The sequence below is a fragment of the Cyprinus carpio genome, chromosome A9 (assembly GCF_018340385.1).
Source record: "Cyprinus carpio isolate SPL01 chromosome A9, ASM1834038v1, whole genome shotgun sequence".
In the NCBI taxonomy this organism is placed as follows: domain Eukaryota; kingdom Metazoa; phylum Chordata; class Actinopteri; order Cypriniformes; family Cyprinidae; genus Cyprinus; species Cyprinus carpio.
The window spans coordinates 29629916-29699915 of NC_056580.1; the positions used below are offsets into that span (position 1 = coordinate 29629916).

Here is a 70000-nt window from a genome sequence, read left to right on the forward strand (position 1 = left end):
CTCATATAGTATTATTTATTTAATCTTTATAATTTAAAATATTATTATTATAATTACAGTCAAAGTGATATGTTTTATAATAATGTTTACTTAAGTGTTGCGTTTATTAGAGTGTTTGTGTAAATTTAAAATAATAAATACTATTTAAATCCTACTATTAGATGTATCTATGTTTTATATGTAGTAAATTACTACTTACACATTAATCATAAATAATCATATAATAAATAAATAATTACTACATATTACAATAAATACAGATAACAATAGCGTATATGATAATTATAATAATAAGAATTTAATATTGTTTTACAGCCCGCTTGCAGACTGTATAGTCGTAAAGGCGCTGGCGCAAAATTCGTAAGCAAGCACTGATTGTGAATGCCATCTGCAAGGGCTCTTTACTTGGAGTCCACCAAGACCCCGCGTGTCACTGGACCACAAGGAGGCGTTTTCATGTAGTTCCGTTTCATAACTGGGCATTACAATAAGTGGGCCGAGACCACTGCGTTGAAGAATAGGCTTGGGAGGAGGAGCGTCCGTGTGTCCGCAAGCATCGCAAACCACACAGCTTCGTAAAGAGCTGCGTACGAGCGGGCTCTCCAACCCGTCACAACAAACACATTCTGCTGCTTCAAAACGCTGAGTGGGTCGTCATCACATGCATCAGAACATCTCACACATCATCGTTCACACGACTGAACCACATGCACTGGAAACCGGCTTCAAATCAAATGCACGCTCATATCAAATCAAAAGCAGATCCATGCATATTCCAGCTCGATATTCATCTGTTGCACGTTTATTCCCCGGATTCATTTCACATATCACTTTATTCAGCTGCATTTTAGTCATTACAGGGCTAATTTCGAAGATCAAAGACCACAAGGCATGAGACGATGCGCCATGCCCGGATCAGCACTGTGAAAGATTAGTCAATCTCACCTCAAATTTTTAATGAAGATGAATGTGCCTTTCATTTTTTTTTGTGGTCCAGGCTACAATGAGAACACAAGTTGGATGTTTTAAGGGATCATCATTATTGACACTAAACTGCACAGTTTTTCCGTGGTCAATTATACTATCCGTAGGGCCGCTTCGATAAAGTACGCAAAGGCTGCAGTCAATGCAGCGTCCCTCTTGGACAATAACACAGCTACTCGTCTGGGCGTGGCGATGCGTGTTATCATTAGATGTCTGTGCCATATCCTGACTAATAACACGACATACAGCGCCAGTAACCGCTATCTCACACGTTGTTATTATTTTAACATTTTGGGAGGAGTTATATTTTACATACGTGGTTTCCACACAACCAGATGGCATTTACACTTTCTTCCAGTTTCATCGGGAATGTGTCCCAGATCACCGTCCTTTACAGTCGGTTTGAGGCGATCCGGATTTAATCTGTCTCGAAAGCCTTTCAGAGGGCATGAAAGTGACCCAGGTGTAAACATTCAGTTTACAACAAACACTCATGATGATAAAACCGCGTCCGTGCTCCAATGCTATAAATCACAGAGAGATGAATGAGTGCTCGGTGTCATCAGAACAATCACTAAAACACACAGTAAAACAAACACAACTACAAGAGCACAAACGGCACCCAAACAAGCAGCAACCATGGCACACAACAAACAAACAATAAACAGCAACCATGGCAACAAGCAACAGCGGCAACAGCAACCATGACAACAACATCAAACAAACAATAAACAACAACAACTACACAAACAACAACCATGACTAAAACACCATCAAACAAACAATAACAAACACCATGACAACAACAACAAGCAACAACGGCAAACGCAACCATGACAGACAGACATCAAACAAATAACAACACAATGCAACAATGACAACACAAAGACCATTATCAACAACAAACAACAGAAACAATTAACCAAAAAACAAAAACCAACAACAGGCTCAAAAAGAAACAAAGAAAATTTTAGTACTTCAACTTAAACTTATTTCATGAGTTCTTAAAGGGCAATATTATTACTTTTTTTCATTTAATATTTTTTTATTTAATAAGTTTAATAACTATTTTAATGAACAAAAATATTTATTATAATGAATACATTCATATACTATTATATTATCAAAAAATATAAATAAATATATGTACTGTATCTATAGACATATAAAAAAAACTATATATATATATATATGTATATAACAAATGAAATACACTGATGTCCCACATATTCATCTAACATGTGTGATTTGTTTTGCATTTTAAATATAAAGAAAACAATCACCCGGGACGAAGTACGCTTCATTTGTGTACATGTTTGAGTGTTCTGGAGTCACAGTAGTACATATAGTTAAAGCTCGTTAGTTTCTGTGATTTGTAGCTGCCGTTTAAGAGCCGCTCTCTGTGTTTCCTACATGACGCTAATGAGTGTTGTGTTACGTGTCTGTGAGCGTCCAGCACAGAATTAGAGCAAACCATCTCAGCTGTTTCCTTCAGGACCGGCTTTTATTTACTCTTGAGACCACGACGGAGTGTCGCGAGGGACGGGGGAGACGTTCACGTCCTGAGATCCTTCATAGAAAATGTGTTTTGTGCAGTTACACAGAGACAGAAAGGAATGCTGGAGGAGACGAAAGAACTGAGCTGAGATCAGCGTTTAGAGCCGCGCGTCTCTCCTTTGACTCAGAGAGTCCATGTCATCTGACGGCCGTCTTCACACCGCACTTTACCAGCGATGAGAGCCACTATCAAACTTTAATAGGGGTTTTAGAGCTGAAGAGCGCAGACAAAAGCTGTTTGATGCAGATTTTTCCCTGAGACAAATGTCTTGATCTCACTCCTAATGACACATCAACATAGAGGTTGCCATCCTCCGCCTCATGCTTTAAAAATATATTAATAATAAGGAGAAAAAATAATGGGTCAACATCTTGATTGTTTATTATTAATAACACATTTCATTTCTTTAATTATTATTTTATGTTTTGATTGTTTAAATATTTTTTTTTTTTGCAGGAAATTTTGTGTTTGTGTAGAGACAGAAGGAGATAACTATATAACATTTCCAGCAAAGATATCAAATTATTATTATTTATTTTTAAATTACACTAATTAAATGTAATCTTTAGTTCGATACACTTGATGTAAGGCCCTATACTGCTTTTTTTAATAGAAAGCAAAAGTTAATGTTCATATTCAGCAGTCAGTTGTGTCTCAGTTGTGCTTATACTCATCAGTGCAGTCACAAAATGATAACTAGTGATAAATAATTCAGTCTGACATTTCACGCACCATCACTCTGAAGCAGCAAAACTCAATGTAATATATAGACTTCAGATGTTTAAATGATCACCTCAACTCATACATATAATGTAAACATATGAATTGCAATTCAGTAGATTTATTAATTGATGACTGTGATAGAGTAGACGTCCGTACGTGCGTGTGAGCAAACGACCAAATCCGGAGAGAAACCTGCTATCTATAGAGAGATCCAGAAACTTGTGATGCAGACGGCAGATAAAACACTGCAGCAGAACACTTTCACTCGCATCAGAACTCCAGAAAACAGAGGGAAGGTGTTCCTTCAAGGGCAGACGAGGACGATTCGTTCTTCACACAGCGAGCACTGAAGACTCCAGACCATTTATTACACCAGTCTTGTCTTCCAGCGTTAAACCAGTCAAACATCTCTGACCAGACTGTGATGAAAGAAGCAGATTGCATTGGATTTCGATTCACAAGCTTGTGATTCAGTTTCAGTCTTGATTCAATTAAATTCAAAATGGATTAACTTGGATACGTGGACAATCAGGTACAGTACATGTCAAAATCTCTCTCAACTAATGCTGTAAGCTATACACTAAACGGTCAGTCTATCACCATTATTAGAATGTATATCAAATATTGATAAAAAACAATAATACTACTAAAAAAAAACATTAAAAAAACATAAAGATTAAGAAAACATAATATAAAAAACTTGAATGAATATATAATATAGTGCATATATTCATCAAAATGTTATTTTTTCTAGCTGACTATTGAGTGTATGGTCATTGAATGTCTTAAATGTAACGTTACGTGACATTATTGAACACTTTCAGATCTATGATGTTGATTCCAGTTCATATGCTGCTTCAACTATAATTAAAGCTGAGGAAAATATTATCAAAGATCACTAACCAAACGCTAAACAGCAACAAAAAGCACAAATAGCATCAAAAACACATTTAGTTTTAAAAACACATTTTATTGTCAGAATTTGAAAGCTGAGACTTTGTTTCATATCAAAAGTAACAAAGCACAAAAATTATTGCAATTATTGGATGGCAAGAGCTAATAATGTTTCATTCTGACACATCAACTGAAAGCAGCACAGATCGATTCTCGGGATTTAAGAACTGATTTCAGTTCATGAGAATTAGAATCAATATTTTTTAACTCCACCGCGTCATTCGGAACTTAAAGTGTCGAGTGTAAATGGTGGTAATGACGCTGTGAGCAGCTGCAGGAATCAGACTCTCAAAACAGAGCAGAAATCCAGAGAGATTCGTTCCACTGTGAGCAGCAGAGCTCCGATAAATACCACAACATCGGCTGTAATAACAGGCTGAATGTTCCACAGTACATGCCATTACATCACATTACATCCACATCACATTCTGAACACTCAGTAGACATGTACGCTGTCTAGGGGTTGACTGATATGTGTTTTTCAGGGCCAGTGCCGATACCGATTATTACAGATCAAGTAGACCGATAACAGATATTTTGAACCGATATATGTGTCTGGTGTAGAAATGAAAATTAATGTCAAAATTCAGAATAACAAGGGCTCTGACAAAAACTTTCTTTAAATGCTTTTGAATTATTTTATCTGCTAATCGGTTTGGACAAATGACCGATATGATAAAATGCTTAATATCGGCTCCGATAATCGGTCGACCCCTAATGCTGTCCTTTTCATGCAAACATCTAAATGAATTAAATAAACAATACTAAGTCATGACAGACTGAAAGTCTGTGTTCAGTTCAATAAACGACGACTGAAAGCTCTAGGCAGTATAATGTGGGATTTGATCAAGTCAGAACATGATGAAGGTTTTTACTGTTGCATTTTAAAATAACGGTCTCTTGTTGTGGTTTTAGAAAACCCTAATGCATGTTTTACACACACAGTTTTGACATCATTTCAGGGATCTGCTGCTTGTGCAAAATAACTGTCTCGACTGATATTGTGTTTCTAAACTCTAATGAAATTCTGTGTAGCATATTAATTAAGGGCTTTATTTTACTGGGAAAAAAAACGATTATTTGAAGTTCATAATAAAATTTGAAAACTAAAGACAATAACTAACTTTTCAGTCTAATAAAATGCATCAGTGTGCTACAACATAAGGTAAAGCTTCCTATAATTACAAAAAACAATTTCTGAAACCTTTAAGACAAATTAAAGGTTTAAAAAAAAACTTTTATTTTAAATATCAGAAAATAACCAAATTAAAAAATGCGTGAGTAAAAATATATATTAGAAATAAATTTAATTTTTTAAATGATAAATAAATGAAGGGATAAAACTACCATAATGAGACCTGAAATAAAAATGTATTAAAGCTAAATAGAAATATAAAAAAATAACAAAACCACTTAATAAAATACAAAAACCCAGCTATATTTAGGAAAAAAAATCCTTCTTTTCAAGATTCAGATTGTTTCTTGATTGTATTATACACTAATTTTTTTCAGTCTATATAATGCGATTATAAAAAAAGTATTTAAATGCATTAATTATGCCTTGTAATGCATTGTATGATCTCATGAATAATAGAAAGCACAGACATAATACATTATTTAACTATTTATCTACAGCCGCATGTTACACCTTTCAATGCATAAAAAAAAAACAAGCCAAGCAAAAGATTTCAGATGCAACAAGGAATCTGTAAATATTGTAATCTGGTTACAATTATTTATGAAAAGATGCATTACAATGTTTGATCATATTGAATACCTTTATAATGCACTACATGTGAAGATTTCAAGTAAAGTGTTACTGAAAATCTCTGCATTTTTAAGAGCAGGTCTAACGCAGGAAATGTGACCCTGTCAGAACAAAAGCTCAAGCCGCTGTCACTGACGCATTAATCACAGGGAGAACGAGACACCTCTGCTGTCAAATGAAGACAGACACACGCCTGAACGACCCAGATAGAGCTTCAAACCCAGAAAAAAACAGACTCAAACTGAGCAAAAACCATGCAATTTGCCTGCAGATGCTGACTATTAATTCTATTCTGATGCCGTTAATGTAAATCAATGAGATGTCCTTATAACAGTACAGCCGATCCTGACATAAAATTCCTATAAATATCAGTCCTGTGCTCTATTACTCTGCAGTAATGTGTCGGCGCAGGGAGATGAGATGTAAATGAGATCCAAACATATAATGCAGTGATTGGTGAGATGAAGAAATAAAGGCTCCTCAGAAGATGTGAGATGTTCTGGAGCTTGTGAGATCATCCTCTCTTCCGCTGGAGGAACAGTGAAATTGTAAAGCTTCTGGAAACAAACGCTCCTCAAAAGATCCTGAGGATCAGATTTGAGGCTCCCTTACTCTAAAACATGATTGATGCAGAATCAAGTAAGCTGAGCTGCTTCAGTCCCAGTGACAAAGTGCAGTTATTCTCACCTTTACTTGATCAAAATCACTCAAGAGCTTTTACTGGATACAAAATCTCTAAACTATCAATGAGACGACAGAAAGGTGTGGAGGAGATCGAGCAGTGTCTGGGAGGATGATGGAGTGAAAACAGGTTTTTGATCAATGTTGATCATTGTTAAGAAATATGTGCATATCAAATATGATTCAGTAGCTTTACAGGGTTCATTTTTTTCATGCAAATATCATGAGAGAAATTCTTACATTTTTGCATCTAATAGTGGCATTGTGCTGCACCCTTATTTCCAAGCATGACTTCTGAAAGGCTTCATATCCTATCAGACTTCAGCGTCTGTATCCACAGCTTGTATTCTCTCACTGCAAACTCGTGAACGATCAATACAGGTTTATAATGGCCAGTGCAGATCCCAATGACCATTTCCTGCAACAGAAAATATGTGGCCACAGATACACTTTGCACACCTCGTTATATGACACATTACACTTGTGGAATCTGAATCTGCCAATCATAACAATCTATACATCCATCGCTCCATGCATAGTTGTTAATTGCATATTTGAGATTATTAAGCAATGCTTTCAGCTACCAATAATTGCTTGTGCTCTCAGCTCAGTGGAACATATGTTTAAATGAATTCAGCAAATTTTCCCCTCGAGCATCAGATTGCATCTGTGCCAAATGCACGCTGTTCTGTAAGTATGAATGCGAAGCGTGGGCTCTGCGTTATCAGACGAGCCACAGCACATACAACACAAGCCAAGTATCAGTTCTGTCTAATGCAGCGTCAGCGCTCTGTGACTGTCCTGACCTGTGATCGCACATCACTTCACACTTCAGTGAGTCCATGCTCCTGTGGGACTGAGGGGCGTCTGCGTGTTTGACCGCTCCAAACACAACAATAGAGCAGCACAACAATAGCAGAGCGACTCAAAGAGACATCTAGCCATCGCTCCATGCCACAGGAAAACATCCTGCTACTATAGCAACAGCCAATCGCAGTTGTTAGATAACAACATCGTTGCAATTCCATACAATACATACCAAGGGGAGAGTCTGAAACATTAAACATATTAAATCACGACATATTGCATTTTACTTGAGCATGATATGGATTGATTTTAACACTACTGAAGGAGAAACCATATGCACACTTGATTATGTGGTTCCTTCACTATTCACTACAATTAATCCATTAAAGGAACAGTACACTCAAAAATGACAAGTTGCTGAATGAGAGTCCAAACAGCTGATAAAAACATCACAATAATCCACAGCACTCCAGTCCATCAGTTAACATCTGGAGAAGACAGAAGCTGAAACAAATCCAGCATTAAGATGTTTTTAACTAAAATACATAGAGTTCATAATCCATAATAACACTTCCTCCAGTGAAAAAGTGTTCTGGTGTGAATCAGGAGAGAAATCTGCACAGATCAAGCAGCGTTTAAACAGCTCTAAACAAATATGTGTCTGGATTCTGATGTGAGAGACAACAGGAGATGCACTTTTTCACTGGAGGGAGTGTTTTTATGGATTTATGACTCTATGTATTTGAGTTTAAAAACATCTTAATGCGGATTTGTTTCATCTTTTGTCTTCTCCAGATGTTAACTGATGGACTGGAGTGCTGTGGATTACTTGTGGATTATTGTGATGTTTTTATCAGCTGTTTGGACTCTCATTCTGACGGCACCCATTCACTGCAGAGCATCTATTGCTTAAAATTACATTTAGTTTCATATGCAAACTCGTAGCGTTGAAACAAAGCCTTTAGATTTCAGATCTCCTTTACACTATTACTGCATGTCCTCGCACCAAAATCACCTGAAAACCTTGAAGATGCATGAAGAGAAAACAACAGCAAGCATCAGCTGCACCTAAGCAATCAGTGAAGACTCCATCACGCTCATGTTTACAGTAAAGCATCGTTCTTTCCCAGCTCGAGCATTCTCTGATCTCAGATGTGAGAAACAAACTGCAGTGACGTCACCAAACCCTGACAGCAACAGAGAGTGCAGCTCAGAAAACTCCAGACTTTCCCTCACAAATCTGTGCGCTGAAACAAGCTCAAGAAGCTTTAACATGCAAACTCACATGCAACGCTGTCACTCAGTCTGTCCAAGACCTGAAGCGATGACAGACGCGATCTGAGACCATGTTCGAGCAAAAGCACAAGAAGCGCACAAACCTTGACCGGGGAGCTCCGCGTGGCGACGGGCAGATCCCGCACCGCTGTCCCCGGGGGCGAAGCCGACACACCGGCCGCGCACCCCGCCAGCGCCGGTCTCCCTCCACCGTTCCGCGGGCGCTGTTTAATTCCGTCCAGGAGACGCACCAGCAGGATGTTCGCAGGCAGATCGTCCACCGCGCAGTCCACCAGGATGCGGCACTCCGGGCAGCGCAGCTCGTGTCTGGAGCTCACGATGTTCTCCAGGCAGCGGCGGCAGAAGGTCCTGTGCTGACAGGGCAGCACTTTGGCGCTCGTGTCCAGCCGCTCCAGACACACAGAACACTCCAGCAGATCCAGCAGCGACGACTCGTCCATATTTTCTTCTGGTACGCAACGCTGTCGTCGACGCGCAGGCGACGCGAGTCAACTTGGCCCGCATGTGGTCATACTAGTGAACGGAGAGCGGCTCGAGACATACCGACGGAGCGCTGCGAGGAGCGATGCGAGCGCGTCTGCTGCTGCTGCTCTTCTCTCTCTCTCTCTCTCTCTCTCTCTCTCTCTCTCTCTCTCTCTCTCTCTGTCTCTCTCTCTGCGCTCTCACACACACACACACAGCTGTGAGGAACAGTGTGGTCACGCGCACGCCATCAAGCGCGAGCTTCTTGTAGCGCGTTACTAGGGCAGGTTGTTACTGTCGACTGATTGATTTGATCAGATCTCGATGATGTGCTCCAGAGACAATGATTCCTCAAATCACGCTGTTACTTACTAACTGATCAGACACACATTAAGAGATCTGGGCCCTTAGCAACGCCCTAAAACCACTTACAGTGACTCTGCAACCGCATAGCAACACCCTAACAACGCCGTTTAATTGCAATTGCATTTATACAAAAAAAAAAAAATCTATATAGTATTATATTTCCCAGCCAAATGTTTTACTGTGTTAATGATTTCATGATTAAGGAGTAATTTAATGAGTAAATGATTATTTTGTATATTTATGTCATGGAAACGCCTTAACAACTGCATAGCAAACAATACAAGGGTTTTTGTTGTTGTTGTTTTTGTTTTTTTGTTTTTTGCCATTTTCATGTTACTTAGGAAATCTAAAACATCTTCATCAACATCTTTGTTTGTTTGTTTGTTTGTTTTAGGCTACAGAGGATTCAATTCAGTTTTTTCAATGTTATATGTACAGTCAGTCTTATATCATTTAAATTGAAATTACATGGTCAGCCAATTTTTTTATGATTTTTAATTTCATAAAGTCTTCCTCTTTTTTGATGAATGATGGCTTTTACAACTATTTTTATTTATAGAACAAGTAGAGCGTACTGTTTGTTTCCTTTGCGTTACTGAGGCGCCATCTGGTGGTTAGAGTTCATATCACATGCATTCGTATAAATGAGGTTTAATTAGTGGTTTGATCTGCTTGTAATCCTGTTTCACATGCTCTGAGTAATTACATATTACCAGTTTATCGTGTAAAGAATAAACAGTTAGTTCAGACATATGATCATGTGGTTTATGTGATTTTTAAACCGGCAACTAGCAACATCTGTGGAGTTTTTACAGAAGTGACACAAACTCTTAGTATGCACGAGTGCACGAAAAAACACTGTTTTGAATCCCATGCAGTGCAGTGTCCATTCATGTCGTGTTAAAATCCATAGTGCTAAGTGCTAGTTATCATCTTAGGGAGCTGCTTGAGAAATGTTCTCTTTGTGTGTGAACAGAGCTGAACGCAAACAGACGGTCTGAGATGGAGCTGGACGTGTCCCTTCCTGCCCGATTCACACAGAACCCACAGCACTTTTGCCTCTGCTGCCAGCCAATCACACACGAGGAGAGGAAGCTCTTCTCTCATTCTGACCACCCAAGAAGAGCTGAGCTACTGCTGTAGGCCTGTGCATCAAAGCGGCGCTCACACACAGATTTCGATCCACACCCTCCACCTGAGCCTCAGCAAACATCTGCTGTCTTCAGTTTAGCAGGACATCTGTCAGGTTTCAATGCAGCTGAGCAACACGCCTGTTTGTCTACTTCTTGCTTCTTATACAGAGTTGATTGTGATTGTTTCTCTCACAATTTAGACTTTTTTCAGTTCTGAGAAAAATTGCCAGACATAACTCTGAGAGGGGGGAAAAGTCAGAATTTTGAGATATAAAGTCATAATTCTGTCTTTTTCCCCTTATAATTCTGAGTTTACATCTTGCAATCCTATTTTTTTCTTGCAATTTAAATATCTCACAATTCTAGCTTTTTCCTCTGAATTTTGTTTGCATCTGCCAATTCTATTGTCTTTAACACCACTGAATACAAAGGGGTAATTGCGACTTTTTTTATCTCACAATTACAATTCTAAGTTTGCATCTTGGAATTATGACTTTTACCCTCATAACCTCAGAATTTAATAATAATTCTAACACTAAATATCGCAATTCTATTTTTTTTCACCAGAGGATAAAATTGCATTATTTTTTTTGCAAATTCTGTGTTTATATCTGAAGGCTCTGACTTAATATCTCACAATTACGACTTTTCTTCTCAATATTGTGAGTTTATATCTTGCAATTACAAGTGATGTCTTGCGATTATTTAGCAATTCTGACTTTTTTTCCAAGAGTTGCAGGAAAAAAAGACAGATTGTGAGATAAAAAGTCGATATTTATTTATCCTGTGGCAGAAACAAGCTTCCATCAATTAAAGGCTCTGCTTTAATAGCAAATTATCAAATCATTTGACCATCATTTCAGACTCGGAGAACATGCTTCAGAGTCCTTCAGCCTGCAGAAGTAGGTTAGCTGATGCTGCCATTTCCATGGCAACCATTCTTTGCACACCCTGATGTGTGAAGTTGTTACCAAGTGACAGCAGCCAAAACATGACTGTTTCAAATATATCATGTTCATCTTTTGCACTACAAAGTGATGCATGAATGTGCAAATACAGTCATTTATGAAAACCAATACAGAATGACCCTGCAAGCACCTTCACTTGGTTCTGAATGAATCCTTCAGTTTTCTGCACCGCCTGAGCTTCATGGAGCAAAATTTTATTAATTCTTCATTGTGTTTTATTGCGGGCGGAAAAGGAAAAGTCCCATTTCAAAGTGCACATAAAAGAAGGGGAAAAATGCACCAAAAAAGAAAGCGTTCCTCGGGGAAAAGTACAAGTGTCACATCTGTTTTCACTAATGCATCCTCTCCTATCAATAGATAAACAAGTCAATAAATTTATCCTGCCATCTATGAGTCCGTAAACACTTGTAGAACATCATAACATCTCTTGCACATCAATATATATTATCAAAAATAATTACACAGTTCCGATCAGAAACAGAAACAAGCCGGTTTGATCTTGCTTTGATGCTGCTACTTGATCTTCTCTTCTTCGTGCAGTTGTGTGTCTGTGCCGCTGGCGGGCAGCAGTGAGTCTGTAGAGGCGCTTGCATACCTGTCTCAGGTTCATTCTGGGCGGGAGAGCATCTCTGGGTCTCGTTCGAGGTGGAGCCCGACGCAGAAAAGAAGAAAAACGAGCCTGAAGCGCTTTAAGAGGCGACGGACGCTGCCGTGCGCGCTAATGATCCGATTCACTGCGATGATCTGAACTCAGTCCAGATTTCTGCTCGGACCCCGACGCGCGAGAGTCTCGGGGCGGATCGTGCTGAAGAATCTCCCGGGTTTGAGTCGAGCTGAAAGCGCAGAAGAGCGCAGACGCGTCTCGTCTCCTCGCAGGTAAAGGCGCCTCAGGAATGCGCTGCGGCTTTTTTACCGTCAGGGAAATTCCTGCTTCATTGAGATGCAAACGGACCGTTACTGCTCTTATTCTCCTACAAATGTGAGTTTTCAACACTTGTAGGTGTTTAGCTGGTTAGTAAGGCTTGTTATATCAGTTCGTGCGCTCTTGAACTTTGCGCACTAGGCATTGGTGTTGATTCTAAGGATGTTGCGCTACGTAAGTTATTCTAAACTAGTGAAGGACTAGTTCTGGGAATGCTTTGGCTGTCCCATGCGGAGATGAGATGTGGGGGAAAGTCCTGCGTGGAGAGATGAGGCATGCGCTCGCATGCACGCGCTCCTGGTGGTCTCTGTGACTTCGAGCTGCGGCTGAAGGAGGAAATAAGCGCGAGCGATCCGAGAAAAAAACATTAGGCTACTGGAGAAAAGACGCAATGCTGAGCGCGCGCTGCTGGAATCATTATTAATAGATAGAAGCAAGTGGAAATTAATTGAATTTCCAAAAGCAACTTTATGGTCGCGGGTTCCGTCGTTACTAATAGAGTAATAACTTGCACTCATAGTTGGCAAACGATGCTTTTGGGATTATTTATTGATCTACACTGTTTTATATTGTATTCTATACGGCTGCATTAGTTATCTCAGTCTTGGTTTCTAATGCAACTGTGTAATTTCTATTCGTGACTAATCTTGATTGACCCACATACTGAATCTGTTCGAAAACGGTTGTTTTACAGTCTACACCTCTGCAGGAAAAAAAGCACAATGTTCATCTTATTCTGTGGTGGAAATGACATTAATAATTTTCTACTAAAAGTACGACATCTTGTTGAAGCTCATCATAGTTGGCATTTTATGCATCCTAAATGCAGGTAATTAAATAATATTAAAAACATTTTCATAATGAATTTTCATTAAGATTGTAACACGTAACGCATTAGTAAAAGACATTTTAAAAATAGTCAAATTAAATGATGAAGGTGTGGCAAAAAGCTATGTGACCTTAAAATGTTGAAATCTGTTAGTTTTGATTAGAATCCACCCCTCAAAGTGGCTGAAGTTGAAGAAATACCTCTACAGTATATTCCCTTACTTAGGCTGTAAATGCAGAAGGTCAAAGGTCAGATCACAGCAGTATGTGATGATCTGAATCATCATGGTGGAGGTTTGGGATTCTCTCAGTGATATTTATGTGAATTGATATGCTGTATCTGTAACAGTCGCACTCATGATGTGTACTGAAAGCACTTCTGCTGGTGAATGGCTGTAAATAGTTATAGTTGTAGTTGCAGCATCTGCCAGCAGGGGTTAAACTGCTGAAGTTAATGACGGCTGTTACTCCGCCTCTTTTTCTTCTCGAGCTTGAATTGTCGATTTTATAGTTTAAATGAACGGCGTTCATGTTGGTTTGGTGTCATTTTGATTTTGGTTAATGTTATCAAATTGGACTAAAAACACATTATAGAACAACTTCAGAAAATGTCTTTAATAATTATTGTACTTTTTTATTATATGTTGTTGCACTTGTGGTGTTCAAAAAACAGCCAAATTTGCGTATAAATTTCTCGTAATACTGTATTATAATCTTGGATTAAAATCTTTTTATCAATTTGTTTTCTTTCAATTAGCACCAGTGTTGTTTTAGTATAAATGATACTACTATAGTTTTAATATTTTAAATATTAAATATATTTTACATTTTCATTTTAGTTTAAGTTTTAGTAGTTTTATTGTGTTTTTTTGTTGTTGTTATTTTTAAATTTATATATAGTCTCTAAACAAAAAAAGTCACATTTATTTAAAAATTTAAAAATATATATTTTATTTAAGATAGTGTTTTTTATTTATAGTAAAAACATTTTAATTTTTTTAAACTTTTTTTAAACTTTTTAACTTTTTGGCTTTAATTTAATTTTAGTTTTAGTTAACTATAATAATCTTGATTAGTACAGGTTTTTTATTTTTTTGGAACTGATTGATCAGATTTAATTCCCCAATTTTTAAAAAAAATATTTTAGCTCAATAACTGAGGTGCATGAGCTCAAATCAGTGCGGCCTGTGATCAGTCAGATCCAAAAAGAAACACAAGACCGTGTACTAATTGAAAGGAAAACAAGCTGATAAAAAGATTAAATCCAAGATTTGGTGATAATACAGCATAATGAAATCGAGATTACAAGCAATTTTAAAAGGCTGGTCATTTTTGACTGGAAACACCAAATTAGGTGAAGTATTTCCAGCAGCACAAGGGTTAATGCTAAGAGAGATTTAAGCTGGTCAGACAGAAGCATGAGTCTCATTGTGAACACACACACACTGGCACTCAATGCCTGAAGGAGGATATACGGTAGGTTTGGCCATAAGTAAACTCAGAGCAGCCAGAAGCATCAGGGCAGAGAAAGGAGTGATTGATGAGACTCTGTCACGTCGTCTGAAGGATGAGAGGAATCAAAGGCTCCGGTCACATGAAAAGACAGCAGAGCTTCACTCTCCTTCAGCTGCTGCCGAGCGGCTTTTCTCTGGCTTTGCTTTGCTTTCATTGAAAAGCTGTAATTAAAATCATCAAAAGGTGAGGAGTGTTTGTGTTTCCCAGTAAAGTCAGGATGTAGACAGCACCTCCCTGTAAGATACCACAGCCCAAAAACACCGGCCTTTGTGCTCGTGTGTCAGTCGAGCAGAACCACCACGGCTTTTCATCGCCATCAACATTTATGGGTTCGCTTTCAAATGAAAGATAATTGTTTTCAGTCCGAGGAAAGTCATTTCAACCAAACAGTTGTGTGTAGTTGGGTGTGTGTTTTTTTTTTTTTTTTTTTAGTTTTTCCTTCTATATTGTTTTGTCATTATATTATTATAACTTATTTTTTCATTATTATTTCTTATGGCGTCTTATCTACTAGTGATATATTTAATGTATAAAGTAGCTGACCATGTTTCACTGCAAGTTGTCTTCTGTATGTAACTGTAAAGTATAACTAATGTAAGAAGTAAAAATACAGTAAGTCTAGTTAAACATAATCAAAGCATGTTTTTACACTATATGTATTAGAAGTTTATTTCCACAACAGAATTAAAAATATCAAAAGTAATTAAAATGAGTTTATATCTCACAATTTGAACTTTTATTCTTAGAATTCAGACTTTTTTTTATCACAATTATGAGTTTATATCTCACCATTTGGACTTTTCCAACAAAAACATCAAGCAATTTTTCTTAAAAATATTGCGAGATATATTCACAATTGTGAGATGTAGTCAGAATTGCGAGATAAAAACTCAAAATTGCGAGATATAGAACTACAAGATATAAAGTCAAAATTTAGAATTATGAGATAAAAACAGAATTGCGAGAAAAAAAAACTCAGAATTGGGTGATAAAACAGAATTGCATGATATAAAGTCGGAATTGCAAGATATAAACAGAATTCCGAGATAAAACAGAATTGCGAGATATAAACCGAATTGTGAGATATAAAGACAGAACTGCAAGATATAACAGAACTGCGAGATCTAAAGTCAGAATTGCAAGATATAAACAGAATTCCGAGATAAAACAGAATTTCGAGATATAAAGTCAGAATTCAGAGATAAAAACAGAATTGCGAGATAAACAGAATTGCGAGCTAAAAACTCAGAATTGTGAGATAAAAACAGAAGCATGAGATAAAACAGAGTAGTGTGGTATAAAGTCAGAATAGTGAGTTATAAACAGAATTGCGAGATTAAAAATTTGCAATTCTAAGAAAAAAATCTAAAATGTGAGATAAAAACTTGTAAATGCAATATTAACTCAGAACTGTGAGATATTAAGTTAAATTGTGAGATAAAAAATGTGCAATTTTAAGAAAAAAAAACGTCAGAATTGCGAATAAAGCTGATTCTGATTCTGATATAAACTCAGAATTGTGATATAACATCTGATTAGTGAGATTAAAAACTTGAAATTCTAAGAAAAAAAAGTCAGAATTGCGAATAAAGCTAATTCTGATTCTGATTCTGATATAAACTCAGAATTGTGATATAACATCTGATTAGTGAGATTAAAAACTTGAAATTCTAAGAAAAATGTCAGAATTGTGAGATATAAAATAAGAAATGCAGTCTTTAATGGTATCACTTTGAAAGCCTTTATTGTTTTGAGTGTAGGATGACAGGTGACGATCCGGTCTACAGTAGTCCTTTGCTTGATTTGTTTGGATTGGTCTCCTGTAGCATAACTGTGCTTGACGTTTGAAATGAGAAGATTATAGTTTTTCGCAGCTTTCATGTCTTTTCCTTGGTGAGTGTTTAGGAGGAAACCTGAGGAGCCGCACATCCTCCGTCTGCGTGTACGATCACATACTCTCTCCGTACCTCCAGGTTCCATACGGCTCCATAGTAGCGCCTGACTTTGAAATAAACTTTTCACCCTGAACGTCAATGACTGCGAGGCAGAGATCTGAAGGAGGAACGCTGGCAAAACGAGCAGGATTCAACAGCGACCTTCTTAACAGCTTCTTAAGCTTCCCTGCTAGCGCAATCCTTCTCCGATATCAGGACGCTGAGATTGTAGACTTAACAAAAGCCTTGATTTGTCTGAAGCTTCTGTAGGTTTGATACTAGCTCGGGTTGTTCTGCATGCTTTCTAGGGTGTTGTTAGACGTTTGAGTTGGATGGCAGGTTGATGCAGGTTAAAGGTGTGTGTGAACATTTGGTGTTCATTTTGTAATTTACAAAAGTAATTACTAGCTTTTATTACTTCTTATGAGTTAGATTCCCATGGAAGTGATAGTGCTGTAAGTTGCACTGTAAGCATCTGGCAGATGCTTAAATGTACAATATAATAAAAAAAACTAATAACGGGTGTAGAGAGCAGAATCTACTACAATATGCACAGTTGTCCTCAAAGTTATATGGAACACAAGCCCATCACTACTGAACTAAAACACACTGATGCCAGGGAGACTAGAATCTATGATCATTTAATTCACATTGGAAATGAACTGGGAAGCAGACCAAGTGAAGCCCGGCTCTCATTTCCTCACTGATTAGTGCCGTTTGAAGAGTCATTTCCTAATCTGACAACAAATATCAGCGCAGACGAATTACAGGCCATTTAATGTTCAGTGTCTCAGAGCCGGATGTGTGTGTTGAGTTGATTTGTGTTCATCTGAAGATACTGGTAAAGAGGTGGAACGAGGAAACGACAACAAGGTCTCGCTCACAGCTTAAAGCACAACTGAGATTATTCTTTTCTCTGCTTCCGTTTTGGTATAAACAACAGGAATGATAAGCCTGTGTGCTTTGCTTCTGAGAGACGGGGGTTTCCCGTGCAAACTCCCATGAGACTCGCTGTTGACATTAAAGCTCTTTGTGTGTCTGTTCAGCTTATGATCGGCCCACACAGACCTCACAGAAACCAATCTGTCATTCATATTCACTAATTAAACACACAGTTGCTCTAAGCGCAGGACCGGTCACTTCAGTTTAACACAGTTAACCCAGTTCTTTTAATGCAAGATACTACTGGTATAAACCAGTTTTTTCATTCTCTGGGTCATTTTGGGGCTATTCATAACATGTTGTTTTCAAACTAGCAGAAAGAAAGCAACCAAAATACACATTTAAGTATTTATTTTATTGAACTTTATCTTTTTGCATCAGTAGATGTCGATTCCAATCCATATCTTTAAAGAGATTTTTCTCCACTTCAGCAGCACTGACATGCACCACACTTTACAGGTTTTATTCCTATCTATATTCTGAAGGGTTTTACTGAGGGGTTTGTTCATATATCATTCACCTGGTTTTATTATTCGATTTCAGTTACAGCCTTTTTAAGAATTAATTTTTACGGTATCTTTAAAGACGGTTTCCTCAAAATTAGTTTTTTCTCCACTTCAGCAGCACTTAAATACACCAAACTTTACAGTTTTATTCCCATCTATATTCTGAAGGGGTTTTACTGAGGGGTTTGTTCATATATCATTCACCTGGTTTTTATTATTGCACTTTATCTATTTGCATCTATGCAATAATTTTTTACTGTTTCTTTAAAGATGGTTTACTCAAAATGAGTTTGTTTCTCCACTTCAGCAGCACTTACATACACCAAAACTTACAGCTTTATTCTTATCCATATTTCTGAAGGTTTTTTATATAGGGTTTTGTTTATATGTCATGCACACTGATTTATATAACATTTTACCTCTGAAAAAGCATGGTGAAAATTAGTGCAGTTTTAATCAGATAATGCCCTATTTGCATCTTAAACAGAAAACTTGTAATACAAAACATTTTTTGCAATTCTTAATGTAATCAGTCAAAACTAAGGCAAGTATTAGGATATCTTTTAATTACATTTTTACCCTATTCACCCGGGTGTCTTGCCTTTAAAAAGAAAGCCAAAGTGAAAAATTTCAAGTCAGTTTAACAAGAAATCACATTTCAAAGAGAAACCTGATAACGTGGCATTAAATCAAAGTAAACTGTTTAAATGAAATCATTTTTTTAAGTGTTTTTAATGGTAAAAAGTCTTTCTGTGGCAGAATCGGACGGGTCGTTTGGAGTAATAATATCTTCACCTTCTCTTTTCGCTAGGAACTGATATTTCAGGACTATTAACGATAAGGATAATGATACTCTGTGTATTTATCTTAGATTATGTGGTCGTTATAAGATTAATAACCCGGGGCGGCGAGTCTGCGGTCGACTTTCAAACAGAGGCAAGCCCAGGCAGCATTCGTCAGAGCACTTGTGTTGGGAGTGCAGTGCATTCCAGCCCGGCTAGTGTGGAGAGGAAAGCACTGGATCTGGATTCTGATGAAAGCGTCTTGGGCGTGTGTGTGTTCGTTTTGTCAGATAATGAGCCGGGGGGCTCAGGGGCACAGGCGTGTGGCGCTCGCTTCGTTTCCTGCCAAAAATAACTTCTTTGCTCTCCCCTTCATCCTTCTCTAAGTCCTCTGATGAAACGCAGAGCCGAGGGGTTCGTCGCAGACAGTCGTTTCGTCTCTCCGTCAGACTGGCGGTGGCTGTTCTGTGCTTGTTGGAGGAAGGTGCCTCGTGAAGTGCCTGATGGGAATGTGTGGTTTGAGCAAATATTCCCCAGTCAGGTTCATTTTTAAGCAAGTCAAGCCACCCTGTGACTCTTGAGCTTTGTTTGTTTGAGCATCACTACCATCCTGATAAAAACATTTTCTGTCTTGTATTTTGCTAGAAAATAGTCATTATTTTTTGTTAGAATTACAGAGTAGTGTTGTTTTAGTATTACATTACAGTATTTATTCATGTTTTAATCATTTTATGTGCTTTTTTTACTTAGTTTTTTTATATTTCTGTTTAGGTTTATTTTTATTTTACTTCTGATTTTAGTTTTACTTCAAATAAAGTTTCAGCTTTGTTATTTCTAATTTTAAAATGTAACTTTTTGTAATTTGTTATGTGTGTTTTTGGTTTTATTTTTTATTTTTCATTTATTTTGTCAGTTCTAGTTTTAGTAATTTTTAGTATTTCAACACTAAAGCATATTCTTTTTTATTATTAAAATTAAAGTTTATTTATAATAAACCTGAGTTTTAGTACTCTTGTTTTTTGTTTGTTTGTTGTTTTACTTTATTTTTATGTCAGTTCTAGTTTAATAATTTGTAGTACTTTAAATCTTATTTCAGATAGCAAATTCATTTGTAATTATAGTTTAAAATTTAATTAAATAAAAAGGCTATTTTTAATCATTTTTGTAATTTTGTTGTGTGCTTTTGTCCTTTTTATTATTTATTTTATATTTTTATTTAGCTTAATGTATTTATATTTCAGTTCTAGTTTTAGGATTTTTAGTACTTCATCTAAATCATATTTCTGTTAGTGTCAAGGCAACATTTTTAATTTCAGTTTAAAAAAAAAAAATTCTAATAAAATTAAATTTTAGTTTAAGCATTTCATCTAATATTTATAATATACTAAACTATATTAAATTCAGTTTTTTTTTCTTTTACCCAAAAACCTTTTTTAATAGTTTTAGATTAATTTTAGTTAACAGTAACAAGACTTAGAATTGAAACACAAACCACATGTCGTTACAGCAGAAATGTGTCTTTTCTTCACTAAAACCCGTATGATATCTGATCAGTTTTCTGCTGATACTGATAGCGATGTGGTTTGTGTTGTTGTTGTTATCGGTGATCCTTCCTCTCTTTGTGTTCACATGTATTTTCTCAGCTCTCTCCTCATGCAGCGAGGCATCATGGGGGCTGCAGCAGTGTTTGAGCTCAGTGCTGATGTTGATGCGGGTGGGTTCAGATGACAGCACTACCGCTATAAAAAACACTCTCAAACTTCTCAGCTTCAGCAAACCATAAGACATTAGTGCAGTGAACCGGGGACGGTTGTACATTAAAGCAGCAGGTCGCACCCCTTTACAACATCACAAACGAGAAAAAAAGAGCTTTTCATTTCTGAGCAAAAAAAAGGAAGCATTTCGAGTAGAAGTAGTTTGTATTGCCCAAACACATTTTTAAAAACAAATTACATGAGAAGATGAATTTATTTTACTATCATAGCTATGCATGATTATACACTCACTGGCCACTTTATTGGGTACACCTTGCTAGTACCTGGTTGGATCCCCTTTTGCCTTCAGAACTGCCTAATTCTTCGTGGCATAGATTCAACAATGGTTTGGAAACATTCCTCAGAGATTTGTGGTCCATATTGACATGATAGCATCACGCAGTTGCTGCAGATTTGTCGGTACCTGCTCATCCATGATGCGAATCTCCTGTTCCACCACATCCAAAGCCTGCTCTGTTGGATTGAGGATCTGGTGACTGTGGAGGCACCATTTGAGTAAAGTGAACTCATTGTCATGTTCAAGAAATCAGTCTGAGTTGATTCGAGCTTTGTGACATGGTGCATTATCCTGCTGGAAGTAGCCATCAGAAGATAGGCACACTGTAGTCATAAAGAGATGGACATGGTCAGCAACAATACTCAGGGAGGCTGTGGCATTTAAACGATGCTCAACTGGCCCAAAGTGTGCCAAGAAAATATCCCCCACACCACTTCACCAGCAGCCTGAAACACTAAGGACAAGGCAGGATGGATCCATGCTTTCATGTTCTTTAGGCCAGATTCTGACCCTAACATCTGAATGTCGCAGCAGAAGAAATTGAGATGCTCAGGACCAGGCAACGTTTTTTTTCCAATCTTCTATTGTCCAGTTCTGGTGAGCCTGTGTGAATTGTAGCCTCCGTTTCCTGTTCTTAGTGTTTGTGTTACCAAGCAATTGAACAAAAGTACCTAATAAAGTGGCCGGTGAGGGTATATGGAAGACCGTTTCCACTACTAAACAAATAATAATAATAATAATAATAATAATAATTTTATTTCACAATTCTAACTTTATAAGAATTGTGAGTTTATATCACACAACTGTAAAAAAAATAAAATAAATCTGCCCCCCCCCCAAAACGAACTTTATAAAAAAGTCAGAATTGTAAAAAAAAAAAAAAAAAAAAAAAAAAAGTGACTTTTTCTGTGAAGTTTCTGTCACGCCATTCTGACTTCATAAGTTGTAATTGCGAGTTTATATCATGCAATTCTGAGAGAAAAATAAGTCAGAGAATTGTGAGAAAAAATATCTGTGAGATAAAAAGTCACAATTACCTTTCTTTATTTACTTTTTTTAATTTCATTTAGTATGTTTTGCCCAGTGTTCTGTGAATGAATCAGACCCAAGACCAGTTTTTAATAGGGGTGCTCCGATCAGGATTTTTGAGGCCGATCACTGATCGCCGATCAAAGAAAGCAGTATCTGCCGATACCGATCACCAATACCGATCTTTTTAGAGGTTTCTTTGGCTCTCTGGAGGATTGTGCTGTTCTGAGGTTGATGGAAATGTCAGAGCACAAGTGATGTAGATAGAAGTGTTGGTGGTTTTTCTTGCTGTTGAGTAAGACATGGACTGCATTATTTCTATAAGCTGCGTTAGATGTAAAATCATTGCAAAATGTAACTATATATTATCGTTCAGGTCTAATCTGCTAAATGTGACTATAAGGCATGATTTTCTGTGAAGCTGCTTTGAAATTATGAGCATTGTGAAAAAACTTTGAGGACATCTCTTTTAACCATAAAACACAATGCAATGCAGAATTCAAAAATACATGGAAAAACTCCTGTGAAATATGGTACATGTGGGACATATTTATAGAAACACAAAGTCAGTTTTGGTGTCATTTGCTCATTACAGACATTCAGTGTTGTGTGAGGTCAAAGGTCCCATGCATGCTTCCCTCACTGTGTTTGACACATGCATGTGTGTTTCTGCAGAATGAAGCACTGCATCACATGCAATTCACTAAAAAAATGATTTTCTTCCTCAGTATTTCTGTCTTGTACTACAGTACAAATATCTAATGTTTCTTAAATCAAGATATATTTATTGCAGAAGCAAAATGAAGGCTTGTTTTCTGGAAAAACAAAACAAAATAAAAACAAATTAATTAAGTAGTTTTTTCAGAGCCAACTGGCAGATATTTGTTCTTGTTTGAAATGTAGCACTGCATCAGTGTCTCAGCAATGGATGCTCTGCAGTGAATGGGTGTTGCCTTCAGAATGAGAGACCAAAACAGCTGATAAAAAACATCACAATAATCCACAAGTAATCCAAAGCAATCCATTCCAACAAATAACAACTTAAGAATAAAAAAAATTAAACACATAAAGCAAAAAAGTCATTTTGTGCTCAAATACATAGAGTCTATAATCATAATAACAGTCCCTCCAGTGAAAAGAGTTCTGGTGTTGAATCAGGAGAGAAAATCTGCACAGATTCAAGTAGTGTTTACAAGCCATGTTACATGATTTTTGCGGTGTTCATCTGACTTTTGCCTCTTGTTTCAGGAGCTCGCTCAGGGAGGAAGACAAACTCATCATCCAAATGGGCCAGAGAGGATGACAGAGCGATCACAAGCTACTGCCTCTTACGGCTGGTAAGTCCCTCACCGCAGCCAAGACCACAGCCCCGTCCAAACCAGAGAGCGACGTCGACTACAAGGGTCTTTGAGCGGGGCACAGGTTAGTAGTCTATGAACGCGTTCTCCCACTCCTTCCGGTGTGCAAACACAGAATCTGTTCTGGCTGCGTTCCCAGAGCGTAATTTTCTCTGACCGCAGCGTCTTTAATGATAGGCTTTTAATGCCACTTCCCAAGAGCGTTTTGATGTCCAAACAGTGAGCCAAATTACCATTTAATTACTGCTAAATCAGCCCTCAGTGTTCAATTGACGCTTTGTCAAGAAGCGAAAAACACTTTGCTGCAACATCGATAACAGGAGCATTATTCTCTATAGAGTGAGAAAAGAATAAGGCCTTGCAAATGTGCTGCTTCGACTGGCCAAGATACCGGAGGAGAACACTTTACCAAAAAACACCATATCTAACATTCAGGATCTAGAACCAAGTTCAAGTCAACTTCAGACACCAATCAGGACTGATATTGTGGTGCATCTAGTGTGCTCCATAGTTTGACTGACTTTGAAAATACATACAATTCATGATTCTGCGTTGAAAAATATCACTAAAGCGTCTCATCGGTACAGATTTTATTTTACAAAATAAGTTCAACGCATATTTGTGTATCAGATGAATGCATTTATGAAAATAAAAAATAAGTTTTCAAAGGACTGAAAAATATCTGAAATATCATTCACCGTCGAAGAACTCAATAACCACAAAATCTTGTCTTAGTTTCTTTGTTATTACTTTATGCTTGGATGAAGTCAAACCAAAGTGTTATAAGAGTTATTGTGTGTCATAGTGAGATACTATATAGTTTTTTTTTTTTAACCCCATTTTGTTTTAATATTTTACATTAGTTTTTTTTTTATATTTTCTGATTTCGTTGTAATTTTAGTAATTTCGTAATTTCATTAAATGTGTCTTTATAGTTTTTTTATTTACTTTTCAGTTGTAGTATTTTAAAATGAGAAATGCAAAAATACAATGAATATGTAAAAGAACATGAGAATGTTGCCTTGGAAACGAGCTAAAATTTTAAATTTTTCACTTTTTTTTACATTTTATTGTATTTCTGATAAAACTTACTATACTGTTTTCAAGTGACAAAGCTTTTAGGGTTAGTTAACGGTAATAAAAATCTGGTTTCATGTTTGCGTTTACTTAATCTTCTGCTGATTTGCAGAAAAAGGGTTCTAATATAACTAATCTGATGCGTTCAAAAAATAAATTAAAACATTCCCTCACTTTTTGTTTTGCACAAAATAGAATGAATGATTGTCAAATTATCTTTAATGCACTTCTAAAAAATAACAAAAACAAAGTTTAATGACAAAAGAAGTATTCAAAATGCATCTAGAAAAATAAATTCAAATACTCAATTTAACGTCTTCACAAATATATATATTTTTTTTTACATGAAATCTGTAATTGTCTGTGTCTGTTTGGATGCAGTAAAAGCAGAAAACATCTCTCTCATGGTGCGTTCTCTTTGATTAGCTGTTAATTCTATGGCATGAATCAGGATCGTGCATCAATCAGTCATGCCGTAGTGAAAATTGATCAGAGGGTATAAGCCTGATTTAGGAGGAACGATACCAGGCTTTCCATCACATCAATGCTAGAAAGCATCCTATTTAGTGAGAAAGTGACGTAGAAACAGCAACAACAGAATCTATTTTGGAGTCAGCAGCTCAAAATGAGTTATGCAACATCTGAGGTGCTATTGTGATGTGTCTCTGTGATTGAGAGAAGATGCCTGATTATGATCTGCTGTGATCTGATTCAATCACACAAGCGTACTGTGCCTCAAAAAACCAACTCAAACGTCATCTGCGTCCTCTACACATTCCCTCCCCTTTCATTTCCCCAACAGAAATTTAAGTTCTCCGTGTCATGCGTAACGAATGTGACATGCAGGCGAAAACAACAAGTGGTTGTTTGTGGATTTTGGCTTAAGGAAGGTTGTGGGCGGAGCTTGAGTTGATTGGGCCTCGGGCTGAACCTGAGGATGCTTGGGGGTCTCCGCTTTAATTCTTTCATTGAACCCAACACTCACCCTTTCCTTATTGCTCAGCACCCGGCACACTTTACACTATGATCGGGAAGATGGACGGAAAAACTATTTGTTTCTTCGGTTTGTTTCTGGCTTGAGTGTTGAAATGGTGAAGGTGAACCTGGAAGGGTGTCCTATTTGTTTCGGGAATACGGGATTTGTAAAGACAAGGCCTGTAGTTAAAACCACTTAAAGAGCCTTTGGTTTGTTCTACATGAAATTACACAGTATATCTCAACGTGAATGTTGGGAGTTCAAAAACAAATGGTTTCCTTCAAGTTGCGTTTATCACTTGAACAGGTCATATATAAACCTTTATTTATATTACTTAAAGCCTTTATGTAATGCACTGTAAAAATAATTAATATATGCATTGTATGATCTATTAATACACCGTAACTGCCGTACGTGGATTATAAATATTTATCTATCATTGAACCCACCTTTGTAAAGTATAATGCATTAAAACAATGACAAAAAAACTATTCGTGCAACAAGAAATCTGCCAAAGATTATACTGCATTAACCTTGGTTCCAGTTGTTTATTAAACGATTAAAGAATTATAACAATACATATAGCATCTTGTATAAAGCATGGTGCCGCCAGTATCAAAGTATAGAAACAAACCAACAATATATAAACTATTATATATGATTAAATAGTATTGGTTGTGTTGTATATATCTAAATTCAAAATTTCTGTATGACCACAGAAAAATACAGGAAAGTGACTTTACTGAGTAAATGCAGATCTAATTTAATAAGGACCGTTCAGATTGATAGTTTTGTGACTTTAGTTTCATCGATCCACCACTGTGACTGATCCACGCAGGATAAATTAATTGAAAAAGAAAAGGTTTTAACATAAAGATAGCAGCGCCGCCAATGTGAGTTTATGTGTATGTGTAATGAGGTTTAATGTGTGTGTGTGTGTGTGGTGTGTGTGTGTGTGTGTGTGTGTGTGTGTTGTGTGTGTGGGTGGTGTGTGGGTGTGTGTGTGGTTGCAGGTGAACAGCATGTGTTTTGTGGGTGATGAATACTTGGCTGTGGAGAGAAAAATTGAGTTTTCTCATCTCACAGTCAGCCCAGCTGCCAACCCTGCCAACAAGGCCAGCAGGGATCAAGAGCGAAACCATGGTTGATGAATCACAACCACACACACACACATGCACAGAAAACACCAAACACAGCTGCACGCGCACACAAAATAACAGTCACAACACTCACACCACACACACACACAAACACAGCAACACACACCCACACACGCCGCACACACAACACACACAATACTTTTTACAAGACAAAAATACTATTTAATGTTTTTCGATTTCAAGTGACACATTGAATTAACCTGAAATTTTGAAGTCGAAAAAATGAAAATAGTTAAATTGAATATTTGTATTACTTTATTAGTTCAAAGACTCAGTGCTTAGATCTGATCCGGATTATATAGTGGTTAACAAAACCAAGAAGGTATATTCAGAAAACAAATTAACCTGTCGAAGTACACTGCTGTAAAAAAAAAGAAAAATTTTCTTTGCCATCATTTCTGTCTTGTTTTCAGTACAAAAATATCTAAAATCCTGTAAATCAAGAAATTTACTGGAGATGCAAAATTAGCTAAATATCTTGTGTCTTGTTTCTTAAAAAAGATCAGAATTATTGGTATTTGGCTTAAACAAGAACAAATATCTGTCAATGGAGTCAGAGAAACCAGCTTCATTAAAAGGAAAAACAAGATCCTTTTTCTAACCTCATTGGCAGGTATTTGTTCTGTGTTGAAAGCATTGGAAAAAATCATGCATTTTTACTTCATAAAATCCTATTATATTAAGGAATTCTTTAAGGCATTTCCAGTGTCTGATTATGAAATCTTTAGACATTTGTATTGGAAAACCCAAGACGAAATATGAGGAAGAACAGCACTTTTTGCGTGCTCTTTCTGGTATCACAAAATAACATTTAAATGCATATCCCATCGAGCTGTCTTCTTTCTGAAAGCATTGAACATATAGATCTCTTCACAACACTTGAGTGAATTCGAGGTAATGTGAAAAAATAGCACCATCTGAAAAAAAAAAACTATTATGGTAAATAAGCGTCATCATTATACCTCAGTGAGTCTGCTCTGAAAATTCAGTAAAGTGCTCCTGTTTATTTTTATGTCAGTCGTTCTCACTTCTTCGTCGAGTTAACGATGCCTTCGGCCTGTCATTTGAGAGCTGTGATCTAAATCAGGGTCTCTTCATCACCAAACACAGCAGAAAACGCATCTAAACGCGCGTGCAGGTCCTGCTGTAAATCAACAGGAACCAGGGAGGGCAAAGCTTTGTTGTTCTTCAGAAGAGCTCCAGAACATCACTGAACTAGAGGAAAAGGAGGAGCGAAGATCAAAACAGATACAGATTGATTTAAAGCAGCTCAGGAAAGATGTAAAAGATAAACAGGAGAGTCAAATAACGGTTATGCTTCAGAATCACAATTATGCAAATAATTCAAGTTCCAAGATCTGTTCCTCATCTGCTAGTGTCAGTTGAGCGTTTAATCAAAATTATTTCGAATATAAATATCTTTTAAACATTTTTTCGTACTTTTCCATTTATTTACTTTTTTTTACATTATTTATGAATTGACAATAAACAAAGCTTATTACACACCAAATGCAACTTAAATGTGGTTCTCTCTCTCTCAAAAAAAAAAATGCAATTTTGACCTAGTGCAAACTATTTTGAGGATTTACTTTTTATTTAGAAGTTTACTTTGTTTGATGTTTTTTTTTATTTTGAATACCATAATTATTTAAATTATTATGAAATCAATAACAAAATGTTACATATACGCACGTATTATTTTAAAAAGAAAGTTCATAATTGTGAGATAAAAACCTATGAATTTAGTGCTATTCAGTTTATTCAGACACCGCAAAATAATAATTGTAAAAAGATAATCACACAATTTTGCATGTATATGACTCACAAATCAATTTTAACTTCTGCAACTTAAAAGTCTCTCTCACTCTTTCTCTCTCTTCTCTTCACCACGCAAAAATGCCATTTTGACCCAGTGCAACTTTTTTCTTCTTTTACATTAATTTATTTCTGAAGGCAATGAGAGACGCACAAAACACTAATGCAACTTTCTATCAAAAATTTTATTTTAACCTATTGCAACTTATTTTTCCTTTTTTTTTTTTTTGCTACTTTTTTTGAAATTTATTTATTTCTGAAAGTCATATTGTTCTGTTTGTGTGTGCTTGACATATTGGACATAGTACTGGAAAAAAAGCATTAAAGACTATTTACAACACAAGAAAGGTCTTGAAATGCTGCGTTCATGAACCGCAACTAAAAATCGCTGGCGCTTCTCGGGTTCCAGTCACGGAGCATGATCTTGATTCAAGTAGAAGCAGAAAAAGCCGTTTGAGTGTGTGGTGTGTGTGGGTGTGTGTTGTGTGTGTGTGTGTGTGTGTGGTGGTGTGTGTCTTTCAGATTGAAATGCATGTGGTGGTGATTCGTCAGAACGGAAGAGAAGAACTTTCAATAGTTTTAAATAGAGCAGATGGCGAGTGTAGTACCAACATCTCAGTCCTTTTATCTTCGCTCAAGACTCTTAACCGATACGGAGGCCAAAGAACAAGTGCGGTACCTCTGACCACCAACAGACGCGCCACTCACCTCATTACGCTCTTTAGAGGCTGACGAGAAATACACAAACGACAACAAAAAAAAATTAAAACAAAAAAATACTAAGGAGTCAGAGAAAGAAACGGCCTCGGCGGAGTCATTCTGATGAGGCTTTCATGTAGTGAGGGCCTGAACATACGACATCAGTAAGATGTTTGGTGATTGCAAGCCATTTTAGTTTGAATGTTGTGATGTGGAAGAGTTGCTGGGAGGAAAAGCAAAGGAAAAAGCAATGGTCAGATGTTATTCTTAACACAGTAGATGTGTCCAGTCGGATCTGGATTTTGGTGAAAGGTGGCAGGTGACGATGAGCTGCTGATGTGGAATCTGAGCGCCGTGGGAGGACTCACGGTGTGGGATGTTGCATCATGACATGTTGCTCATTAAGCGTGTATAAGTGGTTATGGTTTCGGCAGTTTCGCTGAACCCAGACAAGCTGCCTGCATCAATTATTCCGGATCAAAAAAAGACTGGATGTTCCGTGAAGTGCAACACTGTCTTTCTGATGGCATCATGGATCAGCTCTACTATAGGGCTGGTTCATCACGTGCCTTAGTGCACAAAGAACAGCATTACAATGAAGATGAAAAGGACACTAACGCCCAGCAATATTCATCGATTACACTGCACTGACACTATCAGCTAAGAACAAAACTGCTCTGAATAATTAACTCTATTGTCTTCTGTAGAGCTGCTTTTCTACTATGGAATAAAATGTAAGAAACTGCGAGGTAAAATCTCACTCAGAATTCTGAAGAAAAGACATAATTATGAGACACATTATCTTCTGACCTTTTTGAAAAAAGCCTGACTTTTCTTTCTTGCCGTAACCTAAGTTAATATGTAGCATTTATTAAATTTAGCAGGATGCATTTATCCAAAGAGATCAACAAATGAGAAATACAGCACGCAATTCATGTCAAGTTACATTTCCCAACATCAAAAAAGGGGAAAATCTGAATTATGATAGTTAACAATAGTCGAATAGATAGATAGTGGCCGGACCGTCAAGACATACAGAAAGAACAGGCGACAGGGACAGACAGCAAGGCCGACCTGACCAACCAAAAGAGACAGCGATTACCACAGACAGACGACCATCCCCGTCCGACAGACTAGAAAGGATGAGACAGAAGGACAAGACCAACAGAAAGATGTCGTCCGGAGACCACAGACAGACTGCCAGAGCTAGACAGACAGAACAGAGGACAATAGATAGACAGACAGACACAGCAGACAGATAGCATGGACAGATAGATTAAGAGATAATAGACAGGACAGATAGATAGATAGTAACAGACGACAGATAGATTATAGACAGACGCAACGCCCAGACAGACCGACAGACAGATACATTAGATAGAGACAGACAGACAGACAGACCGACGACAGACCAGACCGAGACATAGACAGATAGATAGATAGATATTAGACAGATTAGACAGATGATGACCAGATACAGACAGACAGACGCAGACGATAGACGACAGACAGATTGATAGATAGACAGACAGACAGACAGACAACAGACAGACGACAGACAGACGACAGACAGACGACAGACAGACAGACAGACAGACATAGATATATAGGATATATCTAGTATAGAATGATAGATAGATGAGATCATAGATACAGACGACAGACAGGACACAGACGACAGACGACAGACAGACAACGACACGATAGATAATAGATAATAGATAGAACAGATTTAGATAGACAACAGAAGACGAACAGCAGAAGGACCAGACAGACAGACGACAGACAGACAGATAGATAGATAGATGATAGATAATATATAGATAGATAGATATATAATACGAAACAGACAACGACCGACAGACAGACAGCTCGATCGGATAGATAGATAGATAGATAATAATAGAAAAGATCAACAATCGATGACATGACAGACAGACAGAACGATAGACCGCATACCTGATAGAGACAGACACAGACAGACAGACGAGCATCGACAGACAGACAAGACGTAAGACCGATAGATAGATAGACAATGAATATAGATGACCAGACAGACAGATAGATAGATAGATAGTAGATAATAGATACCAGACAGACAGACGACAGACAGACAGTAAGACAGACCGATGCATAGACAGATAGACAGGATAGACTGATAGACAGACCGACAGACCAGAACGACAAAGACAGACATATACAAAAACACAGAATACAGACAGACAGACAGAGCAGATAGAAGATAGATAGATAGGACCTAGATAGATTAAGATAGACAGACAGACAGACGCGATAGATAGACAGACAGAACAGATACATAGATAGATAGATAGATAGATAAGATAGACAGACAGACAGACAGACAGATAGACCGCAGACAGATAGATAGATACAGACAGAGAATAACAGACAGACCGACAGACAGATAGACAGACAGACAGACAGACAGACAAGACAGACAAGACAGACAGACCAGATAGACAGATAGACAGACAGATAGAGCAGACGAACAGACAGACAGACAGACCAGACAGACAAGACAGACAGACAGCACAGACAAGAAGGGCAGACAGATAGACGGGCAGACGATCAGAAAGATAGAAAGATAGATAGAAACTAGACGACAACAGACAGACAGACATACAGATATTAGATAGACAGACAGATAGATAGTAATTAAAGACAGAACAGACCGGGAAGAAAGAAAGAAAGATGAGCAGACCCATAGACGGGTGATCGGGCAGATAGACAGACTGAAAGAAAGAAAGATAGACAGACAGAACCGGTTAAATGTACAGATAGGCCGGCAGATAGGCCGGGCCGGACAGAGCGGGCCGACAGACAGACAGACAGACAGACAGACAGACCCCAAAGAAAGACCGAAAGATGAGATGACAGACAGACAGACGAGACCGACAGACAGACAGACAGACAGACAGACAGGACGGCGAACATGTAGGAGCAGACAGACGGTAGAGGACAGAGACTGAACAGCAGAAATACAGAACCAGACAGACAATGAAATGTAAGACAGGACCGACAGGAATGACAGACAGACAGACAGATAGATAGATAGATGAACCATTAGATAGATAGATAGATAGATAGATATAGATGAAGAGATAGATAGATAGTTAGTTAGTCATAGAATTGCAAAAGCTCACATTTTTTTATCCCATGGCAGAAACAAGCTTCCTTACTTTTTACAGCTGAAATTGAAGTCGTTTACTGTAATTTTCCAAAAACTGTTATTTTCCTGTTTATCTTTGTGAAGCTGTTTTTTGAATCAGATCAATGTTTCAATCAAGTGCTGTAGAAATAATGCTGTAGAGTTTGAAGTGATTTCTGTAACGCAGATGTGTTCAGAACTGTGGTTACGGCTCTAAGGATGACGACTATAGCTGCGTGGCCTGTCCGGTGGGAAATTCTCCAAGGCAGTATGAGATCTGTCACTTACAAAGACTGCGACTACAGGTCAGCGCCACTATCCTGGATCCCGGGGACTCTAGAGCTTATCACTGAAGTCTGGACCATGTTTACCGGTAAAGAAAACGCTCTAGCAGCCCAGGCGCTCAGAGTTCACTGTGCAGAAGCTCACAGAAACAACAAGAGATCTAGAGCTTATTCAACTCCTAATGTTTGCTGGAAGCTTCTACTGTTCAAAAGATTTTTCATAGTGCTCCGGTTAAAATGGTTTCTTTTAATGTTTGCAGATTCCTTTGTTGCTGGCTCAAACTGGTTGTTTGTCTTGTGTTTAAAAGGGTCCTAATATGCTTTTTTAACAAGGTCTTGATTTTGTTTTGGGGGTGTACTTCTAGAACAGGCTCTCATACTCAGGTTGTTAAATAAAAAAATCACATATTTTACATTATTATAACACCTCTCTCCCCAGTCTGGCATGAACGGGCTGAGTAGTTCCTGTATCAAATGAAGTCCAGCCTTCTGAAATACGGTAAAAATGTGTTGTGATTGGTTAAGCTGGGCCAGTGTGTGCTGTGATTGGCAGCACTCAGGCAGCCTGGTCTGGAAATGTCATGCCCCTTACTACAGCCACCTGCTGCCAGTTTCATTATAAATATTGTGTCAAAATCAAATCAATTTAAGCGTGATTTAAACCTGGATGATTTTAAACACTCCAAGGGATCTCTGCTTGGGAAAGCTAGTGTGTCTCCGACATAGTGATAACACTCTGTGCCAAATCTAGTAGCTCAACCAGGTCTCTGGCCCCATTCACAACAATTGTGATATCACAAATCCTGGAAAATATGCGATGTAGTCCAAACGAAATGCTCATTGTAGTTTTTTGAAAAGTGATTTCTGTTAAATAAAATGTCCTTTTGAATTGGACTTTGAGCAAACAAACTTTGCAGATCTTTTTATGCTCAAACAGCAACATTACAGACTAATCTTAAACTAAAGTTGAAAAGTGAAAAAGCATACTAGCACCCTTTTAATGCATTTGTACTTTCTAAAAGTGTAATAAACAATGAATAGATAGAGTATTATAATGTATTATAAGTGTAGTTACAATTTATTCATGATATCCATCCTGAAATCCATTATAATGTGCACTCATAAAGTATAATCATGCATTAAAATGCTTTTATATTACATTATATATTGTACTAAGATAGGCTCTCAAGTAAAGCTTTACTGAGATTATCAAATTATCACAAAGTTCTGACTGCACACACACGCTCCCACACACACACACTCACACACACACACACACTCACTCTCTACACACACACACACACACACACACACACACACACACTCCCACACACGCACGCATACACACACACACACACAAACACACACACACAAACACACTCACTCACTTCCCTCTACATACACACACACACACACACTCACACACACACTTACTTGCCCTTACACACACACACGCCAGACACACACACACACACACACACACACATGACACACACATACACACTCACTCTCTACCACACTACACACACACACACACACACACACTCACACACACACTCATATACACACACACACACACAAACACACACACACACACACACACACACACTCATACACTCTCACTCTCTCTCACATACACATACACACACACACACACAAACACACACACACACACACACACTCACACCCATACACACACTCACTCTCTGCTACACATACTACTACTACTACACTACTACACACTCCCTTACTACTACCGACAATACACACACACACACACAAACACACACACACACAAACACACTTACTCCATACACACCACTCACTCACATACACACGCACACACACACACACACACACACTCACACCCTGCACTTCATTAGGGTGTCTCCTTCGGCGACACACACACGACACAGCACACGAGTGAAACAGGAGCACTAAAACACACACACACACACACTCATACAAGCTCACGACCACTCACACACACACACACACACAACATCATACACCCTCACTCTCTCACATACACACACACACACACACTCACACTGCACCACACTCACTCTCATCACATACACTCTCTCACTACACACACCCCTCACACACCACTGGCACACACACACACACACACACACGGCAGCTTCACTCTGCTGATGTCACTTAAAGCAGAAGGTCTGGTTTTTCAAATTGGCTTGAATATAAATATACAAAGTGCAGCTTTTTTAAAAGCACATTATTGAGTGTGTTTAATATACAATGTGCCTCAAGGAAGTCGCTGCTGTTTCTGTTTTTGGAGGGACGTACAGTCCTGATCGCTGATATTTCCTTTGAGATCACACCCAGCTCATGATGGCTTTGATCAAGTGTTTGTGTGGGTCTGGACGTGAAGCTGGCATGCAGTGATGTGTTCTGTGTTTGAGGGCATCGCTGGCGTTCTCGGCTCACTTCAGATGGGGCTCGACCTGAGCAAAAACACTAAACGTCACAACTGATCATAAAACACATTTCTAAATGCAGAATTCAGTCGTGTTGCTTTCTCGTTGGCTGGAAGTCAAATGTTCAGTGGCAGTGGAAGCTTGTTTTCCACTATGGGATAAAAACATATGAAAAAGTTCATTGTAGTTGACTTTTTATGTCACAGTTCAGACTTTTTTCTTGCAATTGTGAGTGGTAAGGCATCTGCGAAAGATGTAGATTGAGTTGAGTTTTATATCTTACAATCTTCTTTTTAATCATGCAGCTTTTATCTCACTAGTCGAGATGATCTTGTTTATATCACACAATTCTGAGTGAGAAAGAAATTTTACTGTTGCCTTATTGCCTGTAATAATATTTTATGCTAATATTTTTATGTCTTTAATTTGGACTTGTCTTTGTCAAAATATGAGTCTTAATTTTTTTTTATTTCATGCTTACTTTTGCTTTTCCTTAGAGTTTCAGTACGACATATACATATATATATATATATATGTAATATATAATTTGTTTACATTAATTTTAATTTCTATACAAATTATTTATTTGTGTATATTAATATCTTTAATGTTGGCTCTTTTCTTTTATGTCAAACATTCTGGATAGCTGTTGTGTTTATAAAGTGCTATAAAGATGATCTGGTTGTTTTGTCAAATGGGTGCATTAGCTCTTGATTTCTTCACAGGTGAGCAGCGGTAGATGTTGACAAGAGTTTGTAATGTTTTCCTGCTTCAGGTACTACATTCTGGAGAACCGTCCTCATTAACATCTATGGAATGGTGTGTCAATCCTGTCAGAACATCCTCCTCGAAACATCAAAGAGTGTAAGAGCATCTCATCTCCACACGTCTCTGTCTGTGCGTCTCTTGCGCTGGTTTTTATTCAGCGCTGCATAAACACAGTTCTGTTAAAACGGCTTCCAGAGGCCCCACACAGTTTACCACAGATTTCACTCAAACCCAACCAAACCCAACCAAACCCAAAGCAGGACCCTTTGATCTGGTCTTGTAGCCGAAAAACAACAGCGGTCATCAATAAAGCGGCGTCTTGAGAGCTCGGTCCGTCTGGACTCCATCAGCTGCATCGTTTTGGTCGGCGCCAGGAAGGTTTTTCAGATTTATTTTCCTTCTCTTGGCCTGGCTCTAGTGTTTGACAGATCGTTCATAACACGCCAGAGTCTTCTGATTAGCGTCTCGATAACCCTGGAAGCGCTGACCGCGATGGAAACCAGCCGCGAGAGATCACAGCCGCTTTTAACCTGCAGGGTTTAAAGCCCGCGTACGCGCCAACACATTACTCCAAGTAGCAGCGGCGAAGTCCTCATTTCTGAACCAGTGCCGAATAAATAACTGCGTCGGCTTCCCATTCAGGTTTTGGGGTCTGAGTTTGATTTGGGATGAATTGTCATGCGTTTGTTGGAAGAAGAGGAACTAATTATCTCAAGCTTTGACCGACCGAGGGAGAGCCAAAAGCTCCTTTATTGTTTTGTTTTGCTAATTTCTTTTTTTAAATCTCTCCAGCCATAGGATGTTTCTTCAGAAGAGAGTGGAAACGCTGATGAAAGAGGCCTTTTTACCAACAAACAGCTTCTTTATCTAAACTTTATTTTTGTACTTTTAATTGAATTTAATTTTTTATTTATTATATTATATTATATATATATATATATATATATAGATAATATTAGATTATATAGATTTTATTTATTATTGAGATATATATATACATATACAGGTCAAAAAGTTGGAAACATTACTATTTTTAATGTTTTTGACGCAGTTTCTTATTCTGCTCATCAAGTCCTGCATTTATTTGATCAAAAATACAGAAAAAAATGTAATATTGTGAGATATTATTACAATTTTAAAATAAGTGTTTTTTAAATTTATTATACTTTAAATTTTCATTTTATTTCTGTGATGCAAAGCTGAATTGTTTAGGATCATTATCACATGATCCTTTACAATCATTCTAATATGATGATTCATTATCAAAGTTGGAAACAGTTCCTGCTGCTTAATATTGTTGTCAGAACATGTGGTACTTTTTTGGATACTTTGATGAATAAAAATTAAAAAAAAAAAAAAAAAAAGAAGCTATGGTTTTTAAAAATATATAAATATTTTGTAATAATCAATATACACTACTGGTCAGTAATTTAGGGGTCAGTAATTTTTTTTCTTTCTTTTTAAACAAAATAAATTAAATCTTTTATTCAGCAAGGATGTGTTAAATTGATAAAAAGTGATAGTAAAGAAAATATATTATTAGAATATATATTATTAGAATTTTTTATTGGAGTAAATAAATGCGAGTTCTTTTTAGCCTTTTATTCATCAAATATATTAGACAGCAGAACTGTTTCCAACACTCATAATAAATCAGAATATTAGAATGATTTCTAAATGATCATGTGATAGACTGGATGTTACATGTGACACTGAAGGCTGGAGTAATGATGCTGAAAATTCAGCTTTTGCATCACAGGAATAAATTATTTTTTTTAAAGTATATTCAAAATAAAGAAAACTATTATTTTAAGTTGTACAATAATATTTCACAATATTACTGTTTTTTTCTGTATTTTTTTGATCAAATAAATGCTGGTCTTAATGAGACTGAAGAATTTCTTTTCAAAAACATTAAAAATAGTAATGTTTCCAAACTTTTGACCTGTACTATATATATATATATACCCAGATATAAAAGATAGATAGTCTAATAAACCTATTGTATATCATGAATATGGTTGGTTCTTTGACAAATTATTTATTATTTTATTTCATAATTTTATTTTTTTTCATTTCCATTTAACTTTTAATTTTTCTTTTTTATTTTATTTATACATTTCGTTTTTGATGCCCATTAATTATTTACTTGTGGCTTTTATGCTATAAAGGGTAAAGTTCATTTCTGTACATGTCTATTTTCCGCTCTGAAGATGATGGTTCATTAACAGTCTAATAACCCTGGCCATTATAGTTGTTAATGAATGTTGCTGGCTCTGTGACGTAAAGTCTCTTCGGAGACTAAACACACTGTAAATGAAGGGTCTTTGTGCTGGCAAACACGTCTTGCGACGCCCGGGCCTGGGTTTTCAGAGCCTTTTTAATTGTTTTCTATTGTTCGCGGTGACAGAGAAGAAGTAGGTGGGAATGTATATGCATTAAAAACAGGTCTTTTAAAGCCGTAGATGTGGAAAGTATGCGGAGGGAGTGAAAGACATGCTCGCACTCGCCGGGTAATCTGCAAATTATGCTCGCCCCGCCAGCGCAGATCGCGTCTATAATAAATTAAGAAGTAAAAAGATGATTAACTTGCTGCTGCTTGCATGGAAAACCACATGTGATTGCTCCAGCGCACAGACAGCCCCGGATCACATGCACGCGCTCCGGGGATCTCAAATGCAGATGATCTGGATTCACGCGAATGTGGTAAACATCAGATTGATAATGGTTTTCTAATGAACTTCCTGAAGTCGGAGCTTCAGCCCGCTGCCATATTGGACGGATGGGGTTATCGCGGAGCCCATCCCGGCGTTTTCGTTTGGTTACAGTGTGTGTTGACACTCGCAATGAGAAAGAAATAAGCAAAGATGGTCAAAACGTTATGAGAGCACTCGACAAATCGTGCTGTTGGTGGCGCGATAATAAATCATAACTCTCAACTCGAGAGGCTGAAAACACTCGCAGATTTGTGCTTTAGGAGTCCATTAAGGACTGTTGTGTCCCATATTTAATCTTGAATTGTTATACACTACACGTCATGCGGCACTGAATTATACTCCATCACGAAACATTTCACTTAAAGTGAAGAAAAAATCAGCAGCTGCTGCGTCAATTTCTGGTGGATTCTGACCTGGAGAGGATTTTCTTTCTTCCTGTATAAATGTCTATTATGTTCCTATGCGGTCAGTGCTGAGAAGATTACTGGTATTCCAAATTACAGTTATTAACGTAATCTCATTAACATTTACTCAGTAATATAATCAGAATACTATCTTGATTACTTTTAACCTCGTTTATCTAAAATATAATATTTAAATAGGATACAATTCATTGAAATACCACATATTGACTCATATTTATTAGTGGTCTGTGTCAAATGAATAACCACAAATAATCGCATCCAATTTGTTTTGCATGTATATTGATAATGTATACTATACATACACACACATGCATGCATGGTATGTATTTTTCAGAAAATGTTAATATTTTAGTAATTAAATATAGTATTTAAAAATTGAAATGATATGAATATAAATATAGACATGTAAATATATTTCAAAATATATATACTGTATGTTTGTGTATATATATATATATATATTATATATATATAGTATATTAATATATATAATACACACAGTACACACACACACACACACACATATATTATGCAAACAAAAACTTTTATTTTGGATGCGATTAATCATTTTTGACAGCACTAACAAAATACATAGAGGAAGAAAATATATTGCATTTGTTGTAATTAACCATTATCATTACATTACGGTTCGTGAAGGAACTGCAGGGGTTCATGATTTTAATGAAAAGCTTAAATTAAAAATAAATCATTTTAAAATAATATCAATCAAAATAAAACAATTATAAAAAAAGAGAGAGAAATATTTTATTTGTTTACCTGCATGTCCATGTGATCATTAACATCAGAGAACTGCATTACACCTGTAAATAAGAATCCATGTGAATTTTGTGCATTTTTAATGTGTAATATTTTAGGAAAATCAAAAAGATGAAAAAGGAAGAATTAGAGAGAAAGAATCAGTGAGAATGATTATTGATTATTAATTTATTGCTATTTGTGTGAATAAAATGTAATCATGAAATCAATAAAAACGTAACTGCAGTCTGATTACGAATATTATTTACTAAAAGTAATCTAATTACAAGTTTTTTTGGATTTTTGGAATATGATTACATAATGCAGGTTACAGCTGCTATCCAGCTCTGATCGCACTGCAGTGTTAATTTAGGATCATATTAATATTCACTGTTTTTTTGTCCACTTGTTTTTCTTTCAATCAGCACAGGTTTTTGTGTTTTAGTTCATTGATCTGAGCCATGCAGTTTAGTTTTTTTTGAGCCCAAATGATTCACAAATAATGCAAAATAATAACAGCGGATGCACGATATATTGACACGCTGATATGACTTGATTACTGAATGTTGTCTGACAGGCATGCAGTCGACGCCACCGGTCATCGGGACGAGCTCCCAGCGTGCCGTCCAGCAGCACCACCATATTCCCACACGCAGAGAAAGGTGAGATGCATGCTGGGAACTGGGAACTGGTCACATGACCTCTGATCCATCCACTCTAGTTTTATATTAACACAGCAGATTTACCATGGTTAAGGGGCGTTCGTAAAAACATAATAAAATCACTGTAATTGCTCTGATAATACTCCAGCAACATGACAGAATATGAGAAATACAAGTTGCATTTCAGTATTAATAATATACTCATAATAAACAATCATTTTAAAGTGATAATTCACCAAAAAAATGAAAATTGTCATCATGTTACTCGCCCTCATGTCATTCTTTCTTTGAGTACTGAGATATTTATTTACAGATTTTATTAATATTTTTAATTAATATTTTCAGTATTATAATATATTTGAGTATTTTGGAGAATATTAAGAGTTTTTTTCTTTTTATGTTTTCCCATTTTAATTTTAGTTAAAGTTTTAGTGATTTTGTGTGTGTTTGTTAAAAATAATGTTAAAATAATTAAACTGAGAAATTTTAAACTAGCTGAAAATCATTTTTTTATATGTTATATTTTATTCCATGTAGTGAAAAAAGGTTTTTGTTTATGGTTTTAATTTTAGTTAAGTATAACAAAAAATGTTTCGTCAAACATAAAAGAAGATATTTTGAAAAATGTTGGTAACTAAATAGTTCCGGGTCCCATTACATATATGTAATATTGTCCATATTACATACAAAGTCAATGGGATCCGAAACTCAAACAGGTTTGAACAACATGACGACAGTTCATTAGTGCAACTGTAGCGTTTTTATGGTTGCCAAGCAACATAGAATCTTTTACTGTGTTCCAGATCCAACAGGACAAGGTCACCTAGCAACAGCCCTCATCATCGCCATGTCAACCATTTTCATCATGGCCATCGCTATAGTGATGATCATCATGTTCTACATCCTGAAGACCCCCCGAGTGGACAAGGTAAGATCTGTGTGTGTGTGTGTGTTGTTATCTGTGTGTGTGTGTGTGTGTGTGTGTGTGTGTGTGTGTGTGTGTGTGTGTGTGTGTGTGTGTGTGTGTGTGTGTGGTGTGTGTGTGAGTGCGTGTATGTGTGTACTTGTTTGGAATATACTTGTGTAGGCAAAATGTCCTCATTTATATTGAGAAATACTTTGACACAACCCATTAGTGACACATCTGACTAAACCTCACTAGTTCAACAGACTTACAAATCTGCTGTTGTTGTGAATCTCGGGTTCGGCAGATGTTTCTGTGATGGGTGAGTTTAAGGATATTTGTTTGTTAGCTGATAGAAGTGTGTGTGTGTGTGTGTGTGTGTGTGTGTGTGTGTGTGTGTGTGTGTGTGTGTGTGTGTGTGTGTGTGTGTGTGTGTGTGTTCGTCCACAGAGAAGCTTTTCTGATCACATTTTGAGTCCTTCTGCTCTACATTTACTTGAGATCATTCCCATATTTCAAACTCTTTCTTATTGCTCCAGACATTAAATGAACAGCAGTGCTGTGAATTTAACAGAGTGCTTTCTTTCTTTCTTTCTTTCTTTCCCAGCATGCTGCTCTGGACAAATAATAAAGACAGTGGAAGCCCAAACGAACAAGCAGGAGGAGAAGAAGGAGGTTCAAGGTGAGCGAACGCTTGGTTTGACATCTGTACGTGTTAAACTGCTTAAGAGGATCTGACAGGCGGCTGATGGGACGAGATGAACGGCAGATCTGGAATGTTCTTTCAGCCCGCGGCTCCACATAACTATCTCATACCGTCTGGAGAAAAGAACCTCAAAATTAGCTTTCACTCACTCTCACTGCAGCTCATTTAGCCATCAATCAATCAATCACTGTCAGAAGAGTAGAAATATATAACACACACTTAGCTCATTGCAGTGCATTCATAAAAAAAAAGGGTTAAAAAAAAACTTTTAAAAAAATCGTTTTGAAACAGTCCCAAAGGTAAAAGACTGAAGCAGAAGAAAAGCAGATGAATGCATGTTACTGTATGTCACAACATTAATCCTGCTTCAGACGGGATGAGCAAATACCTACACCGCTAGACATCCGCGTTTATCCCATTTCCCACCGGATATTCTCAGCTAAGCCATTTATAATAACAGAAAACATGGGGAAGAACCACTCATGCTCTCGCAGCTGCAACTCTGACTTCAGATGAGCATTCACACAGACACAAAACAGACCATCTATTTCATTTCAGGCATATCTGACTCACATCTGTTTAGTTCCTGTAGCTCAAACAATGCCACAAGTTCGATTCCCAGGGATGCATGAACTAATATAGAAATGTAAATACCTTGCATGCAATATAAGTGGATAAAAGGATAAAACTTTGGATAAAAGAATCTACCAAATGCATTTGTTTGTATTCTGATCAGTAAAAAAAGAAACCTTAATGTATTAGTGCATAAACTGCTTAGGGTTAGGGTTAGGGTTAATAAATGATGCACAATGATGAAGAATGCATAATGCATATTCATAATTCACGCAGTCAATTATCCAGATCAAATTTGGAAATCAAATTAAAATAGGTTCGATGCAAACAAATTGTATTTTTATTGAAATTACACTGAAAACTATCAACTCTTATGTCCAGAGGAGCTTTTCAATAAAAGTTTCAGTAAAACATATTATTATTGCCATACCTATATGTAAATCACAAAATATTGGCCAGACTGAGTTGCTAAAAAAAGTACAGCAAATCGTTTTTTTTTTTTTTACAGTTGCATTTCAAATTGCAATCATAATTTTATCAGAAAAGTTTTTCCCCCCAAATCATGCAGCCCTATTTTCTACCATGATATTCCATTTAGTCACATAATTATTGCTTATAATTTGTAATACTGATTATAGTATTAATCATGGCTATGTTTTGGTTTCATAATCTTGATCACATTAGTGCAGTTTTTGAGAACTGAGCACCTCACTGATCTTCACATATTGTCTTTCCAGAAACCGTTGTGATCTTTGCAGAAAAGGATGAGTTTGATAAGCTCAAGCCTTCATCTCCAAAAACAGCAAAGAGGTGAGTCTTCACACATGCTAAACAAACCTTTAACTACTGCAAGACAAACAGGGTTTAAGCAGCACAGTGAAGTCAAACACGTTTCCTCGTCTCATGTGAGACTGTGCCAGTATTTCAGCCACCGCAGGACGTGTTTGTGTTTGTTCTCTTCTCATCTGACTGGAAACATTATGTGGCTCACAGACAGGATGAACACAGATCCAGCCTGTAGCTATGCTCTCCACAGGAGATGTTCATTTCAGACAAACGTAATCAAGCGTGTGATAATTACGCAGAGGAGGCAGCCCAAAACCGGCAGGTGAAAATAGCTCTGCTTCAACATAAGATGACACTTTTTCGCCTCAAACCCTTTTTTTCTTCCTTTCCCATTCCCCAAGGCACAGCAGAAAGCTTGAATTAAGAAATAAAACGGCTTTCCTCATACTAGTTAGATGAGAACTTCACCTGCTTTACACTCATTAGTTTTGATTGTTGAAAATAACATACAAATAATCTATAAGTCAAGACACTAAAGTTGAATAGTCAAAAAATTAGCCAATATATATCATTACTTCCTGACTTGGGTAATTACATTAAGAATTGAAAACTTTTTCTATATTACAAGTTTTGGAAATGTTATATTTAAATAAGCAAATGAGGCGTTATGTAATTAAATATGCACTAATTCGCACACATTTCCGGACCATAATTCTAAACACTGGAAAAAGCCAGTTTCGGAATTTTTGTTTGATTTTGTTGACATATTAGAGTTAAAGTTTTTTATTAGGAGATTTTTTATTTCTCTTTCTAGCACTGCAGCAGACAGAAAAAAAAATACTTTTTAGGAATAAAATATTTTATAAATCAATGTGAATGATATATGAACAAACCCCTCATTAAAAACAGAATAATACGGATAGGAATAAAACTAAGATTGGTGTATGTAAGTGCTAGTAAAGTGGAGATAAAAACTCATTTTGAGAAAACAACCTTTAAAGATTGTATTATAAATAAAATTACAGATCCAAATAGATAAAATGCAATGAAAAAAAATACCAAGCCAATGATATATGAACAAACCCCTCAGTAAAACCCTTCAGAATACAGAGATGAATAAAACTGTAAAATGTGGTGTAAGTGCTGTTGAAGTGGAGAAACAAACTAATTTTGAGAGAAAAAAAAGCCTTATATATATTAAAATTGAAATCTACAGACGCAAATAGATTAAGTGCAATAATAAACCCAGGTAAATGATATATGAAGAAACCTATCAGTAAAAAACTTCAGAATATAGAGAGGAATTAATCTTTAAAATTTTGTGTATATAAGTGTTGCTGAAGTGGAGAAAAAACTCTTTAAAGATACGTATTGTAAATTAAATCTACAGACACAAAATGATAAAGTGCAATAATAAACCCAGGTAAATGATATATAAACAAACCCTATCAGTAAAACCCTTCAGAATATAGATAGGAATAAAACTGTAAAATTTGGTGTATACAAGTATACAAGTGCTGCTGAAGTGGAGGAAAAACTCTTTAAAGTTATGTATTGGAACTGAAATCTGCAGACGCAAATAGATAAAGTGCAAAAAAATAAAACCAGGCCAATGATATATGAAACAAACCTATCAGTAAAAAACTCTCAGAATAAAGATAGGAAAAAAACTGTAAAATTTGGTGTGTGTGTAAGAGCTGCTGAAGTGGAGAAAAAAACTCCTTTAAAGATATAGATTGGAACTGAAATCTAAAGATGCAAATCGATAAAGTGCAATAAAATAAACACTTAAATGTTTATTTTGGGTTTTATTCTTTTCACTAGTCTGAAACAACGTGTTCTGAAAGCCAAATAGCCCTGACTGACTGATTGCAATTGGTCAGATATATTCTAGATAATCTAATATATAGATAGATTGCACCCGTTTATGAGTTAGTCATAATAATGATAATTATTACCGTAAACCACAAGAAGCAGAAGAGAAAATGTCTAAATTCAGCACTCTTTCATCAAGAATAGAGTTGTTTCAAACCCTGAAGAACCTTCATGCAGCTCACAGTGACTGACTGGCAAAAACATTACAATAATGTAAATAATCATCAATTTTTATATTTCAACATGCACTATTTTTCTTAACAATTACAGATACTACAAGTGTCCATAGATTGAAATAACTGAAATACTTTAACTAAATTTCATGATTCCAAACATTTTAAGGCTTATAAGTTCTTCACTCTCAACCAATAAATGTATATATCCTGGTTTTCCAAGACTGTAGGAAGCCATTCAAAAAAATTGTTGAGAGAGTGAATAAGAAACATTTGTAACACTTTACAATAAGGTCTCATTTGTTAACATTAGTTAATGCATTAGTTAATATGAACTAACAAAATGCAATGTATTTTTTTACAGCAGTCTTTGATAATGTTAGGTAATAAAAACACAGCTGTTCCATGATTTTAGAAATTTAGTAGTAAATGTTGAAATTAACATTTAAGATTTTTAAATGCTTTTTTGTTTATTCTTAATTAATGTTCTTTGTACACGTGCTGTCAGCATTCAAACACTAAACGCTTGCACTGTCGCAGTGAGAACGACGCGTCATCAGAGAACGAGCAGCTCTTGAGTCGCAGCATCGACAGTGACGAGGAAGCAGCTCAGGACAAACAGGGAGCCGCTGACCTTTGCCTTCTGTCTCTGGTGCATCTGACGCGGGACAAGACCTGCTCCACCAACACCATCAGCAACATCAACACCAGCAGCAGCTGCAGCAGAGCCACCGGGGTGAATACCACACACACATATATATACAGAGGTGTAAAGAATGCCGGAAAACCCTACTTGAGTAAATGTCTTAGAGTATCTGATTTTAACAGTACTTGAGTATTTTTCTCATATTAAATGTACGCTCAAAGATGCATTAGCCCTCAACAACTACGAGAAATGCCATTGAAAAACAAGAAACAAGAAACAACCACGTTTACTTTCTATAATCAAAATAAAACTGAACACCTCAAAATTCCAAGAAATCAATGTCAACACAACCGCCTCTTGATCATCTACGGACACTTAAGTCTCAGTGAAGCACAAGTGCTCAAAAAGGGCAAAAGTAAACCAGTGTCCTTCAGAAAGGTCTCTTCAATATGACAGTTAAATAAAATAATGTTAAGTAAAATTAAAGTCTTCTTGCACTTCACACTTTACCTGCAAATGCACTCACATTCACATAAAGAAGCCTTGTTTACAAGTTTCACTGAGTAAGAGCAAAACTCACAAGATATAGTACCTTTAATGCCCTTTACACGGCAATAATGCTTCTTTTGTAGCAGAAATAAACTGCTGCAGAAAAGGTTCGGTGCCGTGCAAAATGTAATGAGTAATTGCATGACTCATTACAAATGAATTGGAGAAAAGAGTACATATACCTGTTAGTGAAGAAGAGAGTAAAAGTTGTTAATACCTACGAAGTAAAACTACAAAGTAGCCAAAAAGATACTCAAATACAGTAAATCATTACATTTACTCAAATACTTTACACCACTGCATATATATTACAGTCAATTACACTGAAGTTTGGAATCACTACGATTAAGAAGTCTCGTCTTCTCAACAAGGCTGAGTTTATTTGATCAAAAATACAGTAAAAATTGTGAAATATTATTACAATTTAAAAAATTTGTTTTCTATGTGAATATGTGTTAAAGTGTAATGTATTTCTGTGATGCGCAGCTGTATTTTCAGCATCATTACTCCAGTCTTCAGTGTCACATGATCTTCAGAAATCATTCTAATATGATGATTTGCCACTAAAAAAAAAAAAACTGATTATTATCAATGTTGAACACAGTTGTGCTGCACAATATTTTTGTGGAAACCGTGATGCATTTAATTTTTCAGGATTCACAGATGAATAAAAAACTTCAAAAAAACATTTAACAAAAGCATTTATTTAAAATAGAAATCTTTTATCTTTAATGTAACTCTTAATTAATTTGAATAAAATAATAATGAATAAAAGTTATTAACTTCTTTACATTACTTACCCAAAAGTAAGTAACTTATTTACATTATTTTTTTACATTATTTACTTACTATTTCCACAAAAATATTCTGCAGAATGATTTCTGAAGATCATGTGACATTGAAGACTGGAGTAATGATGCTGAAAATACAGCTTCGATCACAGAAATAAATTACAGTTTAACAGATATTCACACAGAAAACAGCTGTTTTTGGACTGTAATAATATTTCTCAATTTTTACTGTATTTTAAAAGCGTAAGGTATATCCTTTCACACCTCTAACGTCGAGTGTTCTGTTCTTGAACGCTGTTGTTGAGTTTTTCAGCATTAGAGTTTCTGCTTTCCATCTGTTCTTGTTCTGTAGATTCAGACTGATCTCTGTTTCTCTGTTTGACTCTTCCAAACATTCCCTGTTTCTGCAGATTCACAGCAGAAGAAAAAAGATCCTGGATTTGTACGCAAAAGCCTGCAGTGTTGCAGAGGGTGAGTGTAACCATAACCATGAATTCATGCTGACAAAAATCATCAAAAATATTGATTTCATATCATTGAAATGATGTCAAATGAAATATATGTCAGCATTGTTTATCCTAATGGACTGTTCTGATGGGACCCATATAATCACATACAATTCAAATAAACACTTATCAGCTCTCACAGATCACAGAACAGTTCTGTTGTTATTACATTTATTTTTAATTAAAATTTTATTAGCTTTATTTTAATTTTAAATATTTTAAAATTTTAAATGCATTTGATAAAATAAATATAAAAGATAATAATAAAAATATGTATCTTTTTTTTGTTACTTTTGCTTAAGAAACAATTCTTGTACAATTCTGGTGGTGGTGTTATTATCATCATCATCATCATTTAAATTATAATTAATTTTAGTTAATTTTAATTAAAAAAATGTAAATGTTTATTTTTAAAGTATTTTTAAGAAATTTGTGTAATAATAAATAAAAAATATGAATTCACAATAAAATTTCTGTTAGTTCTGGTAGTGTGTTGGTCGTCATAAACCCTGCACATGAATGTCTTTCCTGATTTATGATGTTTTACTCCTAGTGTTACTCTGATGATGATGATGATGATGTTTATCTGCACAGGTCTGAGTCCGACCGAGCTTCCGTTCGACTGTCTGGAGCGCAGCAGCCGCATGCTCAGCGCCACCTACAGCACAGACAAGGCAGTGGTGGTGTTTGGAAGACGTGGAGGCACCTCGCCGAGAGCTTCGGCCTGAAGCGTGACGAGATAGGAGGCATGACGGACGGCAATGCAGCTCTTCGACCGCATCAGTACAGCGGGATATAGGGCATCCCGGACCTGCTGACCCCGTCTGGTCCAGATCGAGCGGCTGGACGCCGTCGAGACCCTCTGCTTCGACATTCTGGCGGCCCGGGGAACAGCGTCCCTCCGTCCAGCCACCATCCAATCTCAGCTCCCGCTGCGCCAGCGTCTGAGAGACGGATCTGGACCTGCGCAGACCTTCTGTGTATTTCTGTGACGGTTGTTCACAGATGAACTCGTGACGGACACCTTCACTGTGACGCTGTTGATTTCTGATAACAGATGAGCGATCACTTTTCCAGCTCTCAAGCGTTTCTACACGTGAACAGACACTTCCAGACTGATTTCACACACTGTTGCATTAATAAATGCGACGCAATAATGTGTTTTATTTTTACAGTGAACATCTGCTTGCTTTCTGCTGCAACAACAGTCTGAGTCAGTTCAAGTTCGTTAAACGCTCTAACGATCTACCTGATAAAAAACACAGTTTTAAGGCAAGACACTACAGGTTTGACTTAACTAATCGATATCACTATCCTTCACCAGTTGAAGAATCACACTACATTAAAACAAAAAGTTTTCTGAAATGTTGTTTACATATGCAAATGAGGCATCATCTAATTAAATATGCACTCATTTGCATTTATTTCCAGGACATAAATCTGAGCATTGCATAAATCAAGGTTCAAATTTCTTGTTTGATATTGTACACACAGACGTAACGCGTCATTGAATGAAGCACATAATCAGTGCATGAGATTATCATCATCATAGACATCCCAGAAATAGAAACTGTTTCTAAAATAGAAAGTTTGTGTGTCGCTGTCGCAGCTGGTTATAGGACAGAAACTCTGATTAATATGGAAAAGTGTCACATGTAGTTAGGACACGGTGTCAGAGTTAAAGGTTTTTCCAGAGGTGGATTTCTCTTTTTCTCACTGCATAAATCAGAAAAAAACACATTTTCACCATGTTTTCAGGAGTAAAGTGTTGTATAAATCATTGTGAATGGAATACGAACAGACCTTCAGAATACAGAGAGGAACAAAACTCTCCGAAAGACCCTGAAATCTACAGACGCAGATAGATGAAGTGCAATAAAAGAAACAATTAAATGTGTATTTGGGATGTTTTCTTTCCACTAGTCTGAAAGAAGAGACATGAAATGGAGCAAAACAGAGCAATACTGCTAAATCAACCAGTGCATGATTTTGCAACGTAAGTGACTTTTGTTACTTTTCTACACTAAAGAGATCTGGTACTACTACTAAATTTTTTTAAAAAACATAAATAATGATAATTATTCTTAATTATTTAAAATGTATATATATTTATATATATACCAAAAAATGTATCACTTAAAATGTAAACCAATAAAAATAAAAAATAAACATTCTAGCATTACAAATATTATTATTAAATGCATTTTTTAAATAAATAATGTTAATAATTTTAAATTTTAAAACTTTTGGTAACTTTTATTCAATAAACATTTCTGGTACTACTATTATTATTATTATTAAGTTTTTTTTAAATTATAATTTTAAATACATTTAATAAAAATAATAAAAAATATTTTAAAATTTAAAACATTTACTTTTGTACAATAAAACAGTTGTGGTACTATTATTGTTATTAAGAAATTTATTTAAAAAAATAATATCATAAAATAATAAAAAAAAAAACTAAAAAACAATGCTATTGCCTGTAGTGTCTTGCCTAAATGTCACTGAGACATGAAGCAAACACACAGTACACATACATCGGGGTTGTGTGTGTGTGTGTGTGTGTGTCCCGTGGCGAGCCGCTGCTGCTGGACTAATTGTCTGGGATTGGTGTTTTATGACTCGGAGTGTAAAGCGCCTGTGACTTCCAGCACCTCATTAACTAATAATCCAAACGAAAAGCTGTAAAGTGTGCGATGGGAAGCAGAGGCAGCTGTGTAAACCTTTAACTGCATGCAGAAGGCAGAATGCAGGAAAAGCGTCTGCAGCGAGCTGCTTTAATGACCTGACACTCTCTCACACACACGCTTCATGACTCTGTGTGTGTGTGTGTGTGTTTCTGACGGCTCACAGCTCGTGTTTGAGGCTTCATCACTCAGAAAGTTACAATCAGACGTTTGCAGTGAATGTCAGAAACTGTGGATACATGGAGCCGGTCTCCGGAACAAACACGTACAGTATGCATGCACAACTATTTTAAATACCGTTTTTGGCTTTTTTGTTGTTGCATCACGTCTGTTTACCCTTCTCCACGTTAATATATATACTGTATATCAACAAACAATGCTTTTTATTTTATGTTCAAACTCTTTAAGGCCACGTGAACCTCATCCACACGTTTCTAGCAGAGCTCCTGGATCAATGCAACAAACACAACCATACAACTGTATATATAACTTATTATTGTACATATGCACCATGTATAGAAGCATCAGTAAAGAAATAAAATGAGGAAAATATATCAGATTGTTGTCGATTGTTATTCTGTGCCAACTCTATTTTAGTGCCAGATTCTTCATTCATCCTCCAACTCACTGCTGTGATGCCAAAAAAATTATTATTATTTATTTTATTTCAGGATCATGTGACACTGAAGACTGGAGTAATAATGCTGAAAATACATTTTTGATCACAGGAATAAATTATATTTTAACAGATATTCACATAGAACACAGCTGTTTAAAATTGTAATAATATTTCACTATTTTTTACTGTATTTTTGATCAAATAAATTCAGCTTTACATCACTAATAAATTAGATTTAAAATATGTTCACATAGAAAACAAGTAAAAATAATTCACAATATAATAAATGCACTAGACTTCTTTCAAAAACATTTGAAAACCCTTATTTATTTATTTATTTATTCACTTTATTTTTGCAATTAATGTATTTTTTATTCATTGATTGATAGTTATTTTAAAATAAATTAGTAAAGTATTTGAATATTGCAGTATTTGTTATGCTGTCCTCATGCTAATTTCAATAAAATAACTTTATAAAGTCATGAGAATAATCAAAAATTACAAAAATAATCATTTTTAAATATGTAAGTACAGGGTCTATTTTGAGTGCTCATCTTGACAAAACTAAAGGACTTTTTCCTTGCTAGTCATTTCACAGCACCAGCAGCTCCATTTCTTCTCAAAGAATGATTTAATATCCCTGTGCACAATGTTCAGAAGATTCAGACCACAAGCAGGAACACTGCAGGTTTTCTGAAGGTCACTGCAGATGATTGACAGTCTGTTTGGCGTTTCTCATGAGAAGCAGAATCACAGACGCTGGTTCTTCCACGACGAGGAGGTTCAGATCCAGCAGACAGACCACATGTTTCAGCACGAGCTGTCAACACTGAGAAGGTGATCCGTCATCGAGGAGCATTGCCTCACACACACAACACACGGACTCATGGGATCTGTCACTAATGCATTCATGAGGCTGAAATATTCTGACTGGACTTTTACAGATCAGAGAGGAAATCAGAGCCAGGCCTGACGGGACACGAGTTCAGCAAACACTCGGCCTGGACGATCTGTGCTTCTGAGCGGCTGGAGAGAATGGTTAGTGCTGGTTACTGAGTCAATCCTCACTAGTCCTGAGACCTGGAAATAAAATAATAAAAAAAAGGTTTTGTGAATTTTGCTGGGGTTTGTTATGTCATTACATTGGTTGAAGCATAAGAAACAAATGAAGAAAAAAAAACATTTTTGAAAACAAATTTTATTCTACGTCCTTAGTAGAGGACTCCAGGACTGTTATTCAAAAAAGATTCATATATATAGACATGAAAAGGCATGCATAGGCAAAACAATGTTTTATTTATTTATTTATTTATTTTTAGGTTTCAGGCTATTTTCAGCCAAGCTTTGTACAAAGATGATGCTCAACTATGAGAATCAGAATTCAATTCAATTCAATTCAAGTTTATTTGTATAGCGCTTTTTACGATACAAATCATTACAAAGCAACTTTACAGAAAATTAAGTTTCTACAATATAGTAGTAGTTTATCAGTGGTGACTGTCAGTTCATGTGCATATGGCAGAAATGTTCAGAAAAATCAATAAAAAGACGTAAACAAACAGACGATTAACACTATTAACAGCAATTATACATTCAAACTTATAGCAAAATGTGGTAGTTGTGTATGTTGTCTCTGGGTTAGCATCATCTGAGGTCCTCTGAGGGGTTGGCATCATCTCTTCTCAGGTGTTCTGGATCCAGACTGGAGCTTGTGTAAATCCTAGTTACCACGGGATGTAAATCCCGTGGCAAAGCAGAGAAACAAATAGAATCTGTCACGAGCCGGGCTAGAACTCGGGTCTCTGGTGTGGTGGTTGAGAGATCTGCCACTAGGCCACAGAGGGTGTAATGTTGGACCCAAACGAAATACTCAAGCCAGTACTCCGGGCAAGGTTGGTTTATTAAAAAAAAAGTCTTTGCGAACCAAAAATCCAACAAAAGTTCTTCTCAGACAGAGGAATAAATACATGAGAGAAAAATGGAGAGGAAAAAAAAAAAACCACAAGGGAAAATAAAATCTCCACGAGGGGAGAAACCAAAAACTAGAGCATATAGGCAATCAAATAACAAAGAACACCTTACTTTGAGGTAACTTGGAAAGACTTGGAAAACAAAGCAGGTAGCAGCGCAGCCAAGACTCAAAAACCAAGTGTTGAACAAAGGGAAAAACACTGCTAAAATACTCTAAGAGAAACAAGGCACAGGTGACCTGCATAATGCTGACAAGGGTAAACGAGGAAGAATTAAGGCAGAAAGCAACACAGGGGACCTCTAGAGGCATGGAGACAAACTACAGGAGGTCGAATGCTGACAGGACCCCCTCCTCTAGGAACGGCTCCTGACGTTCCTTCCAGAACACCCCGGCCTCCGGGTGCGAAACTCCCGGATCAAGCTTGGGTCCAGGATGTCTTTGGCTGGAACCCAGGAGCGCTCCTCTGGCCCGTAGCCCTCCCAGTCCACCAGATACTGTAGTGAGTTCTGGACCCTCCGGGAGTCCAGTATCCGGCGCACTGTGTAGGCTGGCTGGCCGTTGATGATCCTGGGAGGAGGAGGGGGTCTGTGTGGGGGGGCAAAGGGAGAAGACAAGACAGGTTTTAGTAATGAGACATGAAATGTGGGATTAATTCTAAGGGAACGAGGGAGAAATAAACGATAAGAAACAGGGTTAACTTTCCTTGCTATGCGAAAAGGGCCGATGTATTTCTGGGAGAGTTTCTTGGATTCGACCCGGAGGGGCAGGTGCTTAGTAGATAGCCAAACTCTTTGACCGGCTCGGAAAATTGGGAGCTGCCGGCGGCGGCGATTAGCCTGATCTTGGTATCTCTGGGAAGTCCGAAGGAGGGTATGTCTGGCCTTCCTCCACGTTAGCCGACAGCGTTGGACAAACCGTTGGGCCGAGGGAACACCAACTTGCACCTCTTCCTCTGGAAATAATGGGGGGGTATACCCAAACTGGCATTCAAAGGGGGATAGTCCAGTGGCCGAGGACTGGAGGGTGTTGTGGGCATATTCAGCCCAAACTATATAGGTGGCCCAAGATGTAGGATTGCTAGCCGCCATACAACGAAGAGTGGTCTCCAGATCCTGATTAATTCGTTCTGTCTGGCCATTAGACTCTGGATGGAACCCAGATGATAGGCTGGCTGTGGCCCCAATAAGCCTGCAGAAGGCTCCCCAGAACCTGGATGAGAACTGGGGACCTCGGTCAGAGACAATGTCCAGGGGAATACCAAATATCCGGAAGACATGGTTCACAAGGAGCTCCGCAGTCTCCTTGGCCGAAGGCAGCTTGGGCAGGGGAATGAACCGGGCAGCCTTAGAAAACCGGTCTACAACCACCAGGATGACTGTATTGCCCTGGGATGGCGGAAGCCCGGTAACAAAGTCCAGAGAGAGATGTGACCATGGCCTGCGGGGAACAGGTAAGGGACGGAGCAGTCCCTGAGGTCGCTGATGGGTAGACTTTCCTTGGTTGCACACGGGGCAGGCCTCTACATAGACCTTAACATCCTTCTTGATGGACGGCCACCAAAACCGCCGCTGGAGAAAATCAAGGGTGCGGGCACTTCCTGGATGGCAAGTCAAGGGAGACTCATGAGCCCATTGCAAGACACGGTAACGGGCAGCTTGAGGAACGAACAGGCGTCCAGGGGGACCACCACCTGGATCCGGCTCACGGGCAAGGGCCTCTCGCACCACTCTCTCCAGTTCCCACTGAAGGGGCGCAATGATACTCGACCTCGGAATTATTGATGTCAGAATTTTCTCTTGAGTCTCGGGAGAGTATGCTCGAGACAAGGCATCTGGCTTGACGTTCTTGGTGCCGGGCCTGTAAGATAGAAGAAACTGGAATCGATTAAAAAATAGTGACCATCTAGCTTGCCGAGGGTTCAACCGCTTAGCCTGCTGGAGATACTCATAGTGGCCTGTGGCGGTGTTGAAGGCAGTCTTCCATTCGTCTCCCTGCCGGATCCGCACCAGATGGTAAGCATTGCGGAGATCCAGTTTAGTGAAAATGGAAGCCCCTTGAAGCAGTTCAAAGGCTGTGGCCATGAGGGGTAGGGGATATCGATTCCGAACCGTGATCTTGTTGAGGCCCCGGTAATCAATACAAGGCCTAAGACCCCCGTCTTTCTTCTGAACAAAGAAGAAACCTGCCCCAGCTGGGGAGGTTGAAGCACGGATGATACCGGCTGCCAAGGACTCCTTGATGTAGAGATCCATAGCGGAGCGCTCTGGGGGAGACAAGGAGAAGATCCGACCCCTGGGAGGGCAGGAGCCAGGGAGTAATTCAATAGCACAGTCATAAGTGCGATGAGGTGGTAAGGAGGTAGCCCGGGACTTGCTGAACACTGCCTTGAATTGATGATAAACACTGGGGACTCGGGACAGGTCGACAGACTCTTGAAACTCAGAACTAGGGACTGGGGGACTCTGAAGTAGGCAGGAGAGTTGACAAGTAGAACCCCAGCTTAGAATAGTGCCAGTGGGCCAGTCGATATGGGGATTATGTCTGCAGAGCCAAGGGTAACCCAGGATAACAGGGTACTCGGGGGAGTCAATGAGATAGAGGGTCTCCTCCTGCTGATGTTGAAAGATGGTAAGTCGCAGGGATTGAGTGGCCTCTGTTACTTTGCCCGGTTCCAGAGGTCTGCCATCCAAGGCGGTAACTGCCTGGGGGTGAGGAAGAAGTTGGGTCGGGATCTTAAGTTTCTTAGCCAAGGTTAGATCTAAAAAGTTGCCTGCGGCCCCAGAATCAATCATACCCTGGACCTGATGCTGGTGGCTCTCCCAGGACAAAGTGGCGGAAACTGCTAGGACGGCGTTAGCAGGAGGAGCTCTAATTTTCCCCATCACAGCCCTCCTGTTGCTGTACGGGGACCGGCGTTTCCCGAGAGCTCGGGGCACGAGGAGCGGAAGTGGCCAGAAGCACCACAGTAGAGGCAACGACGCTCCCTCATGCGTCGTTCCCTCTCATTGGGAGAAAGCCTGGAACGGCCCACTTGCATGTCTTCTGGGGACTCCTGGAGCTGTTCAGGAGCTGGGGAAGTTCTGGATGAGGGAATATAACCTGGAGAAACAGACCTCCTCAGAGGAACTTGGGAATGAGACTCCTTGCGACGAGCTGCCCTCCGCTCTCTCAGGCGATTGTCTAGGCGGATGGCCATTGCTATGAGGGACTCAAGATCCTCAGCCTGTTCTCGAGTGGCTAACTCATCTTGAAGGGACTCAGACAACCCTCCCTGAAAGCAGACCCTCAGTGCCTCATCGTTCCATCCACTTTTTGCTGCTATGGTCCGAAACTCTATGGCGAAATCTGCAGTGCTACGGGAACCCTGACGGAGAGTGAGTAGGCGCTTGGAAGCCTCCTGACCACAGACAGGGTGATCAAACACTCGCTTGAATTCTTCCACGAATGCCACATAGGACTTACAACAGGCATCCTGGGATTGCCACACTGCGGAGGCCCAAGAGAGCGCCTTGTCTGAGAGAAGGGTAATAATGTAAGCAATCTTGGAGCGATCAGTGGGAAAACTTGAGGGTTGGAGCTCGAAAGTGAGAGAGCACTGGGTGAGGAAACCCTGGCAGGAACTGGATCTCCAGCAAAAGGCTTAGGAGGAGGTAGTCGGGGCTCCACCACAGGAATAGGCCTGACGCCACTCGGAGGTGATACAGAGGAAGGTGAAGAACCCGGGAGGCGTTCAAATAGCTGGCGGATGGAACTCATCACATCGGCCAGGAGTTGAGAATGTTTAGCCATTAGCTCCTCTTGTCGGCTCAGAACAGCTTCATGGCGCTGAAAAGATGCCTCATGTTGAGCAATCACTGCCAACAGGTCCTTGGAACTGAGTGTTTCTGGGTCCATGAGTGACTTGGTTTTTCTGTCACGAGCCGGGCTAGAACTCGGGTCTCTGGTGTGGTGGTTGAGAGATTTAAAAAAAAAGTCTTTGCGAACCAAAAATCCAACAAAAGTTCTTCTCAGACAGAGGAATAAATACATGAGAGAAAAATGGAGAGGAAAAAAAAACCACAAGGGAAAATAAAAACTCCATGAGGGGAGAAACCAAAACTAGAGCATATAGGCAATCAAATAACAAAGAACACCTTACTTTGAGGTAACTTGGAAAAGACTTGGAAAACAAAGCAGGTAGCACGCAGCCAAGACTCAAAAACCAAGTGTTGAACAAAGGGAAAAACACTGCTAAAATACTCTAAGAGAAACAAGGCACAGGTGACCTGCATAATGCTGACAAGGGTAAACGAGGAAGAATTAAGGCAGAAAGCAACACAGGGGACCTCTAGAGGCGTGGAGACAAACTACAGGAGGTCGAATGCTGACAGAATCTGATATATATACTATTGTACTTTATGATATGTGTGTAAAATGTTCATAAATTGGTATTCCCATTCTTTACAATGTATCTGTACACTGCATCTAAATTGCATATTAATGTATTCTTAGGCAAACCATAATGAAAAAGAAGTGTAATAATGGAAGTAATAACTTAGCAACATTTTCATAAGAATATTTCATATTTCATAGGAATATTGATCTATAATTTCTTGTTGTGTTTCCCCGAATCAAATGATTCACGATCCGTGCTCCAAAGTCATAATCTGAATAAATGATTCACGATAAGGATGGATCTTTTGAACTGGTTTTTGCTGGTGAATCGCTTGAATTGAATGGTTAAAGTCACGAGTTTGAATCAATCAGAGCGGTTCCAGGGTAAATGACTCACTCAATTGAATCGGTTCATCTGTTCCTCTTTTCGCGTCTGTTAGCCATACTACTGGCTCACCTCGCTAGTTTTATGAAATTAACATAAGATATTGGAGCTTGATTCAGTTTGTCAAACTACTTTTTAAGTAAAAATAACTTCCTTGTTTACAACCCTGTTTCAGTCTCTTTCAATATAGAAGTCTTTACTGCGGAATCATTCCGAAAAACAGTCCCTTGTCGTCATCTAATGTGGAAAAATATAACTAAAATCACCATCACGAACACACACACTGTTTCCCAATACTAAATACTATTATTAAATAATATTTTTATTTATATTAAATAATATTTATTGAATAATGATATTTAATAAACAACAACAATAGCCATCATAAAAGTTGCCAGACAATTCAGTCAAAAGTACAAAGGCAGTGCTTTGATATACAGTGTTAAAGTTACATAAAATATAAAGTTATGAAACTTTGCCCTCAGCCAAAACTATTTGCTCTGGAACAAATAATAGATTAATGAGACCAAAGACTGGTTTTGGGTATATTTACCCAAAACATTTAACCACTATAGAGATCCAAAAGATCTGGCCGAGGCGAGGCGCTCTCTCTGTGGGTTCATGAGTGTTGAACGCAGCTGACGCCATGGAGCTCACATCATCGACGCAAATTTTTAGATGTTATCTTTATTAACAAGCCATATTTGAAGTCTAAAAAAGTACATTCTTGCCTAAACAACTCTTAAAACTAAATTCTGTGACACAAAAACTGTATTATTTTTTAAAGGGGTCATATGATGTGATATAAATTTTCCTTTCTCTTTGGAGTGTTACAAGCTCTTGGTGCGTGAAGAAGATCTGTAAAGTTGCAAAGACTAAAGTCTCAAACCCAAAGAGATATTCTTTATAAAAGTTAAGAATCAACCACACCCTCCTAAAACAGCTCGTTCTAACACGCCCCCACATCTCTACGTCAGTATGTGGGAAGATTTGCATAACGCCACCCAAATGTTCACACAAAGAAAGAAGGCCTGACTTTATTCTCTCTGTTGCCGCAGCTGCCATCTCGTGGAGTCGATGTGTGTTTCGTTGAAGTGAAACTGTGTTTGGTCTTCCACAAGAGGACATGACTAGAAATCAGTGGTTAAGTTGTATTTCAACACTGTTCCAGAACAGTTCAACCCATATATTCAGATGTGTGCTGCTCGAGGATGAGGACTGTTTTCTGAAGCAGTAGCCTGCAATGCGTCTGTGGCACAACGGCTGTTTCTATAAAGTTGGGCAGTTCAAACTTTGCAAGGACAGTCTGCCGCTTCTGCCTGTAGGTACGTTTTTATATTTAAATAATTTGCCAATGATGATTCAAACGCAAGTTTTGAGAAGTAGAGTAGTGCTTGTTGTTTCTAAGATCACAAATGCAGACATGGTTTTATGTTCACACAGTGCGATATGCAACGCGTAAAAAGAGAGTATAAGTCATTATAATCAGAAATTATGTCCCCACTGGATGCAACAAATGCCTCGTTTGTAATGAGTTTTATTGGTTTTGACTTGTCTAGTGATGTCAGGATCGTGAACGAATCTTCTATTTAACCGGATCTTCTTAATGACCCGGTCGAACCAGTGAATCGTTTGAATCTGAATCGTTTGAAAATCGTTTTGGTTCGCGTCTTCAGTACGCACTAATCCTCAAATAACTTAAGTTATTCAGTTATTATAAACATGCCTTACACTCCCTCTGACGCGAAATAAACCAATATCCTGAACTATTCAGTTACTCCTAACAGTACATTGACTGAACTGCTAAAAGAAAGCCATGATGGGATGTGCTCGAGCAGAGCAGCTGGACTGAGTCTCGTGCTGCTGGGACACACATCACAGTATGTGAGGGGCGTAACATTTCCGTCACACGCTTGAGGCATTCAGCCAATCACAACGCACTGGACAGCTGGCCAATCAGAGCATACCTCGCTTGTTAGATCGATGAGCTTTATAAAAACCGACGCGTTTCAGAAGGCGTCAAAGAGGAGAAGCTATAATGTACATTATATGGAAAATAATGTGTTTTTTGAACCTTAAACCACATAAACACATTGCATTACACCAAATACACAAAATAATGTTATTTTTAGCAGCATCATATGACCCCTTTAAATATTAGTGGATTTGGGTGTTCCTGTGGTAATATTAGGTAAATATCTCATGAGAGGAAAGAGCCAATCAGATTTGAGAACCAGAAATTACTGTTGTGTGTGTGTGTGTGTGTGTGTGTGAGAGAGAGAGAGAGAGAGAGTGTGTGTGAGAGAGAGTGTGTGTGTGTGTGTGTGTGTGTGTGTGTGTGTGTGTGTGTGTGTGAGTGTGTGTGTGTGTGTGTGTGTGTGTGTGTGTGTGTGTGTGTGTGTGTGCCTACTTAAAGGGATACTCCACCCCAAAATGAAAATTTAGTCATTAATCACTTACCCCCATGTCGTTCCAAACCTGTAAAAGCTCAGTTCATCTTCAGAACACAATTTAAGATATTTTGGATGAAAACCAGGAGACCTGTTTATGTATTTAGCTTTGGTTTGAAAGAAAACAGCGCATCCTTGTGGTGCGGCTGATACAGAAGAGCATACGCAGTATTTTTGTTGTTATTTCTGTTTTCTTCGCTTAAAAAAAGTATTGTCGTCGCGTCATAACATTATGGTTGAACCATTGATGGCAGATGGAGTATTCTGACAATGTCTTTCATACTTTTCTGGACCTTGATACTGTTATTTACTTGGGACTATGGGACAGTCACAGTCCTCCCAGTTTTCATCCAAAATATCATAAATTGTGTTCCGAAGATGAACTGAGCTTTTACGGGTTAGAACAACATGGGGGTAAGTGATTAATGACAAAATTTTCATTTTGGGGTGGAGTGTCCCTTTAACCAAATTTTGGGGACAAATTTGTACCCATTAAAAAGTGTATAACTATCTGTATATAAAAACAATAGAAGTCTATGTAATGTCCCCAGTAATGTGTGTGTGTGTGTGTGTGTTAGTGTGTGTGTGTGTGTGTGTGTGTGTGTGTGTGTGTGTGTGTGTGTGTGTGTGAACTGCTGCTGGAAACACACACAAACAACACTACAGCAAAACACCAGCAACACAGAAACACTTCCAGAGGAAAGCAAGCCATGTGACATCAGCAAATGACAGCAGCTGTTTCATTCCTGGAGGAACTGCTCCTTTAAGAGTAAGAGGAATACACTCACAGACATGATGCTGGAATGAAGCGGTCTGCGTGCAGTGACCTGCCGTCTGCTTCAGCCTCATCAATCTCTCCAACAAACATAGGAAATGATTTACACTTCCTCAGTCAAGTGTGCGAGAGATAACAACAGAGTGAATCAAATACAGATAAAGTAAGCAGAGATGTTCAGCGTGGAGATAAAAACACTCACGCTTGTTTGCTGAATCTGCTGGCGTCCAGTGAGCAAACACCTGCAGCGCACACTGATTCCGGCTGTGTACACAATCACACACTATCATACTAATCACACGATTTAGTATGCATGCTCTGCACACTATATGGACATTCTGCATTAGCACCTGAATGACTTATATATACTGCACTGCATAAGAAGTGTGCTGCTACCTACATGGATTCTGGCTGTGTCAACAAATGCATACTAACACACGCTAATAACACTATTTAGTATGCATGCTGTGCACAGTATGTGGACATTCTGCATGGGTTCTTAATGACTGACTACACTGCAGTATATACCACTGAGCACATTGCACTGGGTACTCTTTCCCACACTGCACTGCATATGCAGTGTGTTGCTACTCACATCAATTTCGGCTGTGTTCACAATTGTGTACTTACATACTAATCACACTATGTAGTATACATGCTATGCACACTACATGGATGTTCTGCAAGGATTCTTGTTGACCTACTACATTGCAGTATATACTACTAAGCATACTGCACTGGGTACTCTATCCCACACTGTAATGCACACTGCACTGCAATGGCATACTAACATACTAATCACACATTTTAGTATGCCTGCTGTGTACACTAAGTGGATGAATCTTGATGACCGCAGTATATACTACAGAGCACACTGCACTGGCGCTGTTTTGCTGCTTTGACACAATCAGTGTTATATAAAGCGCTATACAATTAAAGGTGACTTGTATCCCACACTGCAGTGCACACTGCACTAGTACTCAATCCCATATTGTAATGCACACTGCACTGCATACACAGTGAGCTACGACTCACACTGATTCTGGTTGTGTTCACAATTGCATACTAACTTACTAATCACACTATGTGGACGCTCTGCATGGGTTCTTGATGACCTACTACACTGGAGACATATACCCAGTGCACACTGCACTGTGTACTCTTAGCTTACACTGCAATGCACACTGCACTGCATACTACAATGGGCATAAAGTGTGCTGCTACCTACACTGATTCTGGCTGTGTTCACAATTCCATACTAACATTAATCACACTATTTAGTATGCTTGCTATGCACACTAGTGTGCTACTACCCACTTTGATTCTGGCTGTACTTACATTTGAATACTAACAACTGCATACTGACTAATCACACTATTTAGAATGCATGCTTTGCAAACTAAGTGACTGTTTTGCATGGGAGTTTGATGACTTAATACACTGCAGTATATACTACTTAGTGCACTGTACTGCATACTCTATCCACACTGCAATGCATTTAACTTTGATTTTCAGTTTCCACTGTAACAAATGAACTGGATGTGATGTCAGCAGTCATTTAAAAAAAAAAAAAAAAAACCTTCTCATTATTTACTCATTTCGTTGGCCTGGATTAAAAATGCAAAATAACTATTTAACCCCGAGACAGTCTCTCTCCAAAACCTCAGCCTAAAGAAAAAAGTAATTATATTTTTTTCGATTAATTCAGTAGATGTAGATGTGTTCAATACATTTCAAATCAGACATAATGAGCATAAATGTCCACTAAGAGCTCATCTGTATTCGCTCATGTGATCATTATGTTCATATTTGAGACTTCAGTGCTGTAATGCATTATCACCAACTGGTCAAAATTCACAAATTACCCAGAACTAACAGTTTAGTGCCAAGACCGGTCTTGTTTCTCCAAAGTGACTCTTTGAGCTCATAACGCTGAGGTCTGACACCACAAACCGGCCTGTAATGAGTCTCAAAGCACTCAGCGGTCAGGGACGGTCATCTGTAATGACACGACTGCTGAAGCATGAATACTTTAAAAGGTAAATAAGTGTTTAATGAGGACAAACGGCCTGAAACACGACTTCCACTGGCGTTACGGTCAGCCTCGAATCCACATGTATAAATCAGACAAACCAGCGCCTCTATGAAACAGAGTTCATACACACTGCAGCACTTAAACGCTTGAACTAATGAAAAGGAATAAATCAGCCTGTGACAGATCAGCGAGGGAATCAGAGCTACTTCACGTCTCTGGGCTGCTTATTAAAATCATTGAAAGATGCTCTGAAACTCTATACTGCGCCCTTAAAACATACACTGCCCTGGCATTTTTTTTACCAATTTTTTTTTCTTTTTTTTTTTCTTCTTAACAGCATAAAACCATGATATATGTCACTGAGAACCACACATCAGTACAATACACTCACTTCAGTATGACTTCAGCATGACTGACTAAATTACTGAAGCACCATCTCATCTCTCATGACCACATTAAAAACATGTGCACCTGCGAACAATTATTATATATAAATTATAGAAAATACATTTTAAAATTATTTTAATTCAGCAAATTTCCTGGAAATATTTCTCATTTTCATTTAGTACAATATTTTAACTTAATGTTCTAAAATAACTAAAATAAAATAATAATATAATAAAAATATATATATATATGGACATATTGGGAAAAAATATATAAAACTTAAAAAAACACACAGACAAAAAAAACTTTTTATTATTACACAAAAATTTAAATAAAAAATATAAAAAACGAATTTATTAACTACTAATAAAAAATAGTTAAAAATTATATAAAAACTATAATAGTATCTCATTGATACTAAAATATTACTGTATATATATGTAAACAATATTATTCAGTATTTTCATTAAATTGATGTAACTAAAATGAAAACACAATTATAAAACAATAAAAATAAGTAGAAAAAGCAATAAAAATGACAAAACACACACACACACAAAATAAATCTTTTATTTTAACAAAAAGATATATGTATTAATTTTGTTTATAAAATAGAAATGTGAAGAAATATTGAACTGTTTTAGTTGATAGTTGGTTATCAGTGCTGCATCTGAACTCTAGTATTTGTGCTGTTTCTCTAAATCACACGAGTGCAGCTGAAGTGTGCAGTCACTGTGTTTGTTGATATCTGTTAGCGTTCCCATCGATCTCAATGGCAGTTTCTCAGCTAATGCACGACCTGACCTCTGCTTCACTTCAACTAGTTACCAGCAAGGACTAACCAACCTATGCTAACCAGCCAGGCCTTGAAACCCCTCTGAAGACGGTCATTACTTCTGTAACTCTGTCTGGTGACGCTTGTCCTGCAGAAATGATGCAGATCACGACGATGGAGAATGAGTCACTGTTGCTGCCAACCGAAATCAAGAGTTCAGTCTTAAACTCTCTGTCTGGAGTCTCACATGATCTCTCCAGCACATGTACGCGACCCAGCGTTAACCCCGTGAGAGATACGGCATCGAGCAGAGCTTGTCTCCATTACAACAGGAACATGTGTGATTGAGAACAGACTCAGAGACGCTCGGTCCGGTCCAAACCAAATCCTGCTCCATCTGGACTAAACATAAGTGCGCTCAGGCCTGGAACTCATTCAGCTCCGGCAAACATTCATCATGCTGCTAAACAATGTGACAGGAGAGAGAAGAAACACCAGTCCGGCTCGACCCCGTCATCTAGAAAACAGTCAAACAGAAACGGCTCAGGAGAACCAACAGAGATCCTCATCACAGGTGCTTTCAAGGTTTAATCCTGACATAAAAAACGCAATGAGGGACGTTTTAAACAAATACGTGTCAGAAAAAAAATGACATTCTTCTGAGAAAGAGTTTGAATCTGGTGTGAGTCAGTCGTTAGTTTGATTCCTGAAGAATGAGTCACTGATGCTTTCAGAGCATTGATCTGACTCAACCAATCATGTGAGATCAGGGCGGGGCTAACTCACTGACTGACCAATGACTGACGGGGGAATGTGCTCAGGAAACCTGTTTGAAAACAGTCATTACTGCAATAGTGTTTGATGATGCCAGTGGTGGAGCAAATAAAAATGGTTCATATACAAAACAAATATTAAGCCTAAATGTAACATTTGAATTGCATATCAAATTTCCATGCATTTGGATTTTACATAAAATTAATATGATACATATTTGACAGTCACACAGAAAGGAAAACGGTCAGAATTATGCACTAAAAAAATCTTAAAATTGCTTACTATTTTTTTTCTAAATGCATTACATAAAATTTAAATCATATCAAAGTCAAGTCAAAGTCTGCTTATTAAATAAGTTTAGTATCTTATTAGTTTTGTCTGATCTAAAAGGATGGAAATGTTATATGCAATTCCAATATTTCTTAAATTCAGGCTTAAACATTGTTTTGAGTGTTTGATCAAATTAAACCAGACACATCATCTCTATTTAGAGGCAATTTAATTGAACTACATTTATTGAGTTGTTGTTTACAGTATAAAACATCAAATTCATTATTTCAATGTATTCAAAAGATAAATAAAATTGCACTCTCCTACAAATGTTTCAAGGGATCATTGATGCTCCAAACCCATATTATTTTCTTTCTACTGTGAAACAAAAAGAGATGTTCAGCAGAAGGTCCGAGCTGCTGATGGTCAAACATCATCAGTGAAGCATCATAACAGAATCAGTCTATAGTTTGTGTGATTATTATTTACTCATAATCCTCCTCTCCACCGATTATAAACACAGATTTCATTCTCTGTGCGCTCAGGTGCTGCCATTCTCAGTGCCATCAAAATAAAAGTCCCACTTCCCACACATTGGCCAGACTGAAAGAATTATTGGCCAATGCTGATAATTTAAAATTGCCAAATACTGGACAAACAGAAAAACAAACAAAAAAATAACATTGGCCGATTCGATAATTAAAAAAATGCCAAATATCATCCAAATAGAAAATAAAAATTATTAGTCGATGCCAATAGTTAAAAAATGTTGAATATTGTCCAAAAAAAAAAAAAAATATCAATGCTCATAATTACAAAAAAGCCAAATATTGTCAGAAAAACAGAAAAACTGTTAGCTGGTGCCAATAATAATAATAATAAAAAGCCAAATATCAGCCAAACTAAAAAAAATTGGCAGATGCTGATATTTTAAAAATGGCAATAATCAGCCAAACAGGAAAAAAAAATTGTCGATGAAAATAATCAAAATATGTTGAATTCCGTCTAAAGAAAAAAAAATTAACCAATGCCAATAATTTAAAGGGGTCATATGATGCGATTTCATGTTTTCCTTTGCCTTTGGAGTGATACAAGCTGTTCTTGTATACCGCCAAAATGTTTATGCAAAGAAAGAAGGCGTAAATTTTTGTTCTCGCTGTAGTATTGTTGCCACCGCCGCCATGTCATGGAGATGCTGTGTTTTTTCATTGCGAAAGCCAAAATACTTTGTTTGTTCTTCCAAAGGAGGACACAACTAGAAATCAGTGGTTAAGTAGTATTTACAACACTGTTCCAGAACAGTTAAACTCAAATATTTGAGTGTGTGCAGTGCATATTACGGAGAAAATCTGGTAAGGGGGCGTAACATTTCTGTCACATGCTTGAGGAATGCGGCCAATCACAAAAAACATCACAACAATCCAAAAATAACACACAACACTTTTCAGAATGAGAGTCCAAACAGCTGATAAAAACATCACAATAATCCACAAGTAATCCACAGCACTCCAGTCCATCAGTTAACATCTGGAGGCACATTCTGACGGCACCCATTCACTGCAGAGCATCCATTGCTGAGACACTGGTGCAAAGCTACATTTCTACAAACCTGACGAAGAAACAAACTTGTCCTAATCTTGGATGCACATTTTCAGCACGTTTTCATTTCTGAGTGAACTCCTCCTTTAATATAACAGAGATTAGACTAATGCTAATGAGGTATTTTAGTCTTGAGTGGAGCTCGAACAATTTATTCTGATAACAGAAATTTAATTGTATTGATTTCCATGACTGTGGTAGTCGGGGTGAAAAATAAACAATGCATTAATCGGGAATTGACTTTCTGTGGCTTTTCAAGCAACTACAGGATCTGATGAACTGCAGACTCTCAGATGATCATCACAACAACACTGCCACCTGCTGCAGACGCTGAGAAATAATGAAGAAGAGCAGAAAGTGAATGTGACCAGGGCAGCATTGATGAAGACGTGTACGCATAAGAACATTTTCATGTCAGTTTCTGCCTTTATAAACACACTCTTGAGCCTCAGACTCGTTTCAGATTGTAATAACACAGGTGTGTGGATTGACCGAGGCTGATAGTCTTGATGATGAAGAGGCAGCGGACAGAGGTGCGAGTGAGCCGGGTCAACCTCGAGACACCCCCTCACCCAGCCTCAACAGCTAGCACATTAGGAAACCAGGTGCAAAAAACCTCTGGATACTGAAGACTGGACACAAACCAGAGACATCGAGCTTAAGGAAGTTTGGTTCCGCTGCAGGATTATGGCCACTCTCACAATTCTGACCTTGTTTTATTTTCAGAATTCAATCAGAATTTTGAGAAATAGAGTCATATAAACTCAGAAAAAAAAATCTGAATAGTGAGATTTATAAATACAGTTGAAGTTTTGTATTTTTTTTTTTTTTTTATTCCGGTGCAGAAACAAAAAACTGAATAGTATAATGTAAACTTTTTTGGTCCTGACAGAATTGCGAGATGCAAACTTGCAATTGTGTGAAAAAAGTCAGTATTGTGAAATATGAACTCAAATTTGTTTTTTCTTATTCCACAGCGGAAACTAGCTTCCATGCAATCTAGCTCAAGACAAAATGTATAAAATCTAAACAAGACAAAATGTATAAAATGTACAAATGTGATTTAATAATGTATAATAATGTGTAGCTAGGTAAAAAAAAAAAATAAGCGATCAACCGATATTGACTTTGCTTATAACTGATACTGATGTATTTGTGGATGTCTGAAATGCAGAACTGATCGTTATTTATTGTTTTACTTCTGTTTATGATACATTTATTACTGTAACTTAATATTATTATAATTATCATATTGTTGTTATTATAATATTCAGAATTTATCACAATAATAAAAACATGGCTTTTAAAATATTTTTACAATGGCAACAACTAAACAAATAATATTATCTAAATAAACTGACAAAGTCAAATTTTTTTCAAAATGTTAAACTTTGCATAAAAGTAATTATTTGTTTAAACTACATTTTGAAAGAAAGGTTTAGGTGCTGTTTATTAGGATAAAGAGTAAAGCTTACACATTGTCAGGAAAGTAATAAAATACATGACATTAGAGTCCATTTTGAATGGTATGTTATCAGAATTGTTAATGTTTTTGTCAGTCTAGATTATGGAACACCTGCTGATAGCATTTATTGGTGGATATGATATGACAAAACCAATATCCGATTAAGAAAAAGGCTTAAATATCAGAAAAAATACTGATAAAACCAATTATCGGCCAATTTTTATGCAAAGATTGTGACTTTTGTTGATTTCTAATAGAGCTACTCCTGAACTTCATGTCCTGTTCAAGTCCCTCGCTGTTTCACTGCAGAACATCTCTTATTATATAATGGTTATATCAGGCTGAAAAGAGGACATTTAAATATGGTAAAATCAGGGTGAAGTTGAGACCAATGCAGTAAACTGTAGCTACATATTATCACATGATCAATCAATCAATCAATCAAACAAACACATTCTGATCAGAGTCCACATTTTTGTCAGTCTAGATTATGAAACACCTGCTGATAGCATTTATCGGTGAATATGATATGACAAAACTGATATCCGATTAAGAAAATATGATTAAATATGGGGAAAATATCGGTAAAACCGATTATTGGCCAATTTTAACATATTATCACATGATCAATCAATCAATCACACTCTGAAATGGAATGTACCAATACTCTCACTGTATTTTCTATTTGATGGATTTTCCTCAGATCCCAGTTATTCATAATACACATATTATTAATGGTTGCTAGGAAGATGATTACTGTAAAACTGTATGTACCTACTTCAATGGAATGGACACCAACTGAAACATTTTTATTTAAAATAACTCAAATGTATATTAATGTTTGAATCCAGCAGAGAAAGTAACAGAATACAGTGTAATTACACCTTTAATTTTGTTTTATTTACTTTTTCCTTCTCCTGTGAATCAGATGTAAATTTTAACACTTGTTGCAACAGATTTTTTTTTACTTTTCTAATTGTTTATCTGTTTTCCCCTTTTTCTTGCAATATGAAAGAGTTATGTAAACAACTGTTGTATTTATATAAAAAGAGGTTCAATAAAGAAATACTGTGGTGTGAGCTGAGTTCAAAATACTCATTTTGATGCTTTCATTATAATTACTGAAGCCATCCACTGCAACAAGTGAAACATAATTTAACCCTTTCTAAGATTAAGTGATTCTAGAAGTGCAAATGGCTAAATAAACATAAATAAATTATAAACACAAGTAAAATTGTAGATTTATTTATGTTTTTATTTATTATTTTAATTAATTGTGCAGCTCTAACCAGAACCAGCAGCTACAACACTGAAATATCTAAAAAAAAAATTATAATGGCTTAAAAACAAGCTGGAAAACCTCTGCACTCAGAAATGACTCAACTGACTTTGTTCTAAAGAGGAAAA

The 70000-nt window shown here is 37.4% G+C and overlaps 1 pseudogene; it reads left to right on the top strand.

Annotated features, from left to right (window-relative positions):
• Window positions 1-20705: 20705 nt before the first annotated feature.
• On the top strand, window positions 20706-49015 carry LOC122146206 (annotated as a pseudogene).
• The last annotated feature ends 20985 nt before the right edge of the window (window positions 49016-70000 follow it).